This window comes from Lissotriton helveticus, chromosome 9 (assembly GCF_964261635.1).
Source record: "Lissotriton helveticus chromosome 9, aLisHel1.1, whole genome shotgun sequence".
NCBI classification, from domain to species: domain Eukaryota; kingdom Metazoa; phylum Chordata; class Amphibia; order Caudata; family Salamandridae; genus Lissotriton; species Lissotriton helveticus.
In genome coordinates, this window is record NC_136070.1 from 236,031,515 (window position 1) to 236,103,603 (window position 72,089).

General features: G+C 42.8%; 1 protein-coding gene across 1 annotated transcript; it reads left to right on the plus strand.

Annotated features, from left to right (window-relative positions):
* Window positions 1-16,644: 16,644 nt before the first annotated feature.
* LOC144783160 (uncharacterized) lies at window positions 16,645-43,684 on the plus strand. Its single transcript, XM_078662285.1, has 4 exons — window positions 16,645-17,047; window positions 22,420-22,533; window positions 33,302-33,318; window positions 42,932-43,684. Exons 1-4 carry the CDS (start codon window positions 16,645-16,647, stop codon window positions 43,457-43,459), a joined length of 1,062 nt encoding a protein of 353 aa, XP_078518411.1. The 3' UTR covers window positions 43,460-43,684.
* Window positions 43,685-72,089: the final 28,405 nt, after the last annotated feature.

Genomic DNA, 72,089 nt, shown 5'->3' on the forward strand with positions numbered 1-72,089 from the left:
TATAACATATATATTTTTTTCTGTTTATATTCAGATTATCTACCCCCCAAAACAGAGACTAGATGAGTAGAACAAAATAGATTACAAGATACAAAATATTCTAAGAAAGTTTTGATGCTTATGCTTATACTTATGCTAGGGAGTGAGACCTAACCTAACCCTGAGGCCCATTTTCATTCCCCATAGCCATTAGCAGCTCATCTGCAGCCTACTCAGATCTAATATTATGCATCTTATTGTTATGCATAATTTTCAATGTGGTAGGGAACTTGAGTTGTGCCACTGCCCCTAGTTTTCTGAATGCATCAAGCCTTCTCCCAAACTCCCATTGTTTGTCTAGGGTAGCCCTGGATAAATCAGACCTGATCTGAAAATTGAACCCCTTTCCTGCCAAAGATTTTTGCCTCAGAGCTAAATTGAGGATTGTTTCCCTGAGAGTGTAGGTATGGAAATTTACAAGAATCCTCCTTGGTTTAGACCTTTGAGGATTTTTTCTTACGTTGAATATCCATAGCTAGATTTTCCACTGATTGATCTAGACTTAAGGCTTCCTTTAGGAGCAAAATGACATATTGCTTGATATCTGTGCCCTCGCTCCCCTCCGGGACATTAAGAATGCGAATGTTACTGCGCCTGGCATTCCAGCGTTTCCATTCTTTCAGAAAGCATAAGGTCTTCCTTTTTGAGTTTAACAATGTCATCCTTTGCTTGATCTAAGTGAAGAGAGAGGCCAGCCACTGCATCTTCAAGTACCACTGTCCTGGAGGTAAGCCCATCGATCTTTTTATCAAGTGATTCATAAAAACTCCTACTCTCCAACTGATTAGCAGCTGACGCATCAAAACCCTTTTTAATGTCAGCAGACAATGAAGAGAACATAAGCTGCAAAGATGAGGCCATCAAATTGCTATGATCACCCTCAAGACTGTTATTCGAGAGCTTAGGGACGCCATCCTGTACCAACTCCTCTTGTGAGTCCCCTTGTGGTCCCTGTATCCCAGCTTCCATTACTGCCTCAATAGGTGCCTCTCTAGATGCCTCCGTGTCTGGGTCTTGTGAGATCATTAACAAGGGGGAAAACTGTAAGGATGGCTGTGGAGTTAGCAACCCAGGTACAGGTACCTGAAGCTCCGCCACACCTTCTGTTTCCAAAGTGGCCTCTACTTCTACCAAAGCAACCGCTCCGTTCATATTACTGGCAACAGGAGACCTAGGTACGAGAAAGCTCGGAATTCCAGGACAGGATACGGCTCGATCCCCTACCAGGTCTAACACTTGGGGAATTACCTTAAAGTAAGAGCTGAGAGATGGTGTAATCTTGGAACCGAGTTCAACAGCCTTAAGTCCCCTTACTATTTTACAGACTTTAGACCGTTTAGCTTTGACCTCAGCCATAAGAACGTAGATTTTTTCTTTTTCTTAGAAACAGTCAAATCAGGGTATGATTTTAAATTTGATATTGAGGGTACTTCCTTGCTATTTACTTCAGAACCCCCAGCTAAGCCAGAAATGTTTGCTCCCTTAGCCTCCTTTCCCTTTGACGCGCGCTTTCCTCTTCTCTTTGAAAGGTCTAAAACTGGCGCCACCAAAACAGCAGAAACACTCGCCTCGCCGGACTGTCCAGCCGCGTGACCGGCTTCCTTCTCCTCCTCCGAGCACAGCGAAGGTGATTCTTCAGCCACGAATGCCTCCCTTGCCTCCGTCGTCGTCCCTCTCAGGGCTCCTCCACTCCCCTGAGACCCGGCAGCCAGACTGCAGGAGCCCTGGAGGAGACTGCGGAGCCTCCTACCCTTCCTAGGCTCCAGGGCGGCCCGCGACCAACCCCAGAACCCCGGTGGAGACGGCGGGGGCGAACCTGGCAGGCTAAACAAATTCGGCTGATTCAACGGCAGCCGGCCGAGGAGAGACAGACAGGCCCCCTCCAAGAGCGTGGAGAATGGAGGACGGGGAACACCGGAGAACGCCAGCTCACGGGTAAAAGACTGTGCGGTCCACTACAAAATCGATAATTTTGAAAAAGGTCGTATCTCCAGGTCCACGCACAGAAATGGGGGTATCAGAAACACCGAAACCGCATCTCTGGGTTAACAAATCTGTTCGTTACGCGAACCCTGAGCTCGGAGCACCGCGGCAGCTCAGCTAGCTCCCGCCATGTTTCCCCCTAGGACCCGTCATCTTTATCAAAATTACAGGGAGAAATCACTTCTTCTATTTGGGATAAACATATCCCAAGTATCGCATGGAAAAAACTCAGGCGACGCAGGGAGAAAGGAGGTCTAGCAACTCCAGATCTGCAAATTTATGCATGGGCGTTTCAACTCTCCCATGCCCGTATGTTACTAAAGATGCCCACAGACTTTGGTATTGGAAGCATGTTTTCAGCCTTGCTTAAAGGGGAAGGAGTAGCTCAGTCCGGTTTCCTGTTTACATTTGGAGATCCCAAATTTTTTAAGAAGATCAAACTGAAGGTTTTGCAGGGGGTGGCAAAAACGTGTGCTAAATTGAGGAACTCAGTAAAGTTAGGATACTTTTCTAGTAGGTCACCTTTGTGGGGGGCACCTGGGAGTCCTGGGTGGCTGGGAGATAGCTTAGCAGTACCTTTGAAGGAGGCAAGGTTGGAGGTCTGGGGAGACCTGTTTGTGGAAGGGTGCCTGATACCATGGGAATGGAAAGGGGCGACCACTCGGTCCCCCCGAACGTATGGTGGAGTACCCCGATCCCCCCGGGAAACCGTTTTGGGCGGAAGGCGTGGCTTGGCTGGTATGCCCGTAGTGGCGTAGCCGGGGCACGCCTTTTCCCGCCCAAGAAGGGTTGTCCTAGACACCTACACCATTCGAACCGCCCCGGAGGCGTGTTGGGGAAGGCCACGCCCTCCCGAAGAAGGATAAAAGGAGCATCTTGCCAAGGAAGCATCCTCTTGTTCCTGTGCTTGGAAGCTGCACCTCCTCGTTGCTCGTGAGCCCGAGACGGAACAAGGAGCCAGTATAACTGTTATTCTCTTTTAGTTTAAAAACTGTCGTATTTATTTTCTGGTCGGGCGGTAAGGTCATGATCGGTGAGCAGTAATTGGAAGATCCCTAGAGGTGGGGCGCCACCCATTATGGATGGGAGCGCCCGGGGTGAGGCGGCCATTGGCCCCTCACACGGGGAGGCGGTACCCTCTAAGGATGGGGACGCCGAAAGGGAAGGCGGTCATCGGCCCCTCCCTGGGGAGGAGGGGCTACGGGCCCCTCCTGGGAATTTCCCGGGGCCAGGACATCCGCGACGGCGGATGTGGTAAGCAGTGTGGGGTGGGAGGGGGTCTACGCTACCTTCTAGACACCTCACACGAGTCCTCGGACGACCACCAAGATGGCGCTGAGTAAATATGGGGCCCCCGTTAAGACAAGGGAAATTGGAAGTTGGCACAGAGGTACAGTCCTCTGTGCACCCGCCCCTCACAAGTGAGGGGGGAGTTATGGTATTAGGGATCTGACACCGGTTACGACCTTGCCGTTGGCCCGTAATGCTAGGATGTACAATTTGATTTTGAGAAAATGCATCGTAATGGGTAAATGAAATTGTACATGATATGAAACTGTTAATTTAATGTTTTAATTTTTGTTTCATATTTTAATAAATACGGCCGGTGAGGGTAACTCCCTCACCGCCTTCCAAAAGCTCAAGAACCGTTTCCGTCTTCCCATTCTTGGGATTTGTGTTGGGAGGGGGTGACGGGTATCCCGCCCATATTGCTAGAAGACAAAATTGGGCCAAACTTTTCCAGATTTAAATACATTCAGATCGTTAGTTGGGCCCGTTCTTATACCTCACAATCCTTTTTTGGGAGTAGATTTCCAGTAGGTGGGGGCAGTCATCTGGAGTCCCTTTTGCTTGACAAACCCCCGTCCAAAAAGGAGATCTCCTTAAGGTACAACTTGATCCAAGAAGAAGCAGACGGTGAATTTCAGCTGCCATATTTGCTGTGGGGCCCCTCCCTTGTCGGTCATAATGTGCAAGATCTGTGGCTTACATCATTCAAGGTACTGTGGGACATCATTAAGCCTTCCTGGCTTCGAAGGAACCATCTTTTTACTCTACATAGATCTTATTATTCCCCACTAAGGTTGTCGAAATTTTCTCAAGGCACCCCAGTGGCATGCGCCAGGTGTGGCTTAGTAGCTGCCTCTGACGCCCATATGTTTTTTGAGTGTCCCCTTTTGACTTCGTTTTGGGTCTCGATAAGTAACCAACTTACGTCCTCATTGGGCTTCCAAATCTCGATCGATCTCCCTCTTGCAATCTTTGGAGTTATGGATGGAGCCCGGCTAAAAACCTTCTTTTTTATTCTATGTTATTGGCCAGAAGGGAAATCTGCAAAAAATTGAAAGATCCTATACCACCTTCCCTTATGGACTGGCGTGCTTCTGTCTTGCAAGTTTCAAAGCTGGATCTAGTCAGGGCTGGTAACCGAGATAAAAGAGCTTTTTGGTACCTGTTGAAACAGGACCAATAATTTGACCAGGGTTTTTTTTTCCCCTTGGTCCAATGATTATGCTGCTGTGGTTTTATTTCCCTGCTTTGCCTGTACTCCAGCTGGGATCTCGGGTACGATGGTAGCAGCTTTCATTTTTTATTGGTTTCTTTAGTGTTGGTCTCTCGAGGAAGCGACATTGCTGATGGGTGTTGGAATTCCTATATGTAAGCAATCCCTGCCAGTTCTATACTGTGACAGTATGCCGCTTTCTTTCGACCTTTACACTTGAAATCATGGTAGAAAATGAGGACCAAAAAAAAAAAGAAACATTTCAGGAACTGAAAATTGAAGGGCATATTGTTTGTACAGAATGCCACTCAAGTATGGTGATCAATTAACAAAAAGGTATGGTAGGAGCAGTAAATACTGTGATCAATTGTGGAAGGACAGAGCATAAAAAGCAATGGATTGATTTATGCAAATCAGATGAGCAATTCGGAATGGTAAAATAATACCTTGTTAATGGATGGACATGTAAATTGGAGGTTAATATGCCACGTTTTGCACAATTCTCAACTAAACTAAATCTAGTGGGGGGGGACATGCTAGTGTAATATGATTTGTTTATACCTCCTTGTGCTCTCAGAGAGAGATTGATTGATTCTGTGCATTGACAACATCCTGGAGCAAAAGCTACTAAGCAGTTGCTTAAACAAAATTATTGGTGGCAATCCACAGATTCAGCCGTTGACGCATATCTGGGTCATTGTAAAGAATGTGTGCTTTTGGATAAGCATTGCAAGTGTCTATGGAACCTCACAGGGAAAATTTGTATTCCAGCAAAACCTTGGTGGAAGATTTTCATAGATTCTGCAGGACCTTATAATATTCTTGCACCTCATATGAGATTTTTGATAGTCTTAATAGATAATGAATCCAAATGGGTGCACTATTAATTTCTGATCCACCCTTCCACTGACGCGATTATTTAAATCCTCAAGTATGTTTTTTTGTATTTAGAGTATCCCCATAGCGGTTCTGTCTGACAATTGTAAATAATTTGTCTCAGGAAAATGGTGGAATTTGTAAGGTATAATTTATATAAAACAGAGAAAGCACCCTTATATTGTCCCTCATCCAAGCATCATGTAAAGCGCACTATCACATTTCTTGCTGAAGAGATGCAAACTACTAGGTATTTACATGAAAAGAAATGGAGGTATCATAATTCGCCACATCCTGTGACTGTGTTTTCCCTTTTTCATTTTGCTGAGAGGTAGGAAAGGTTAAAATGGTATTGACTCCTTTGTGGTCTTTATAAATAAATAGTTTAAACAACAATACAAATTTCAATATAGTTCAAGATAGAATAGCTCTCAAACAAAGTCAAAACAGATCGTATTCCAATGTGCTGAATAGGACCAGACACCAAATAACTATAGGAGATTAGGCCATCATTAAGAAACCTGGAATCGTTCAAGATTGGGTTATCATTAGGGAGCCAGGAATGGTTCAGAAAGGGCAATGTCTTCACATGCAAGAGAAAAAGGTTTCACAGAGTGATGCGCTATCCAAGGGCAGTGAATGGTTGTGGTGGTGCGTAAACTGAGTCAGGAGAAGATCCTTAATAAGAGAGAAAGAAAATACAATTAGAGTTCCATTTTGAATTGATTACATAAGCGATGATGGTGTGAGAGGACAGAGTGGGTCTTCGTGAGCCACGTCTACATGAGCTGCAAACAATGATGTGAGGGGGAAATATAGTGAAGACAGGTGTAGCAATGATTGCCCTGGTCTGAATTTGCTTACTGAAAGTGTTTCGAATTATAACAACATTTATCAAAATCTAGGTACAGAAAACCATGTTTCTAATCAATATAAAGAAAGGCAAAATATTAAAAGATCAGTCAAATTGCAAATGAGCTATAAAGATTACATGTTATACACAGGTTCCTAATTATATTACCTGTTTTCCTATATCATTGCATTAATATGCATAGCTTCCATAGGAACCAAAATAAAAGATTTTGTCCCTGGGTTGAAGAACCTATATTTAATTATGATGCTTATCCATTCACCACTTTACTCTTACAGTCTATTCATATACTTTATCCAAACCAGCAAGAGCTGGTTCCACTGGCTCTCTGAACCGTCTTTTTTCCTGGTCTTGGCTTTGGGCACAATAGTCCAGATCTTCCGCAACTGATCCTCAGGGAATGTAAGGGGCTAGCCTCGCTGGCCCATTAAGCCACCCACTTGTCCTGGGGTCAACTGGAGCAAAGTCCTTGGTCATTCTGGGCATCAGGAGCTTACTCCTACCAGTTGTCCACTGCTGTCGTAGTTACAGGGTCCATGCATGGCTTCCATCAGAACCAAAGTGAAAGGGTTTTCCCCTGGGTTGAAGATATATATCTAGGGGGCGTGGTCTGGCCACATAGGAAGATGGCTGCCTGACCACAGAGCTCCGCGATGGGTGGAACTTCAGACGGAGGCGACGCTCTCCTCAACCAGCCTATGACCTCGGCGCCGACGATTTTCAACAGCGGAATGTGGTGGCAGTGTGTGGGCTGATTTTTACAAGTCTATCTGTTTGTTAAATGCCCATATTCACTGCTGTCCTCTTCTCCTCACGAGGCACATGCTTGGCATTCCTGTCAGCTGAACCCTCGACCCTCACGCAGCTGTTATGTGTCATTCTCTTCACGTGTGGGGCTCTTATCATCATGCCAGTGGCTTAAAAGGAAAGGAAAGGGAGCGCTTTTGATGACCCCTTCTCACTGCATTCCGGTAAGGCCTCCTCATGGCTTCATTTGCACATGACTGTGCCACTTGTGATTAACCCTTACATACCTCTCTGGAGTTTTGGCAGAACGCTTTATGTCAGTAATTATTGAGCATGGAGCATCTCTCTCGGTTTATATGTCTTCCAGGAGCTTCAATATGCCATACTAAATAAATGTTACGTCTGCCTTATTTATCAACTGTACTGCTCATGCTGCCTCCTACATTACTCTATTAATTCCAAATGCTACTGACTTTTGTTTTGAGATGACTTTTTTCAGTCATTTCACTCACTGTTTTTGCAAAACTTCTCCACTGCATGATTAAGAACAATTATCTGTGACGCATTTTTCATTTTATCTTCTCATGGGGTTTCTTTGCATTTTATGTGCAACATACTGAAGAAAGCTTGATCCATGTTCAAGTGAAATGGGATGATTTCATCTGGCGTTCTTTATATTGTCACTGTTACTGAAAGATATTATCCATGTCACCTCAGCATTACAGATTCAGTGGTTGGAGCCCCTAAGTAATGTCCACTTACAGTGTTCTCTCTTTTCTAGGCTCCTGCTATGCGTCTTGAGTGTGAGGAAAAATTTTAAGATGCATTTCACGCCAAGTGTCAAGTGGTTTGAGCATGCTATCAGCCTTACACTGACTCTTTCAGTGACCCTATCTGATGTTGGCTCAATGTAACAAACGGAGAATATGCTTGCTCTCTGTAGTCTACACCCTTTTGACTGTAGGTTTCCGACGTCACACATATTCCCTCATGAGGCTATCTTTTTTGATGTTCATTTTGCCTCATAACTGGAGGTGAATTTACTTTTGCAACAGGCGCTGTGCCATATATAGAGAGCTTTATGTGGAACAATTTCAATCTTGAGTTTTTTCTTTTTGGAGTGTACCGTCGGCAGGATCATTTTCCTTCATGTGAAGAATTCTCCTGCAATTGTGCTGATTTGCAGAGATTTAATACTGCCATCTTGTAACACCTATACTGGACCACTCTGGTCAATATTTTCTGAAGAATTAGGGGCTTTATGAATGCATTAGCCTGTATCAAGAGCATATTTTCCTGACATATCTCAAATTGCACGTATTTTGTTTGTCAGGTTTAGCCACCTGTATAATACGGACAAGAGGTTTTGCGACAATACTGTTAACCTTTTATTGGCATATTACGGAAATTCTCCAGATGCCTAATAATAAGAGTGGGAGCAAAGCTCCCATGCAACCTTTATTTGCAGACATTCTGAAAAAACCACAAAGTATTACAGCGAAAGGTTTAACCTCACCAATGTCTAAACCATCTTTGGCCACCTCTTCTGCAATGCCTGAAGCCACTATGGAACGGATTTTACAGGAAGTATCAACTATCAGTCATCGTTTAACAGACATGGATATTAATATCTCCTCTGTCGCAACAGCGTCTAAATGCATATGAGCAGAGATTATACAATTTAATGCTAAAACGGCTGCACTAGATCAGCGTCTGTCAGAGATGGAATCCACACTTATCTCCACACAGCATAAGGACCAGGATCTCTTGCTACTTCACAGTAAGCTAACTGATTTTGGAGATCATAGCCGATGAGATAAAATCTGTTTTTTGGGATTTCCTGAAAAGATTGAGGATCAGAATGCTAGACTTTTCCTATGTAATGTCCTTCCTAAGCTTCTGGGTATTTAATTCAGCCCACCACTGGAAAATCAACGTCCTCATCGCTTGGGCACTCTACGTACTGCTTCAGATCCTCACCCACGACCCCTCATTGCTTGCTTCTTGAGACATGAACAAGTGCGACAAATATTATTAGCTGCAAGCACACAAGATTCATACATCTACGATGGTCATGAAATCCGAATTGCCGCTGACTTCTCACGAAAAACTAATCAAAGGAGAAAGGCCTTCCTCTCTATGAGGCCACAACTACGGGAAATGGAGAATAAATATGGCCTGTTGATCCTGCCAGGTTTCGCAAAATAAAAATGGCGACTCTAAAGACTTCTACAATCCTGATGACCTAAAACAATTCATAGATGCACAACGCATTCAAGACATGGAAGTTCAATACATTGCTAATGAACAGACTTCTCACAACTCTCAACATCTTCCACAGCTTTCAGACACTCGGAGACTTAATCCTAGTGAAGTTCGTCAAAGAGGCAGAGATATTGAACAATAAATTCGTAGTCATGAGGACAACATTTCCTCCCTTCAATCAGTATCTGCCTTCACACAGGACTTGCATAGAGACAAATCCCATTCTCCCTTAAAATCATCTTCTGATGAAGAGTAACTTTCATAAGGTTGGTATTCTACTGCTGACATGAGGGATAATTCATATCCCATATATGCTTCTCTTCTAGCTCTTCACAACATAGATTGACTCCTGATTGGTTATAAGAGTTCTCACTATATGTCATTTATTGTGATATGCTATTAATTTTGGTCCTACATCATTTCCTTGAAATCTGTTTCGGATTAAGAATAGCTTTCAAAATATTTATATCTTGTTACAGACATGTCTGATGGCTCATACCCTCTGGATATCTTTTTTCTAGTTCTTTATAATAGAGTTTACCTTCTGCTTAAAGATACTTAAAGGTATCTATATTTATTTTACATATATATTTATCTATTCTTCTGGAATGAGTTCCCTTCTTTTTTACAGATGTCTCCCCACACTCTATTTTATTCTATTTATAATCACATTTATTGCTAAATATATTTCACTCACAGTTACAATATGTACTATTTTGTTCCATGTTTTTAGTTGTATCTAGGTAATAATGAATTTATGTCTATTTTTATGAATTTTGCTCTCTTTCAACACTCATTCCCTATCTGTTTGTTCTCTATATTTTTTCCACACACATTTTGCTCTTCTGTTTCCATCTTTATTTTCTTCTATAGTCCTCATAGAGTCTTCAGTTTCAACCCTCTTGACGGGGTTCCTACCCGTTGTGGTGCTCTAGGGAGCCCAGACCCGCGGCTAAAGCATTAAGGTTTCTTACTTTATTTTACATTCTTTCTTTCTTTGGTAATTCTTTTCCATTATATATTCTCACTCAACAATTCTCTTACTAGTATTCCCCCACCTTCCCTTTTCCCCCTATTCTTCCTATTGATTTTCTTTACTTGTTCTTTTATTTCAGCCTTATTCTTTTCCCCTTCTTTTCTCCTGGTGTTTCTGTGGTCGGCCACAGTGGTCTTTTTCTATTCTATCCCCTCTAATCTATCACTTTTTTATTCTGACAAACATATTCACTCTTGAACTATTAACTAATTTTCACATTGCCCTAATATGATGAGTACTTGCCCCCTGTGTACCATTACCTGGAATGTTCATGGACTCACCCACTACATTAAAAGAAAAAAAATACTTTCTTATCCAAGCACATTGATGTGCCTTTATTGCAAAAAACCCATCTAGATGCACTAGAATCTGATAAACTTTGCAGGGATTGGGTGGGAAAGGGGTTCCACAGCAGCATTCGACAAAGTGAACATACAGATACTGCTCCTATTCGCAAATGTGGTGTGGTGATTCTCATTCGCAAATCACTCCCTGTCACCGTTTCCAAAACTTGGTCAGATCCTGATGGCCTCTATGTGTTTGGTAAACTACACATTGGGAATTCTTTTATATGCCTGAGATCAGTTTACGCTCCGATAGGAAATAAGAAATCATACTTCCTCCAATTGTACCGTCTACTAATGGTGGAGATTGGAATATTGTACGTGACCCGATTCTGGACAAAACGGGTTAATTAGATAAGGGGAATGCAGCAGATAGATTTGATTTGATTTGATTTTATAATTTATATAGCGCACGAATGCCCGGAGGCGTCTTGGTGCTAGGGACAGGAGGACCAAATCGTTATAATGCCCATTACGCATCAAGTCTATTTGTGAGGAGCCAGGTCTTAAAAGCTTTTCTGAATGACATGAGCGACGTGCTACTCTTAATAGGACTTGGGAGCAGGTTCCAGATTTTGATTGTACCCACTAGGAAACTTCTTCCTCCCCAACGAACCTGCTTGAACTTAGGTGTTTGCAGCAACTTGGAATGAGAAGATCTTAGGCTCCTACCTGGTGTATACCATTTCAGATGCATCTTCAAAAACTGCAGGCCAATGCCTTTTAATGCTTTAAAGGCCAGGCATTGCGATTTAAAAATGATCCTTTTGGCCACTGGAAGCCAATGTAACCCTTCCAATCTATGGGCAACCGGCTCTTGTCTGGGAATATCAAGCAACAATCTTGCTGCTGAATTTTGTAGTCTCTGTAGTTTCAGCAACAGTTGTGCTTGCAACACAACGTAAAGAGCATTGTCATAGTCCAAACTGGACAAAGCAAGCGCTGTGTCTAATGTCTTCAGTGCCTCACGAGGGATAAAAGGACGGATTTTCCTAGTCATTCTTCAAATAAGCCAAAAGGTAGAAGTTAGCTTATTAATCTGAGCACTGAATGTAAGCTTGTCATCAAAGACAAACCCCAAGTTCTTAACCTTAGAGACTGGGATGGGACAGCTTCCCAGACTATCAGGCCACCATCTTAACGACCAAAAGGAAGAATTGGGGCCTAACAGCATAACTGCTGTCTTTTCCCCGTTTAGCTTAAGACAGTTGGCCTGTATCCATTCATTTACCTGCCTCATGCAGTGATTGAAACAATCAGCTGTCGCTTCCAGGTCATTTGAGGCCGACACCACCACCTGTGTGTCATCAGCGTAAGTGATAGCAGAGAACCCACTTTGTCTAATAATAGAAGCCAATGGCGCCACATATAAGTTAAAAAGGGTGGGGCTAAGTGAAGACCCCTGAGGTACTCCACATGGCAGTTTGAATAGTTTGGAGGCAGATTCTCCCAGTTCCACCGAGAAGGTTCTGTCAGCTAAATATGACGACAGAAGCTGCAGTGAGGACTCATTAAGCCCCATCTCTGCCAATCTACTAGCCAAAATCTCATGATTAACAGTGTCGAAGGCCGCCGAAAGATCTAACAAGATCAAGGCGGCCTTCTCCCCTACATCAAGGATTCCCCTAAGTTCGTCCGCTGCCATGACTAACGCCATCTCAGTCCCATGGCCCTCCCTGAAGCCATATTGGTTGTGGTCCAGCAGATTTTCTTTATTGATAAGTTCTGTAAGCTGGATATTTAGCAGCTTCTCTAGCCCCTTAGATGGAAAGGGAATCCTTGAGATTGGACGATAGCTGCTAGGCTCCTTTGGGTTTACATTAGGCTTCTTCAACAGTGGCAGTACTGAGGCTGTTTTCCAGGTCTCCAGGAAAATGCCTGATTGAATTATCTTAGTGAATAATACATTTAATTGTTCACTGTCGAGATCTTGACACATATGATAGACTTTAGGGAGACAAGGATCTGAAGGGGCTCCTGACTTCGTGTTTCCCACCACCTGGATGATCTGATCTAGTGGAGGGATCACTGAAAGAATATCGACTACCACAATATCGAGTACCCAAAATATCGAGGTGAAAATATCTACTACAAAAATATCGAGTTTGTATGTACAAACAGGTAAGTACAAAAATATCGACTACAAAATATCGTTTACAAAAATATCGTTGTAAAAAATATCGACTTTACTAAAAACAATGTTTAATTACATTAATATAAAAAATTAATTACTAAAATATAATTAACAATACTTAAAATAACTTTTAATAATTAAATATTTAATGAAAGTAAAAAAAAAAAAATATTTTTAATCATATTTCTTAAAACATATATATATAGTAACAACATTTAATTAAATAATAGGCAATATTGTATATGTACCCCAAAAACCCAAAACTGACCCTGAACCCTAAAAATACCCCTTTACCCAAAAACTAAAAACTGACCCTGACCCCTAAAAATAACCCTTTACCCAAAAACTGAAAACTGACCCTGAACCCTAAAAATACCCCTTTACCCAAAAACTGAAAACTGACCCTGAACCCTAAAAATACCCCTTTACCCAAAAACTGAAAACTGACCCTGAACCCTAAAAATACCCCTTTACCCAAAAACTGAAAACTGACCCTGAACCCTAAAAATACCCCTTGACCCAAAAACTGAAAACTGACCCTGAACCCTAAAAATACCCCTTTACCCAAAAACTGAAAACTGACCCTGAACCCTAAAAATACCCCTTTACCCAAAAACTGAAAACTGACCCTGAACCCTAAAAATACCCCTTTACCCAAAAACTAAAAACTGACCCTGAACCCAAAAAATACCCCTTTACCCAAAAACTGAAAACTGACCCTGAACCCTAAAAATACCCCTTTACCCAAAAACTGAAAACTGACCCTGAACCCTAAAAATACCCCTTTACCCAAAAACTAAAAACTGACCCTGAACCCTAAAAATACCCCTTTACCCAAAAACTGAAAACTGACCCTGAACCCTAAAAATACCCCTTTACCCAAAAACTGAAAACTGACCCTGAACCCTAAAAATACCCCTTTACCCAAAAACTAAAAACTGACCCTGAACCCTAAAAATACCCCTTTCATTTAACATAATTAGCAATTAATCAATTAAATAAAATTAATTACCAATTACATTTTAATTAATTAACAAAAAATTTTTCATTAACAATTAATTAAATATTACTACCAATTATTAAATTAACATATTTAATTAATTATAATTAAATTACTTCCCACCCTATTCCCCTATAAACCCACAACCCGCTAGAGAAAATACATTATTTTAATTGACATAATTAGCAATTAATCAATTAAATAAAATTAATTACCAATTAAATTTTAAATAATTAACATATATTATTTAATTACCAATTAATTAATTATTACTACCAATTAATAAATTTACATATTTAATTAATTATAATTAAATTACTTCCCACCCTATTCCCCTATAAACCCACAACCCGCTAGAGAAAATAAATTATTTTAATTGACATAATTAGCAATTAATCAATTAAATAAAATTAATTACCAATTAAATTTTAAATAATTAACATATATTATTTAATTACCAATTAATTAATTATTACTACCAATTAATAAATTTACATATTTAATTAATTATAATTAAATTACTTCCCACCCTATTCCCCTATAAACCCACAACCCGCTACAGAATTAAATTACACAATAATTAAAAAAATAATTAATTAAAAAAAATAATAAAATAAATTGACACTTTTCACACATATTATAACATAAACACACTATAAATAATTAAATATTATTTAAAAAACTATATTTTTTACTATCTAGATTATATACTTGGATATTTTCACTGTCTATATTATTTACAGTCGATATTACTTCACTTACCTTAAAAACGATATTTTGGCTGTCGATATTCTGTCTAGTCGATATTTTCTCCAAACGATATTTAAAACTCGATATTCTGTCCAGACGATATTTTGGAGTCGATATTATGTCTGTGCACCCTAGTGGAGGGGGGGGGGGAGTTAATCCTGCCTTAGTTGTGTTGTTACCCACCCCTATTATTGCATGTGTCTGGGGGGTGTTGTAATTGTCTTTAAAGGTTTTATAGACTCAGGCAACTTTATCGGAAAAGAATTTTCCCAGAGTATCGCAAAATTCGGGGCTGCTCGTCACAGGGCCTTTTTCTGAAATGTTAGCTAGTTTTTTCACTGTGGCAAAAAGTACCTTTGTGTAGGTTTTAGCTTCTTGATTTTTTGTTGTGAAATAGGTACTTTACTTCTCCATGATCATCTTCTTATATACTGCTAATGCCTGAGCATACTCAACTTTTCTGTCTTGCTAGCTAGCTCTCCACTTTCTTTCGGCTCTTCTACAAGCCTGCTTTTGTACTCTAAGCCTTTCTGTAAACCATGGCTCCGATGGGTTTAATCTTTTAGAAATAAAAGTTTTTTTCAGGGCCACGATGTCAACGGCTGCTTTGACCCAAGAAGATAGTCTGCACGCCGCCGTATTGGTATCAGATTGGAGATCTGGTTTAGAGTTCAAGAGAGAATCTTGAAGAACTGATCTACATATTTTTCCCCACTCTTGGTAGGTAACCAAGGCTGGCGTGCCTGCAGGCTTATACTGTTGTTGGCCTGCACTAAGTGAGAACATTATCGCTCTATGATCTGACGACACTACGGGTAACACCTCAAAGATTTTAATAGTGGGGTTGGAGGTAAAAATCCTGTCGAACGTGTGTAATGATCTGCTTCAAATAAAAACTAGTCATTGTATCAGTCAGTGAGGTCGTACTACAATCCCCACTTTTCTCTAGATGGTAGTTAAAGTCTCCAAGTACCGTATAGTCTGGTCCACCTAGACTAGACTCCAAGAAGGGACGGATGATATTTAGAAATGGGGTCCATGCTCTAGGGGGCCTATATAAAAGAAGTCCATTTAGAGTGTAATTGTCAGTCAGCGGAATCTGAAAAGACAGAGTTTCGCAGTCCGCAGAGCTCCCTGCTGCGGATCCCACCACTTGCAAACTCTCTTTAAAAATGATCCCTTGTCCACCTCCCCGTTTGAGCATTCTATCTGATCTAATAATTTTAAAACCCACCGGGAGAGCAAGAGCGAGCTCTGGCTCAGATGACTCATCTGCCCAGGACTCGGTTATTAATGCAAGGTCAACCCCATGAGTTCCAATTACCTCAGCCATTATGTTTAACCAACGACCTAGCGTTAATTAGCATTCCTTTAAGATCTGAGATGATATTTTTATGGCCAGTATTAACTGGGTTTCGCGAGGACGTGAGAGCCTTAATTTTGGCTGATATAAATTTAGACAACGGATTTGTGGATCACTGGCGTCCTAGTCACCTAACAAACACAAAATACACATTCTTTTCCCCCACTCATGGCACATTCTCCCATTTAGATTATTTTTTAATATCACAAAGAGCGGTCCAATTGGTACTGGAGTCTCGCATTTTAGAAGCAGCTTTATCAGCTCATTCTCCTGTTCTTCTGTCCCTTGATCTTGGACTCTCTTGGCCAGGACGTAAACCATGGCACATGAGCATACAACAACATAGGACCCCCAAAGGTAAACTTCAATTGCAATCCCATCTTCAAGATTACCTTTCTATTAACAACTCTGTAATTTCCAGTAGGACTATCTGGGCTGTGGCTAAGGCCACTCTAAGGGGTGTCAGTTAATGCGTGACGCAGCACTCGCTAATAAGCAGAATGCCACGCGGCAAATAGAGTTGGAACATGAAATTCAATCTTTCTCTCGTTTATATGCATCTAGCCCATATTTAAAGGATTGTAAATCACTTGAGCAAGCACTTATGGCTTTAAACAATCTGTTTACCTCCAAAGCTGAGTATGCTTTGCAGAGAATGAAGGGAAGACATTATGAGCAGGGGGTGAAAGCAGGGAGATTGCTAGCTGCAAAGATGCGTCAAAGAGAGGCAGCCATGGCCATTCCAGCTATTCGATCAACGCAAGGCGATATACTTACGAGACCTCAAGAGATTGTCAATGAATTTGCTTCCTTTTACCAATCTCTTTATACTACAAGCGATCACTTGGATTTGGATAAAATGTCTTCCTTTCTTACAGGAGTGGATCCTCCTTGTCTCTCTGATGATGGTAGAGCCCTACTTGAGGGAGAAATCACTAGGGAGGACATTTCTAAAGCCATTACTGCTCTACCTTACCATAAAGCCCCTGGTGAAGATGGATTCCCTGCTGAATTTTACCGGTGGGCAGGACACAATGTTATTGATACATTACATTCTGCATTTTATGAGGCAGATACAGAATCTTCATTAGGACCTCTTTCTAACAAGCCAGTTATTGCAGTATTACCCAAATCCAGTAAAGATCCCATATTATGCAGTTGTTACCGCCCCATTTTCGTTATTAAATTGTGATATCAAAATCCTAGCCAGCATGCTAGCATCCCGCCTCTGTAAAATCTTACCCTCCCTAATACATCACACCCAAGTGGGCTTTGTTCCTGGGTGTTCCTCTCGGAATCATTTACGTACGTTAGCCCACAAATTGTGGTCTACTAAACATCTCACAGAGGATGCATTAGCTCTTTCACTTGACGCTGAAAAAGCGTTCGATCGCATCGAATGGTAGGATCTTTTTGCAACAATGCAACGATTCGGGTTAGGCGATTAATTTATAACCAAAGCCTGCTTGCTGTATGATAATTCTTCTGCTCAGGTGAACTGCAGGGGTTTTTTGTCTGATACATTACAGATTTGGAGGGGTACGTGCCAGGGTTGCCCACTATTGCCCCTTATTTTCCTTTTGGCAAAGAAGCCATTAGCTGCAACAATTCGCCAATCCGCGGAAATCACAGGCGTTCCCTTCCCAATTGGACACTCTAAAATTGACCTATATGCAGATGATATACTACTCACCCTTACAAATCTCTCCTGTTCTCGCCCGTCCCTTATTAAAATCATTGATGACTTCTCTTCTTTCTCAGGCTATAAAATCAACTAGGATAAGAGTGAGGCCTTTCCCATTTCTGATGGAACCACAAAGGCATCTATATACAGCTTTCCTTTTCATTGGCAGACCTTCACTCTTAAATTCCATATGAGTCTAACTGGTAGATGCATCAAACAAAATAGCTCCCGGTAAAATAGCGAATCGGTAAAAGAGGCCGTTACCGAACGCAAAACCTGAAAACCCAATGCATCAACCCCAATTCCTAAAAAAATAAAGAATTGCAAAATAACCCCCACGGTAAATTACCGAATCGCAAATTAGCCAATCGGTAATACCCAGAAAGAAATCAGCCCCCGGAAATACCGAATCGCTATTAAAAAATCGCAACGAAATGCATCAAAATTCGCAAATACCAAAAATGCCCAAAATTGCTATTTTGCATGACCAAAATAGGGGAATCTTAAACTGGAGGTAAAGTTGTTGGAAGGGAGAAAAAAAAAAGTATACAGGTGCATACAATCAGAAACCCTTCAAATATGCCTCTGGAGACCCTGTATGTGTATCAAAATGGCTGCCCCCTGCAGAGAATCAATGCTCTTGCACAGCGCAGGAGGATGATCCAGGACTGGGTTTTCAGGGTGCGCATCACATTACTGGGCCAGACAGAGGAACTGATCTACGACAAGTACAGACTGAACCGGGCTATGATCATGCACCTCATTGCTGGCCTGGAACCACTACTGCAGCACCAGACCCGTAGGACCAACGCCATCCCAGCCCATGTCCAGGTCCTATGCAGCCTGCACCTGCTGGCGTCTGGAAGCTTCCAGGGGGTCATAGCAGAAGCCGGAGGCATGTCGCAAAGCACATTTTCACGCTTTTTCCACAAATTCCTAGATGCCATGCTGACATTGATACATCACCACGTCACCTTCCCCACAATCCCACAGCAGTTGAACCGCACCAAACAGGAGTTCTACCAGGTGGCACAATTTCCCCATGTAATAGGATGCGTTGACTCCATGCATGTCCCCATCTGTCCCCCCTCAGCCAACGAATACATCTTCCGCAACCGGAAGTCATATCATTCCATCAACGTGCAGGTCGTGTGCAATGCCAAGAACATCATAACGGACATTGTAGCCCAATTTCCTGGAAGCACACGCGACGCATACATATTCCGACACAGTGGCATCCACAGGCGTCTGATCAACGGTGAATTTGGAGAGAGACACTTACTAGGTACATACTAATGCCTCATCATTAGCTCCATCCTCACATATGTAATTGTGTTCATGCTGCTAACCCTTTGCTCCCCACCCTGCAGGTGACAGCGCCTACGTATTATGGGAATATCTCCTCACTCCCTTCCTCAACCCAGCAACACCTCAGGAGCAGCGCTACAACACAGCACACATCAGCACCAGGAATGTGGTAGAGGGAACCTTTGGCATCCTCAAGAGTCACTTCCTGATACTACACAAGACAGGAGGTGCCTTGCAGTATGACCCAGTGACCTGCTGCCGGATAATAGCGGTCTGTGCCATGCTGCACAACATTGCCACAAGAAGGGGGATACCAATAGAGGTGGACGGAGAGGACGACTTACGTGCACAGCAACCCCCCCCCCCCCACAACACCAACAGGCACACGTGCCTAACACAGCTGAACGCCAAAGGAGGCAGACATACATCACACGGCATCACTTCTGAGACAGGTATGAATGATCTTGTTTGCAAATGTTTAACGTCCATGAGGACTTGTCAGGTGCATATAAATGAGACGCCAACATGACGCAGATACAAAGAATAGGTTGGGATACATGTCCGTTGTCATCACAGGAGTATCTTGTGGTAGTATAGGTGGCCCATAATTACGTCACCATGGCCAGGGAGCCAATGGAACATGGCTATTTGCGCTTCCCACATACCCCCATCCTCCTGTCGCGTGACTCCTCCACATCATCACGATGTGTGTCATTGGCTGTGGAGCTGCGCGCACTGCGCCTCCTCTCGCCGGCCTCCAGCACAGAGATGCTGCTGACGCTTGAAGCAGCCTCACTCCCCTCCTCCACTCCCAAACTGCTGGCACTAAAAGTCCCAGACTGCAGATGCTCCACTGCAGTGGTCACTTTTTCTAAGGACTTTGCCACATCTCCACAGTAATGGTCCAAGTCGACCTGCAGGGACACAGATCTGTGTGATAGTACAGCTGTGCTGTTGCACAGCTTAGTGATGGCCCTAATGGAGGCATTGGAACGGAGCATGTTCTGCCGATGCCTCCTGCGCTCGCTCTGTTGCCCTGCTATGACAGCACGTGTGAGATCCTGCAGGCACAGTTTCATGTCTCTGTTACCCTCAGCAACGGCTGCGGTCATCTCACGCACAGCGTCAGTCATGATGCCAATTTTGTTTGCCAATTTTGATATATTAATGTTTATAGCACCCATGTGTCTCCCCTGCAGGCGCTGGACCCGCAGCATCCGTGTCTCAACCATACCGTAGCCGTGTGTTGGATCCTCAGATCTCTCTGCAGCTCTACCCAGGGGCCTGCCCCGCTGTCGGACTCGGACATGTGCTGGTGTTCGAGCTGGCGGAGAGACGACTGACTGCCGTGGACCATTTGTGGCTGCTGACCTCTGCTCCGTCTCCATCACCTGCAGGGAGGGGACATTTGCCCTGCAGCTTGGTGTTGCTGTCCGCGGTGGTGGTGGTGGTGTTGGTGTTGTGGTCCGGGGTGGTGGTGGTGGGGTTGTCCGCAGTGGTGTGGTGGTGATGGTGTTGGTGGTGTCGTGGGTTGACGTCCCTGTGGAGTCTCAGCATCGGTCACTACTGGGGTTTCAGAGATGATGAGGCGTCCGCTGACATCTGAATCCAGGGGTGATGCATCTGTGTGTGAAACAGTGCATTGTTATTAGTTTGTCAGGATGTATCAGTGTTGCATACTTTCATCTACATAAAGGACATATTTGGACTGACAATTGGCCCTGTGCTGCTGGTCTCATTTCATTAACATCAGGGATCAGACATGCACATTTTCATGATATGACTACAACTCCCATGATGCAACACTCTGGTGAGGGTATATGCGTTAGGCACAGCTACATGTGCACTGTGTTTGGCCTGGGGGAATGGGCAGGGGTAGACAACACGCTGCGTACCTGCACTGGCATGCATCTTAGCTTGTCCTCCTGCCGCAGCGCCGGAAGTGTCCAATTGGGTGACCCCCACAACAGCTTCAGGCTCAATGGTAGCCTCGACGAGGTCCTCGAGGGCTGTGTTTGGTGTGACATTGGATGTTCCCCCTCCTGTGCCAGCTGCATCCTTCACCCTTTCTGCAATCCTCTCCTTTGCCCTTTTCCTGAGGTCATACCACCTCTTCTTCAGATCGTCTATGCTGCGGTGGGTGACTCCTACAGCATTTACCCTCTCCTTGATGCGCAGCCAGATCTTGTGCTTCTCTGCCTCAGGCACCTTTAGGCACAGCTTGCCAAACAGCCTGTCATGTTTGCTGCTCACCCCCTCGATGAGTAGTTCAAGTTCTTTATCAGAAAACGTTTGCTTCCTCTTCCTGGGCGTGTCCTTGTCCTGGGGTGCATCCTTCTCCATCCTGGATGACTGTGCAATAGCTGGATGTGCTGTCACTGTATCACTCCTCAGCTCCTGTGCTCTGCCTCCTCTTCTGAGCCCCTCAGGGCACTGAATGAAGCATGGGCTGTGTTACTGTTGCGCAATCACACAAGACGCTCTGATTGTTTCCTTCTGATGTCGTATTGTCCCAGCCCCCTCAAGAACCAGCTACCTCAACAAGGATATCAACTCTTGATGAGACAACTTGTCCCCAAGGGAAGGGGGAAGTGGAGAGAGAAACAAAACAAGATAAACACTGGTCCTCGTCTCTGGGGATTAACGTACTGTTTCTCTGGTGAAGTGTTCTGGGCCTTAAGCACTCTTGTTGTCTGCAGATACTTAGTTCTTCTGTAAATAATATTCACACATAAATATAATTACTACTTTTCTAAGGTCTCTTAAATAACCACCAATTACAATATGAACTTGACTTTACACACCAGTAATCAACAGGCCCTTGCCCACACTTTTATTAATCTTGGGTCGTGAGTAATTTGACTTTTGATTCAGGTTCTCACTCCTTAAAGAACAAAATAAATTGTTATCATGTACTTATTCTGCTGTACTATGTTTATACCAACTCATGCCTCTAGTGCGTTAGTGAAGTTAGGGATTAGTGGAGACTGTAACAATAATCAAATCAGAATCGTACCTGTAGACCCTGAAAAATGATCTTCACTGGGATTCTATTCTGCAAGAGATTAAAAGAAACACGAGGCATAGAAAAACACCAACAATCTCTGTAAAGCCGAGAGTATTGACTCAAAAAGGTGCAATATCACAACTATGTATTCTCACTGAGAACAAGTGTTAATTCACACACACACCAACAATAATTTGAGTTCACTGCAAAATCATCAGCCTTTAGCAATATACAATCCTTGACTTGACCATTGCTTGTTTATATTCTTATTCAAAGATTTTCTACTTGTTTTGCCTTATGCTTGTTCACTAACTCGGTTTTTGTATTGTCCAAGGCTTATTGTTGTGTTATATTGCAAGATGCAATTTACATTGTCCAAGGCTTGTTTTTAGTGTCCAAAAGACACAGGGGCTTAGAAGAGAAATAATCACAAAGTTATTAAAGAAAACTTTCTGTCCGATTGTTGCCAGGCAACTAATAGCTTACTGTCCTTTGTTTCCGGTTTCCAGGAGGTGATCAGGTTTCCTGTGGAGGAAGGGGGCCAGTTCCGGTGAAGTTCAGGTTCTCGTCGCTCGAGGAGAAATCAAGAAGGCAGCGGAGATCAGGAAGGCAGCGACGATCAGGTAAGCAGCGGCGATCAGGTAGGAAGCGGAGGGAAGGGAAAGGGAAGAGGAAGACTTGGGAGGGTTAAAGGAGGCTTAGGAGGACTCGGAGAATGCTTGAGACAGGATCGGCTTCCGGAGAGCTCGTCGAGACACGATGCAAAGAAGCGAAGCATCGTCACGTTTACGAGCGCTCTATTTATAGTTTCTACATGCGCAGCAGTTCCTAATTTACATATGCCGCACGAGGAACTCAACCAACAGTTGTACACGTGGAGAGACACATTTATGCAAGGGTTTCATACATGAACTGTCAACAAGCATTGATACTTGTAACCACGATGCAAACAAACAAGCATTGCTAACAGAAATTGACAATTTAATGTGCATAAAAATAAATATTGCAAATGAGGACCTGATTCTAAAAACTACCAATCTAACCTACAGCAGCATGAGTACCCCTAACAGTTACTTCCTGCTTGTGATGTCCTCAACCTGCTTCTGATGCGACTTTTCTTTTTTGCGAATTCGCTAATACCGAAATCGTAAATACCGATTCGGTATTTGCTAATTCGGTATTTGTCATTCTTTAATTTGGAGTCTCGCAATCGTGGTTTCCGATTAATTTAGCGTTTTTTTGCGATTCGGTATTTAATACCGAATCTGTTGATGCATCGTGGTATGCGAGTCCTTATTTGCGATTCCTTATTTTTCGCTAATAAGGACTTCTTTTACCGATTTTTGATGCATATGCCCATTAGTTAAAAAAGGCTTGGAAAACATAGTCACCAATAATTTCACCCCTTTGCTTTCTCAAATACAACGAGATTTTGATAAATGGAAAATCTTAGAACTATATCTCTGGGGCAGAGTCCAAGCCGTTAAAATGGTCACTCTCCCGCGTTTCATTTATATTTTAGGCATGCTCCCCCTTCAAATCCCAATAACTATGGTTCGATTAAAAGTCCATCAAATGTATGGAGGAACGGGTCTCCCATCCATTGAACACTATTCTCTTGCTTTGCACATCTCTCAGTTTGCTTACTTCGTGCCAGGTTTAAAAGACACTCCGCAATGGGTCCATACAGAGCGTCATCTTTTAGCTATAGATTTGGGTCTCTTTTGTATAGAAGCGGCACTAGCCGCTCTGATCCTAAAAATCTGTTTTTATCAGCTATGCATAAATCTTGGCAAGGAGAACACCGTCTCTTGGGTTCAAACACACGTATTCACATTATTGCCCCTTTGTGGAATATTTCTGGTATACGCATTAATGGTCGTATGTTATCTTGTTATTACAGAGGAGCTGGTTTTTGTGTTTGGGGTGGTGATATGTGATAGTTTAAAAGAAAGCAGCCTGTATCCGAAAGAACTTTTTAAAATAAAGGATCAGAATGCGTTCGTTAAAAACAAGTGGGGCGGACACCGAAAGGTTTTAAAATTGAACCAATTGTGTCCTTAGTGTGAAAAATAGGTCGACATGTTTCTGCTCATAGTGGCTTGTTCAGTCGAGCTTTCATCAGGCCCATAGGGAAAGGGGTTAACCCCCGGGCGGTATACACACGCTAAGGTGTATCCTGACCTCGGGGTGTGTGTGTTACTGGGACTAACTCACGGTTTGTGTGGGCAACCCTGGAATTTCCAAGCGTCCAAAAACTTGTAGACAAAGTCAGCCTCACTTCTTTGGGCTCGCGGCAGGGGAAACCTTCACGCCGAATCTAATTTAAAATTCAGCGACAACCCTCACACGACCTGTATGCAGCACTGCAGCGGCCCGAATATTCGGGCAGTGGAAGTGTTGCATACAGGTCGCGTGGCAAGCTGCAGGTATCCATTCTCCAGATCAGCTTCTTAATGATGGCGAATTTAAATCCTTCTCACAATTGAGGGAGGAATTTAATCTTCCTATCCAACATTATATTAAATACCTTCAGCTTCAACAATGTTTGAAGAAACACTTGGGGTCTTCCCCCTGGTTGCTTCAAACATCTCCAATATTATCTTATTTATGTTTGTGGGGGAAGTATAGGGGTGTGACTTTGGGTCTTTATAAAACCTTTACGCTCCATCTTTTTTCACAAACCCTCTCTCATAATCTCCGACTTAAGTGGCAAACTCGTTTATCAACTTCTTTTACAGCTATAGAATGGGATCACATATTAGAAGGTCTACATAAAGGAGTTCGTGAAGCACAGCTTAAATGTTGCCTATTTAAAATTCTCCACGATTGGCATTGATCACCGGTCAAACTACATAAAGCTGGTCTACTTTCAAATGCTGATTGTTGGAGATGTTCCGCTTCTGGCTGTAACATAATTCACATTATTTATGAGTGTCCAAGAATTAGACCTTTTTGGATTCATGTTGGTAAAACATTACACTCTACAATGCCCTTACATTCACCATTTACATCTGCCAACATTCTTTTGCATGACCTGCGTCATTCTCCTAAGCTTTCTAAACTACATCACCGTCTCTTCCACACCGCATTGGCTACAGCTAAAATTTGTATTTTACGCAATTGGAAATCACCAGCCCCACCCTCTCAAGAAGAGTGGTTAGTAGCAATGATTCTGACAGCTTCACTTGAACAATTGATTTATAACCTACAGGATCAAGTTGATATATTTTTACAGACCTGGTCACCCTTCCTTAAACTCAAAGCTGAAGAAACTGACACCTCTCTTGTCCCTCTTAATACTCTCAGTCAAGCAGACTAATTTGTCACCTTTATCCCTTGTGCACCAAGCTTTCACCATTACTATTTACTCTATCTCTCTCATTTTGTTATATTCACATCATATTAATCATATTTCTTCTTCCTCTCTCTCTGTACTCTGGCTCCACTTTTCCACATTATTCCTCAAGTTTTTTTTCTCTCCTTTTACTTTTTTACTTTCTTTTTCTCCCATTCCTTTTGTACCATAAACGTTTACTAGATACATATTTTTATATGATAATATATTTCTATACTATTTCTACAATGCTCCTATGTGTAGTAATTGTTTCATATTTACATTTAATCTATTTATATTCATCAACTGATGTTGTATGCTTCATTAATTCATTATCTACATTGACTTTTATTACATCTCAATTTGCTTATTTATTTACTTATGTATCATATATATATATATATATATGTATATATATATTCCATATTTATTCGTTTTTATTCAACAGCAAAATGTTATACCTCTATTAATATCTTTTATTTTTATAGTATTTATTAACACATGTTTTATTGCATTGCTCTTAACTTATAAAACTCAATAAAAAATGTCAACACAAAGACATATATCTATTTATGAGCCTTATCCATTCCCCCCTTCACTCCTACAATCTATTCATCAAAAGTATTCACACTAGCAGGCCAATATATTTTGAAACACTGTGAACACAACCACATAAAAGCTACAAATCCTAGTGGTGTAATCAACAAGGAGCTGGTTTCACTGGCTCCCTACTTCAGCTTTCCTCCTGGTCTCTATCTCTGAGCACAGAATTCCAGATTGTCCAGCAACTGGTCCTCAGGAGTGTAAGGGGGCGAGCCTCACTGGTCCTTGGAAAGACCCACTTGTCCTGGGGTCCACTGTGGCAGAGTCCTTGCTCATTTTGGGCATCAGGGGCTTCCTCCTTCCAGTTGCCCATGAACGTCACAATTACGGAGTCTAGCAGTGAAACGGGAAGGTGTTGGAATAGTAAATTATACTATTCCTTAGTTTAGAGCACCCCCTACAGAAAGTCATGGAAGTGACTTGCGTTGTAATGGTTAGCGTTGTAACAATGCAGTCGTTGTAATGTACCGCATGCCATGTAAACGCTGCTTCCCTCCAGCAACACCTTCCTATCAAAAATAATGGATGTAGGAACTTACTACTAAAAGTGCATTTGCAAAAACCAGAAACCAGTAAACTTTCTCAAAAGTGTGAGTTACTGCAACAGTGCAGTGAATAACATTTTGTAGCAAGCTTTGTACTACTGCAAAATTTACTACATAGTGCAGTTTTTTAATCCGGCTCAATAATTCTATATGCTCCCTCAATTAAGGACATTGTATTTCTTTATTCTGTATTCCTATTTGTTTTTTTTTGTGGAAAAGGGAGATGTAGTGCCTAGGTAGTACATTAATTATGGGAACGTGTATTTTGTTTTAAGAATGTTTTTTTTTCTTTGTCCTCATTCACCTCAGGTTTTAAATGACTTTTACCCTTGCCTTTTCTCTGCGAAGGAGAAAACCATGGACGCCCACAAAGGTTAGAGAAAAAGGGCTTTGGGTTAAGACACCATCCTCCTTCTGGTATATCTCTCTCAGACAACGTCTGATTTTTCGGCGGCTGCATAACATTTATTGGGAAGCCTTTGCAGCTTAAAGCAGAGAGTTATGATGGTGTAGTCATTGGACAGGGGGTTCTTCGTATTATCTCTTTACTCATTCATTGAATTCAGTTAGCCCCCGTCCAATTCTGTAATATAGCCCAAAATCTTTTTGGACCCATTTCCTAACAAGTCCATTCTTGTCACATAAAACATGAACTCTAACCACTTTGAATACTGAGGCGATATTTCACTTATCCAGTTGTGACATATCTCCCTTCTAGCAAGCAGTAATGCATAAACAAAAATTTCCTGGCGGCTCCTAATACAACCTCCATCACCCCAAAAATAATTTGTGAGAGGCTTACCGTTATGTGCATCCCCACAATACATGAAAGAGTTGATTCAACTTCATGCCAAAAATTCTCTATTTGTGTACATTGGAAGAATATATGTACATCTGACACTTTTTCCAAACCACGCTTTGCGCAGGCAGCCGGCTTTCCTTCCCCCATTTTGGACAGCTTCTTTGGTGTTATAAATGCCCTATGAAGTGAGATTAAATGGTTTCTTTTGAAAAAAGCAGGCTTAACAATACTGTAAAGTGTACCCATCAATACTTGCCAAATATGTTCTAAGTTGCAGCTCGGCAAGTATCTTCCCCATAGATCTTCAACAAGGATGAATTATCCGTTGGTGGTATCTTGCAAACCCCAATACCAAAAGGAGACTTCTTTTAAACCGGAGGGTTTATCGGCCAGCTGTTCCACCAAATCATTGACTACACCCAGTGGTGTTGTCCGTGCCTGCGCCCAACTCTTCAATTGCATATACTCAAAGCGGGAAATGTGGTCCCCCGTAAGATCTTTTATCTCATTCCATGCGATTAGCTGTCTGTCCTGCACAATGAAACATGTCTCCCTCATTAATAAAGCCAATTTATCCTTGAGACATTCCCGTGTCCCTGGACACTCCCAGATTGGGGCTGAGAAGGAATAGTAGTCTTTTTTAAGCCGCCTTCTTGTCGTGCACCACATTCTAGTGAGTTCTTGTGGAACTTTTAACTTAATCTTCTAAATAAATTATGCCACCAGTGCCCATTTTTGCGGAGAACACAACTTGTTGTAAGAATGTTGATTGGCATCCCTGTTCAGTAGAACACTGAGGCTCATTTGCGCTCCTGAGGATACAACTGTATACAACTCGAAGTCAGTGTTCTCCCTTGTGGGTTTTATCTTTGAAGCTTGTTAAGAAACACTTTCAAATTATCATGGTGTCCTGACTGGATTTGTTATGGCACACCACAGTACAGAGACATTATAGACAACTCACCCTTTGTTTTTGTTGTCTATTTAATGTCACTCAGAACCCCTCTGTGAAAAATATCCCTCTAATTCTCTATTACCTGTGTATATTTGCATATACATATATTATTGTATATAATGGGTCTTGTATTTTTGCACAATCAATATTTTGAGTAAATGAATTGGAATGTGTAGATGACTACATGCAGAAAGTAGCACCAAGAAGGGGATTAAACGTGCATTCTGCTCAATTAATAATGCACTGTTCATTTAAAATAAATACTCCTGAGGGAGTGGCCTTAATTAGCTGACTTACTAATGGTGTGGAGTGCATTGATAATCCACACATCATCGTTCATGAAAGGAGCACTGACACAGACGAGGGAGGGTCACGACCTTGAAAGTCTGCAGCTGGTGATGCCTTCCCCTGGTTTATTGCATGTGAAGCAGTGAGCTCCTCCACTTGGGACAGTGCTGTCTAAGCATGGCTCAGGCACAGATCAAGAAAAATTAATATAATTATTGTAATTAAAAATAATCACAAGAATTTTCAGTTGAACTCATTTAAACATCAATATTTAGCTCTGCTCATGTGCTGTGTCACCGCCTGATTGCATTAAATTACCATGTGATTCAAACTGATCGTCATGTAACACGCCATTGATAGGGTAGGGTCTTGCCCAATGGACGCACAGCGCTCTGCCCGCACTGCATATAAATACCAAACTCTCAGCAACGTTTTCAGATGCTTGACTGACCGTTGATTCAGGTAAGAGATGAGCTTTGGGAAAAGGAAACTCTGTGATGTGGGTGCATGTTTGAAGCACGCTGCTCATTTCAATGTCTTGATGCAATTGCATTTATATACGTATATACATAGTTTAAGTGTTGATAGTGCTTGTCAGCATGTTGTGGATATGTTTATCCGTACAAATTGAATTTTGATTTAGCTATAACTTTGTGTGTAAACTAAAAAAAATGCATGCCCCTAGAGAAACTAGTCAATGCTGTTTGTTTTATTAAAATACATTTCATAGGGACAAAAAAAGGAAAAAAGGAGAATGCAACTGCTGTCACAACATTATGCTGTGAGCCTAACCCTTTCTGGTCCTCGTTAGGTTGTAATTATTTTTCTTGCCATTTTTCCACTTGTATAGATTTGAAAACAGATCGGGTCACTTTGCTGCCACAGTTGTTAAATATGGCAATATTGTTGTTTATTTAATATTTTCACCTCATCAATAGAACCCGGAGAACCCGATCCACACTCTGCTTTTCCTTCTAGCTGAGTGCGTCTTGTTGCATCTTGTCACCTATCAATCTGAGGGCTTGTCATCTCCTCTGACATGCTCCACCACTGCAGCCCTTTGCCAAAACTAAAGTCCTGGTCCCATAATTTCTGAAATTGTCTTTTCTTGATCTCCACCTCATTTGCCAACTTCTCCATACTCGGAGGAGAGCTCATATCCTTTGTAGCATGAAGGACATTATCTTCTTACCTTTGGCTCCATGTCGCAGGCAAATGGTTTCAGAGAGGGCTCCACCTAATATCGCAGATGCACACCTGGTGTATGGAGCCTAACAAAAATAATAATATCCACATTTGTAAAGCGCACAATCACCCGTTAGGGTCTCTAGGCGCTGGGGGCCGTCGGGAAGATTAAGCAAGCTATTGCCCAGAGTCACATGGTGCTGGGCTAATCTGCCGCCGGTGCCGGGGATCGAACCGTGATCCCCAGATTCCAGCGTCAGTCGCCCTGGCCGCGGCGCCACAATAGCTAGATGCTTGTACCCAACTAAAGCAAGAAAAGATGTGATATACAGTGACTGCCTAGGTTCACAGAATTTGATTAAGATGATTTTCTGGAATATGAATTCTGGTTTCCTGCTGATAAGTCAGCCCAATAACTGAATTTCCTCTGCACATTCATACACACGTCAATAAGTACGATTAGGTAATGCATGATATGTTATTACTAATTAATAGATCATCACAGTGCAAAGATCAAGTTTCCTGTTCCTTATTTTAGTTTCCTTAATGAACTTTTTTTCCTTCACAGACCTTTGATTCTTCTTTGGGGACACAGGACCACAACCTCCCAAGCCATGGACCAATGTAAGTGACTGCTCTGTATTGTCAATTTAAAAAAATCACATTCACTCTAATTAGGTACACCATAATAAAACATTACAAAATAGATACATAAAAAAATAACATGATATTAAAAAATATTCACAAGCTAATTTAACAAGCATTATATTATCAGAATCCAGCAATATTCTAACTAAGTTTAATTAATCTGCAATACAATCATAGAAACAGGGTACTAGTGCAGGATTAGGTGGAAGTGTGCTTATGCAGTATCAACATGAATGTTCATTTGCACTGGCGAGCCTTCAGCCTATGTGCACTTCACAGCACTAGCCTGATTTTCTGCTGTTCTCACGAGTTAGCTCTACTTTAATTTTATTCTTACACAATTGCAGGTTAACAGTCAGATCCCAAAAAATGGCGGAACAATCAAAGATTTTAACATGGGCTATGTAGATCAAAGGATAAGCGATCATTGATCTTCGAACCACACTGTGCAAAAGGCCAGTGCGGGTTCAGTCCAACAGCACAGTATGCCACCTGGTTAAGCAATGTGACATATAGGATGGGATCAACATTTTATTGGAACATTTCCCCTTAGGCAATTAAAAATTCAAGTTGCAAATGTGTAAACTGAATAACCGGGATGCATAGATGCATTCTTGCCAATGCCCCCATCACATTGCATCTATGAACTCATTGTATTATGTTATTCTGGCTTCGTAATGTGATGTAATTGACTCAGTATCACCAGCAGTTATATTTGAACCCCAAATCCATTCAATTCCTCAATTTGAAAGGAAAGTGGATTGGCCCCACTGGTGAAACTCTTTCTAGCCAGTAGGGTTAGTACTGGTGCCCCATGAATTATGGACATACCCTCATGAAAGAGTATCTGATTCAATGACAAAGCATCAGCCTCTGTGCCCCCTTCCTCTAAATGCCTATGGAGTATTCTCTCTGGGGACTCAATAGGGCTAAGATACAGTAATTGCAGGAACCTGTCTAATAAACTACTCATGGCTGTACAATGTCTGATTGTAGCATACTACCTGAAAGGACCAGAGACAGCACACAGAGGGCAACTCCTGTGTGATGTCACAGCACTCTCAGTTAACCTATACAACCAGCCGTAAACGAACAGGTGAATATTGGCCCAATGCAATGGCATTTTCATCAGCTTTCCTTACACACAGACGGTCTGTTTCATGAAGCATATATATCACAATGAAACAAGTACAGCACAGGATGGAAATAGATGTTAATAGGTAGTCCACGTTCACCGAGTGTGAGCTCTAAGAAATAATCTAATAGCATTTTACTTTTTCTAAAAGTTCAAAAACTAGCAATTTATTTGAAATACATATTCACAATTATCAACCACTTGTTGATAAGTTTGATAGAATAAAGAGTGTTTATCCTTTACATGACAGTGGACAGTAAATATGGTGTCATAAATTGAGCACCCCAAAAAGTTGTTATTTAGAAAAAACTTGACAATGTGTTTAAAATCCATTGAGAAAGATGGAAGGAGATGTTTGCTTTGTTGCCCAAAAATAAACTCAAACTTTTTAAAAGACATGGTAGCAAGCCAGCTTATCAAACGTTGGTTAATTTGATAAAATGTCAAATGCTTCTGCCATATACAATGGATTAAGATATGTATAAATTCACACTTCACATCAGTGCTTAATGTAGCTCGATCTCAAATATGTATTTATTTATGCTGGAATGTTTCGATAGTGCAACCACCACCCTGCTAGAGTCTCTTGCAATGATCTTTTTAAATATCAAAACGCTATCTAATTATGGAAAAGACGTAAAGGAGCAGTGTAGAGCATTGTATCGGAATTAAAGCATCAACCCATATGACACGTTACATAAAATTAAATAACCATAAATATTCTCGTTGACATCGTTGGTAGATAGCCCACAAATATGATATATCAGCCTTTATTTCAGAAGTAATTGATCTAAACAAGTGTTTCTTCCAGACTCACGCATCCATTAGTCATGGTGTACATTTTAACATGTGTAAAAATCTGATGCACAATTGTTGAAATGTTCTTTCAACCATTAGTTTACCTATTAAAATGCTTCAAACCCTGAACTCAACTGCTCACATCTTGTTGCTGATTGTTCTGTTAAAGAACAGGGACAGGTGAAATCTCTAGTGAAAGTGACACACTTTAGAGGTTTCATTATGTGGTGAGGAGATGTTCCATGCTTATGTCTTTCTTTCTTGTGCCTGTTACCTGCCCACCTTTATCCACCTACTCCTTCGGTCTTCATGTAATCTTGATTTATTTCTGAAGAGTTAAAAAATAAATGAAAAGCATCAAAAATATTCTACTGGGAAAAAAGGCAGGCAAATTACCTGATTACAAAATCTAGCTCGTTAGAAAGTCACATTTATTGATGGAAAAGCAGAACATGTAGGGAAAATGCAATCCTGATTCACAATGCTTTGATTGGCACAGTTTTGCATTTGGAGATGTCACCTATAAATGAGGATCTTCTGCCACTTCAGAAAATGTTTTTGCAGTCTTTGGTGTCTAGGGTAGGAGGTGTGTGTGTGTCGCTAGAGGAAAGTCTGGCAAGATCAGGATAAAAATTAAGCCAACATTCTTAGAGTGGTATTCACAAACATTTGCATTAAATATACCCAACTATCCATATGTCTATATGTATAACGAAGTGTGCAAATATACAGATCTAGAACCTCCATGTTTCAGAGCAGTGTAAGTCAAAAGATATATTTATATGGCAAACATTTGACTGGTGTAAAAAAAAAAAAAATGGCAAACTTTATGTATATTCATTCTCCATGTGTTGATGAATCCTTAGTCCCAAAGTATAATTCCTGTCTTTGATAAAAAAAGATTTCCTTTATTGTTAAATAAAATAAATAGCTCATTAGAAACACTTCACCATCATCATCCAGGAGTGGTACCTCTGTCTATTGGCAGAAGAAAATCATCATTTTGTGCATATATTGCAAAAATATAATTGTTGTAAAAAACCCAACATCAATTCAAATATTAATTCAATCTGACATTCTCTTTTTAATTTACAGCACAAAAGCAGAAGCAGGTAAGACATTGTATAGTATAATTTCTAAGATGGAGCAAATTTGGTGGCAGAATTAATTTCATGAAAATTCGAAAAGAGTCAAAGATGCCATTTTACCTTCTTCATACAATGTGTAATATAATGCAAAAGGAGAGTAGAGTTAGACATCACTTTCGACTGCAGACTTACACCTAAATATAGATTTGAGCATCTCCACCCGCTGAGATAAGGGACAGTACACTGTTACTAATAACTTTCCATATATATTTTGAGCTCCCTGCCACTGGGGTGGAGAGCTCTTTGATGAAAGGACTGGGAACATTATTAAAGGTTATTTATTAAAAAAAATAAAAAATCTTTTATCTTTTAATGCAAACAACAAACATAACATGATTAAAAATAATAATGTATAAAAAATGTTACAGCATATTAGTTAGACCAAAATAATTTAAATATATCAATAAATATTCATGTTGTAACTATTTCTTTTCACCAAAATAAAAACTCCTACCCTAACCAGCATTTATTTATTTATTTTTTTTATTTTATTTATTCAATTTATATAGCGCAATTATCACCAATAGGTCTCTAAGCGCTTATGGTGTGAAAACTGATCAATGCAGAGGAAAAGTCACCCAGATCATACCAGCATTGATTTTTTTTAAATATTTAAGATATTGAATAACAATTTTGTTAATAATTACATTATTCATGTTGCATATTTTTAGCAATAAAATATTTATTTAATTAAAAAATGTGAATAATTTAATTAGTTTAACATTATTTCCCATGGGTCGCTATTTTTAAGTCCCTGCGTCCATTGGGTTCTAAGGAGTGTGTTACAACAACAGTGATTGGTGATTTGAGGTACTAGACTTACCCCAAGGTTGGGTTGAAATATATATAAACCTACCTGCTTTCTGGTCTTTTGTGGTTTAGTACATTTAGAAGTGAAGTTTGTGAATGGTAATGCTCTTACTCTTTTGTGGATTTGTGTTTGAATTAGCATGTATCTGCCTAAATAAGTCTTTACATTTTTCTAAAAACCCTCCTGTTGAGGAGTAGATTTTCCCCATTTCCAACCACTTCCCACGTTCAGAGATTTCTGCCACATTGCCAGGGATCACTGCATAGAAAAATCAGGAACCAGAGGTGCAGGTCTTCACCTGTAGGTAATTCAATAGTATTTTGTTGTGTGTGAGCAGTACCACTGTAGTACTATCAAAGATACTACAAATGTAGTTTGTACACAGGCGTCGGTATATGTAATGACTTGGAAGAGGGTGTTCACCATAAATGGGACTCCAGATATATTCATCTATATTTATATATGATTGCAAAATGCTGAGGTCCTCCTGTCTGCTATTACTCATGAGGGTTTTCAATCAAGGCCTTGTACTCTGACTGAGGAATCTTTGTGAGATGTGTTAGAGGAGGAAGGTTATTGTCTGCAATGATCTTCTCTGCAGCCACAATGCTTAATCTGGTTTTAGAACTGATAGGTTATCTGAGATGCAATAATATTTGTTGTTCTAGTGGGTTATCTTCAGTGGCAAAAAAATTCACAGACAAAATTTAGAATAGCCCTTGCATGATTTTAGTCTTCCCCAGGCTCACTTTCAGACCATCATCTAGGCTGTCATTTTGTAGATGTAATAGCTTAGATTGGAGCCCTGCAGGAGTTAAAGAAAAGCTTACAATATCATCTGCACATGTCAAGAAGGTGACAGACATATGTCCAAGTTACAGGGAAAGACCATTTGTATTATCAAAATACTGGTTTATATCTGATATACATAAGGAAAAAAGTAGATGGGCAGCTAAAATGCATCATGTTTTAACCAATTGTACGTTATCATTTTCAGAGAGAGTGACCTTGCATTGAGTTGCCTTTTAAGCCAGGTTCCCTCATGTAGGCATATCAAAAAGCGTAATACTGAGTGATCAATTGCCCTTTTTAGTAGTTTATTTCATAATTTCCTGTGGTTAACACCGCTGTATAACCTATGTAGCATGGTTGCACACAACATGACTTTTTTAATGTGCTATCCACCAAATAAGTATTTGCAACAATAATGTCTGGTGTACAGCAGCTAGGCAACAAGGGAGTAAGTTTCGATTTTCAGCCGGGGCATGCAGATTGTTCATTAGAAATTTACCAAAAAGCTTTCCCTCCACATTGAGGAGGGCAATGAGATGATAGTTTTTGGGATCATCAGATCGCCCTTCTTTGTATAGTAGATGTATTAATGCTACTTCGCATGAGTGAGGAATATGGCTGATTCCAGAATTGTTTAAGAGTAAATTTAGGAGCAATGTACTCCAAAGATCCATATCTGATTTTGAGACTGATTGGAATACCATTGTGGCCTGCCACTGTAGACACCCAAGAGTTTCTAATCAAATAAGATAATTTTTTAATAGCAAAAACAAATGGATTATTTACATAAAGACTGTCAATATATGTTTTCCACTTCTCCGGCTATGATATGTAATAATCGGTTGCTTTTTTGTAGGTTGTCCAACTATTGATCAAAATAACTTCCAATTGTGTGTGTTCAAAACATACTATAGATGCATCCAGGTGGTATCTTAAGCATTTATTTGCATTTCTCTTATTTTCCTTTTACATCATTTTTTGTTCTCCTTAATTTCTATTACCAGAACAGGACCTCGCAGGGTTTGTAATAGGGCTCTAAATTGTCTACAGTATTTCCATATGAATCTTTGGAGTTAGAATAACAGTGGAGCTATCTGTGACTATTAAGGCAAAAGAAAAAGATCTGGAGTTTACATTAAACACACAATTTCTAATGTGTAAATATTAGACTATATTTTTCTTAAAAACACAAGCCAAGCCAGAACTTGGCTTGCGACTTGTTAAATTTTATGCCCTTTTTCAGAGCAAGAACTGTGGGTTTAGGGCAATATAATTTTTTTATGGATCTCATTATCAGGTTTGATATGTGGCACGGTGACTGCACTTCATCAAATGGCTCTGAGATATCTGATAAAGCATGATTACCATACCATGTATCAGACCTGTTACCTACCATTTAAAAATATCAAATTAGTAGTTACCTATACAATCATAAACTGCAGTCAACCCCTTTCTAATTAGGACTCCATCTGTTGGATAATATGGGGCATTTGATGGCTCCAGCCTCCAGCCTCTTTAGTCTAATACCTATGTTGTGTAGTACAGTATCCTGAGAATCTTATTATTCTGTTTGACAGGTTTCATTTTCACAGCCACCCACACCACATACCAAAGGGGTCAATAGGCTGAATGTAGCAAGATGGGAGAGTGCACAGCACTGGAATGAAGCAACATGTTACCTACTAACATAATATGAAGGAGTTGTCACCGTTAACCTCATCTGGATCTTTAACTGTGTATACGTGGGGACTAAGAGAGAATAAAGCAGAGAACATGTCCTTCACTTAAAACAATTTTTAAAGTCTAAACTACTAAATAACTGCTCACAATAAGAGCTCTAGATGAGCCTGTTGAGCAAAAGAAATTACTGGTGAAGTAGCACCTCCATGATGAAGCAATCAGAAATTGCCATTTTGACTACAAGGCACACTTAGTATTATTAACATATTTCCCTACATCAGAGCAATAAAGTTGTTGCGGCTAAATGCCCTGTGTACAAGGCAGTGAAAACTAAGGTCCTCACCCTTTGTTTGTTGTAAAAGGGATTTCCTATTAGTTTTAAGTGGTTGATTCCCAAAACGCCACATCAGCCCATACTGCGTAGCCTCAAGTTGCCAATCCTCCAATACCATCAGCCTTTATTGCTCATCCCGACCAAGCAGTATTTTCATTACTCCATCAACCATCAGTGCTGCTACTCCAGCAGCCAGTGTTGATCACTCCAAAACAGTTAGTTTTGATCAGCCAACATCAATCAGTATTTCCTTATCCATCATACTCAATAATTATCTTCACTCAGTAACCAGTGCTTTAGAGCCATCATCGGATGACATTGCTTATCCGTCAGTGATGTCCATACTCAAAGATCTAGCATTGCCACATTGCATCAGCTAGTATCGCCAGTCCGAAACAACTCTCATTGCAGTCATTGCTAGTCTTACTCATACACCATCCGGCAGTGTTGCCAATACTGCATCTGCCAGTATTGTATTATTCCAGATAGTATTGATCATCCCTCTATCAGACAGTACTGCTCATCTACCAGCCAGCAACATTCCCAGTACTCCAGCCAGCATTGTTAATTCCCATCCTCAAGTATTTCTAATTCCCCATCTGCAAGAATTGGCAATGCTATGGCCAGTATTACATATCCCTCATCAGCCAGTATTGCTTATGTACCATCCATCAGTATTGCCAAAACTTTACCCAATATTGTTCATTCCCCATCAACTAGTATTGGTCACCCACCATCCGCGAGTATTGCCAATATTCCAACCAGCATTGCTGCAATGATTATTCCCCAGTCTCTAGTAATGTTCTTCCCAAATCAACCAGTATTGCTCACCCCACATCAATGATAGCCAGGAAACTAAAATGACCTAATAAAACACTAGTGGAGATCCTACAAGGGCCATCATAGCTGATATAAGCAATTTGGAGTACTTTATAAATTATCAAAAATGGAATACACAGAACAGAAATCAAAACTCTCTCTATTGGAATACATAGGGTCTACTTTACAAAGCTATTTGAATATGTAAGTGCACTTTTAACATGAAAGCAGCAATCGTACTTGTAAAGCCATGTTTGTAATTCACATCATCATACAAAATGTATGCACCCATACTTTTCCAAGTGAGTAAATCTTCTCCTAAGAAAGACTGGGAGATTCACAATTGTACTTCATTGTGGCAATTCACAAAGGTCAGTGATTTACAAGAGCAGTAGTAAATCCATTCCAGGATGGGAATAGGCAGTAACAGCTGAAGTGCAAGTGGAGTGGTTGGCGGGTGTGGGGGGGGGGGTGATGGACAACAGGAAGGTGGGGGGAGGAAAGGGAAATGGTCAATGAAGAAAACATTTTTAAAAATAGGGAAAAAAGAACTTACTTATGTGCTTCCCACGCTCTTATGCTCTGTGTCCTCCCTGCAGAACCCGCTCCCAGACTTCTCTGTGGCCAATCATGACGCTGCTCTCATGCTTGAAAACTGCAAAAACAACAAGTGATGGACTGAATGTGGATCAATGTCACACACTCCCCCAGTCAAAAGATCTGGGCCCAAATCCATCGTTTTTTTGCACTCCACACCACCCTGGGTTAGACAATGGCGATATGCAAATCAGCTCTGACCCTGTTGCCCCATGGGAACAGTCCAGTCCGAACTACAAAAGCCATGTCCTTCCCAGAACGGAATCAAGCATCCGAGGACCGGACCGGTTTCGAGGTAACACCTCTCTTCAGCCCGGCTAGCTTGACTCCAAGTGGTGTGGAGTGCCTGGGACCCACGTCTGGGCATCCCCAGCGCACTTAGGGCGGCAATTGCAAAAACAACAAGTGATGGACTGAATGTGGCTCATGCTTGAAAACAGCATCAGGATTGTCCTGAGCAGTGTGAATTTGTGCTCCCAGTGAGGCCGGGAGCCTCTGCTTTGTTGTCTCCAACCCGGCATTGCAGCTGGTTTGGAGACAGCTCAGCTTTGCCGGTTTGGCCTGCCTGAGATGGCCAGCCAAACCATCATGCGCACTGATCAAAGTGCCATTCACTCCCTCTTGTAACTGCCCTCACGATGGCCCCAACCACAAGGCTTGCCCGCCCTTCAAATCAGAAAAAGAAAACAATAATAAACCTTTTTGATTTTCATTTTATTTTTTATGTTTTGAGATTGGCAGGAGGGGGGATAAGTTCCTCCGTCATAGCGGAGAAGCTGCCACTGTGAATAGGAAGAGGGGAATACTTCAGAAAATGGCAGGGGTGTAGCTACAAGGGCTTCTCACAGATGAAAAATATTTTCCCATAAGAAAAAATAAATGTGTGCAACTGTATACTGTACATATGAAATCGATACAGAACTGCTTTCTCATGTTCATAAACAAAAAATTACATATATCTTCTATCATTATTGACATGAATCTCAGGTTGTCAAGAAGTTGCATGTGTATTCCTAAACATCTTAGTGGATTCCTAAAAAATCACGATTTTCCACCTATCTTAATAATAAGATCCTCAACGGAGTAAACTTCTATTTTTATTTTTTTAACAACTCCCACACTTTGCACCTTGAGTAGTTTTAAGTAAAATTCATAATATTCTTCCAATGGAGATACATTTTATTTTATTTATTTTGAAAGTTTTATATAGCGCGAACAAGATCTTTGCAGATAACAGAGCGCTTTACAGAGGCAGGTGTAATCATCATCAAGATCATCACGTTCAAGTACATAGCAAAAATATTACGTATAGTACAGGTATGAGGTAACAAAAACGCTGTAACTATACAGAGATGGAGAAAAAAGGATCTAAGCACTTTAGACTAATATAAGTCAAAACACACGTGCAGAGTAATATATAGGCTATATCATAATAAAATACTGGAGTACTGTTCGCAGTGTAAGTCAAACGCATTGTTCAAGTGTATTTAGCCATAAGGATACTTTTGACTTCTTTCTTAAAAAGAAGGGAGGAGGAGATGAGCCTCGTTTCAGGAGGAAGTGCGTTCCAGATCCTGGGCGCCATTCCAGAGAAGGAGCGTTTGTAAGTTTTTTCCTTCCGGAATCTTCGCGGTTTCAGCAGAAGATTGTTTGAGCTCCTGGTAGTTCTGGACCCGCCGGAAATTGTCAACTTATGAGAGAGGTAGCTGGGTGATTTCAGGTGTATAGCCTTGTGCGTCATGCAGGCAATTTTCAGCTGTATTCTGGCTTCAAGAAGCAACCAGTTCAAGGATTTGAAGTCAGGGGAGATATGCGAGTGTTTTTTTGATCCAGTGATGAGTCTCGCTGCCGCATTTAGTGACGCTCTGAGGGGTGCAGTTGTCGTTAGGGGGAGGCCGCAGAGGGCCACGCTGCCGTAGTCTATGCGAGGAATGACTAGAGCTTGTACTGCTGTTTGGAAGTCTTTTGCTGGAAGGAAAGGTTTCAGTTTCCTAAAGGTATTTATTTGGAAGTTCGCCCCCTTGGTAGCCTTGCTGATATGCTGCTGCATGTTGAGGTTGGTGTCAAGTGTTATGCCTAAGGATTTTGCTGAGTCCACGATGGTCGGTTGGACATTGAGTGCTGTTAGGTGTTTAAGCCATGTTTGAGCGGAGGATATTTTCGAGGGAGGTGAGATTAGGAGGAACTCAGTCTTCATAGCATTGAGTTTGAGGTGGTTATCGGCCAGCCAGGATTGGGTGCTTCTGATCGTTGAGTTCAGACTCAGGATGTCTTTGGGGGAATGTAACTTGAGATATATTTGAGTGTCATCGGCGTACATGTGAAAGTGTACATTTGATGTTTGTAGCAGGGTGGTGAGAGGCTCCATAACTAGGTTGAACAAAGTAGGGGATAGGCAGGATCCTTGAGGGACATCTTACGAAACCGGTACTGGGGAAGACATCAGGTTTTTGCTCTTGAATTTTTGAGACCTGTTGTGTAGGAAGGAAGTGAACCAGCGAAGCACAGTCCCAGAGAAGCCCATTCTTGTCTTTAGGAGATCGAGTAAGTTCTCATGTTTCACTGTGTCAAATGCTGAAGAGAGATCAAGAAGGATGAGGAGGCAGGTATTATTTTGATCTAAGATTTGGATGGCATCGTCAATTATGTGAGTCATAGCGGTTTCAGTGCTGTGCCCAGCTCGGAAGCCTGATTGGTGTGGGTTGAGGAGATCAAACTGTTCTATGTGCTTTGTCATTTGTAATTGGACGCATTTTTCTAAGAGTTTGGCGAGAGTGGGAATGTTGGTAATCGGACGGTAGTTGTTTAGATCAGTGGGGTCGGCTGTTGGTTTCTTCAGTAAAGGTGTAACTTTTCCAACTTTGAGGGAGTCCGGGATGGTTCCTTGTAGTAGTGAGCTATTGATAATTTTAGTCCAGAGTGGGATTAGCAGAGGAATGAAGTCTTTTACGGCGTTAGCAGGGAGAGGGTCAGTGATGTGATTGGATGGTTTTAGGGTGCTGAGTATTCTGTCAATTTCTTCTTCCGAGTAAGTGTCAAAGGATGACCAGGTCGCATTGTTTTTTAGTTTATTGGGAGTTATGCAGTTGGGTATTGAGTAAAGGCTTGCGTCATTGAGGAGGTCTCTCATATTGTCAGTTTTTTTGTTAAAGAAGGATGAGAAATCTTCAAAGGAAGGAGTAGTGCTCATAATGTCGATAGCTGGGGGTTGTTCCTTAGATTGAGATCGGATTAGCTCGAACAGTTTACTTGGACGGTTTTTTGCTTGGTCTAGCTGGAGTCTGAAGAACTCTGACTTTGAGTGTTTTATTTTCCTGAAATATGTATTTCTCTTTTTCCTCAGAGTTTTAAGATGCAGTGCCGAGGGGACTGATCTCCAGGTGTGCTCTGCCATTCGCATAGCCCGTCTCTCTTCATTGAGACTCCCGTTGTACCAGGGGTTGGATATCTTAGTGGATACTCTTTTCAGTTGCATTGGAGCGGCCTCATTGATTATTGAGGCCATGGAGTTGAGATAGTGGTCAGTTAGGTCCTGGACGTCAGTAACGTCGGTAGGGGGGAGTAGGAGATTGCAGCTGTTAGGGGGTAGAGAGTTTGGATTGAGTTTCTTCATGTCTCTTTTCCAAACTTTACAAAATATACATATACAGAAAACTCTATGACGCTTAGTTTCTAGCTAAATTTAAATTAACAAATATTATAGAGAAGAGGCTACCAGTTACAGTTCCTTTTTATTATTTAATAAGAGTTGTTTGAGCCACTGGCAAGATATGACATGCCCCTTCTGCACCCTTGTGAGCAAAACAGGAGAAAGTTGAGGACACAGCATTCATAGATGCACTGCTGAGATCTATTGTGTCATTTGTGACATCTGAACTCATTGACGATGGCATAAATTGTGTTATTAATGGAATTATTTTTGGTGTTACAAAACACGGAAAATAGTTGCTCTACAAAAAAACGATGTAACCTCTTTATGGGAGTATGAAGTTTTTTAAAAAAACATGAAAACAAAAAAGCTAAACTTTTCATGGAATTTAAGTGGTATTATACGATGCATGTAGATCTGTGAACATTGTTTTTTCTTACATGCTGTTACCTTTCGGGCCAGTGCTGCATTAGGGCAAATGGGGGCAGCTGCCTTATTTGCCACTACAAGATGCGATATGAGAATACCAGTTTATACAAAAAAGCATCAAACATTGCCTTTTTCCTTCAAGAAAGGGAGCCCAAAAAAAGTAAAATATCATTTTAACTAAGGATTTGAGAATCCTTGCACTGAAACTGCTGAACTATCCAGCATTTGTGGTGGTTCAAATGAGACAGATATCCTTGTTCTTCATAGGTTCAGTATTGTGCAATGTGTGCATGTTATTGATTCACTGATCACTTGATAAGTTTGCTGATTGTGTGTATTTTGCATTTGTAATGTGAATTCTTCTGTTTGTTAAATAACTGTGCTTAACATGAAACTGATTTTGATTAATTTTAGTGAACCAAAAACTGACCATCTCTCCATCTTGTTCTCTTTCTTTTCTCACTAGGGAAAGGAAAGTGAAGGAACATGCGGAGTTCAAAAAGACCAATACGGACAAAAGCAAGACCAAAAGCAAGACCAAGCACAAGACAAACCACAGGACAAAGGCTATGGCCAGCAGCAAGGACAAGGAATCAGTCCTGGAAAGGCAAAAGACCAAGAAGCAGGCCAAGGCTATGGCCAGGACTACGGGAAACAAGGAGCTCAAGGGACATGCTTCGGAGTAGCACAGGGAAAAGGTGAAGCACAGGAACAGGGAAAAGGCCAGGGATATGGTCAGGGAAAAGACCAGCCAAAAGACCAGGGATATGGTCACGGAAAAGATTTTGGAAAAGATCAGGGGAAGGACCAAGGAAAAGACCAAGGAAAAGGCCAGGGAAAAGCTGAAGAAAAACAAGTAGGAAAGAGCCAAGCAGAGGACAAGAAAAAGGGTCAAGAATATGGAAAACAAGGACAGGGTCATGAAGAGAGCCAAGGACAGGGATATGATGGAAAGTGCCAGGGTAAAGACAAGGGACAAAAGCAGGGAAAGTAACTCGGGCAGTTTCTATTAAGGGAACATGACAAGGAATCCTGCAAACAAAAGCCTTCATCTATTAATGCATGTTCTTCAGCATCGACATTCAACAAATATCTCTTCATTAAAGAGCCTTAAAAGTTAAAACTATGCAGCCAAGCTCTATCTAGATATTTGGATTTGACATTTTTAAAATGGATACAGTTGCAGTGAATACTTTAAAATAAAAGTGTGAATCAATTATCACTTTGTCAGTGTATTCTGTGCAAAAAAGACATTTTCATTGATTTGTAAAACCACTCTATCTACAATTATGCAGAACACTGGAGAAACCAATCGCCTTGTCAGCTCCTGGGACATATTGCTCACTATTGAGAGGTATTACTTTTCAGGATGGACTTAACTCCCTTTTAATAGTCCTGAGCACTAAAACTCATCAAAACCACATTCACCCTGATGATTTTTATCCACACAGTGGTTGCGTTTGATCTGTGGGGAAAGAGATGCTTTGAATTTGAGAGAAATGTCGTTATGCAGCTTCCTCTCTCCCATCACAGGATTTAGGTATACTCCTAAATGCGACGGTCATGGTGGGCTTCTTTCTGTGTCTTTAGGTAACTTCCTTAATTTCTAAACACAACTCTCTATTGGGTGATGTAATACATTCACGAGAAAGCTGGCGATGAGATGAGAAGAATGTAGCAGATATAAGGAAAGAGATGCAGAAATACCAAGAAAAGATCAAAAAGGGGAAAGTTGAATAGACAGAAAAGGAGAGAGGGCGAGAGAGAGAGATTGGTGGAAGGCATCCATCTGCCTAGAGCATTTCTCACTATATTTCTTCGTTTTGAATCTCTATATTATTGACATCTAGTGTGAACAGAGGCCGCTAAGCAACTCATAAACATGCATTGTTTGTTATATCTCAATTCCTAGCTCTTGAAAAGCAGCCCCTGCTATTGTTAACCTTGGTTTGACTGTGTCACAGGCCCGCCTCACACTTCCACTGGAAATTAGTAAAATATCAGTAGCTTATTTTAGGGCAGGATTAAACAAACAGTCGACACTGCCTGTTCCATTTGGGTCAGTTAGAAATTGTGTAGCATGATTCTTGCTTCCACACTACATAATATATGTCATGCATCTTACAGCACTTTCTTGACCCCTGACAGTTGTGGTGCAGTACTCCTGTTTTAGGAGGATAAAAATAAATGAATTAGCATCTCATATTCTCCGGAAAAGATCAAATGTGGAATTAGCATTAGATAATTGTTTTTGTTTTGGTACTCATGGGATATGGAATGGTGTGTATTTGGGCCAGCTTAATAGAATATTTAGGCATTCACACTTGCGACCGAAGTACTTCCTATCTATTCAGGCCTCTTAGCAACACTCCCTACACCTTCTAGAAACCTGGAATTTGACAGGGAACGCTTACAATGCCCAAGAGGAAAGAATGAAGGGGCATATTTACAAGCCCCTATCACCACCACAATGCCACTTTTCAGGACGTTGTAGTGGCAAAAGGGGATTCGCCTTATTTACAAGGCAAAGTTAATTCAATTATGTGGCTTAACTCTGTCTTGTAAATAAGGCACCCTTTCACGCTATACTTAGCGTGAAAGGGGAGGACAATGGGTGTTGCAGTGGGCATTCCACCACAACACCCACTGAGGTTGACGCTGCCCCCTATTTACAAGGGTGGCATAAATAGGACGCTGCGCCAAAATTAGGACCAGGGAAAACCTGGTCTTAACCTGGCAAAACAAGGAGAAATGTTAAATTTCTCCTCGTTTTTGCTGTTCCATTTGTGCTGTGTTACATGGAAACAGCAAAACAAAATTGATTGTTTATGTGCAGAAAGGTGTCCCTTCCTGCCCAATCATTTAATATAAATAACGTTTTGCAATTTCTATGTGTGCTGCACTATACAGTACACATAGAAGTTACAAAACGCCTTTTAAAGATTGTGTATGCGCAGGAAGGGAGACCTTCCTGTACAAACAATCTTCCCTCAATGCAGACACCCTTGCACTATGGTGCAAGGGTGTCTGCGTTGGTGCTAGGCTGCTAAATTTAGTGCTGCGAATGAGGAAATGTAGGGCTGCACCATATTGTTGTAAATATGGTGCTGCGCTGCATTTCAGAAGTGGCAGAGTGCTGCTATAAGCCAGGAAGGCAAATGCCGCACACTGTCACTTACTAATTATGCCCTGAAAAGTCTTGCTGTCCTCAGATGGAGCGAATAGCTTTGCCATCATCTATTCAAGAACAGATTCACTCCAGACTCTATCTTCTCTGATCTGTTTAGCATCATGTGAAAAGCCCAGCAGAAGCTAAAATACATTATAGTAGGCTCAGCTGAACTTGGTAGTGGTAGGTGATTCTGGAATGTGGATGAATTTCTCAATGATGCCTCAAGTTATGCAGGATTTGTATGTGAAGATAGTAGCTGGACATGCTCTTAAAACAGGAACTTCATCTTGCTGTAGAAAACAAAGGAATTTGCACTGAAGGAACTTTTACTGATTGTACTGATATACCTTACCAACAGTGGTGTAACATTAGCCCCGGCATCCCATCATGGTGCAGGAGGGGCCCGAGCTCCAGGGGGGCCCATTAGCACAGTACACTGGGTCTGGGACCAAAGTGGTAGATTGTGGGATGGGTTGGACCCTTCATGTGCTTTGCAAGGGGTCCCCTCAAGTTTCATTACGCCTGTGCCTCACAATGATATACTAGTCCTTCTTTTACAGAAATGTGCCATGAGGCTTACTGGTACTTCAGAACTGGTCAGTAAGATGAAGGAGGAAAGCTTTGACACCTGACAGATAGATCCAACCCTGCCTGTCAGAGGAACACTGGAGGGACTAGTCCTACCTTTCCCTGAATTACTCTTATCCCGGAATTTGATTCCAAAATGGAGAGAATCACTGTTTTGACTTCGTCCCCAGAGAGGTTGGGACCTACCCTATTTAGGGGTGCTGCCTCCTTGCAGAAAGTACTTGACTTCAGAGTGCCCAAAGACCAGGAACTCCAAAAATTTCAACATCAGAAGAAGCAGCTGCCAGTTCAGATAATCACAGTTACCTAGAGCTAAAGTAGAACATTGTGCATAAGCTTTGAGAGCTTTTTTCAGCTTATTCTAAGTGGACTTGGACATCCACGATCACTATTAAAACATCTGCAGGAAATATATTTTGTGCAAGTTGCCTGAAGATTTACAAATGACTATTACTGCAGGAGAGAGCAACCTACACATCTGAAAGCCTGCAGGACCATCAGCATAGTGAGGTGTTCTGCAGCATATATAGGCTACCAACTTTCACCACACACTTGTTGCCATCTTTGAACACCTTTGGTACTAGGGCCCCTGCTGCTTTTGAAATGAGATCTATTCTTGATACTCTTTTAACCCCTTCGAGGCTGATGACGAGCTCAGCTCGTCATGAGTTACGCCTCTTGTACGCTCATGACGAGCTGAGCTCGTCATGCACCCCGGGGTTTTGAAAAACGTAGCGCACAGCGGGAAAAACCGCCGCGCACATGCGGTTAACTACTCATCCTTTATTTTCAATTTTTAAAAATGTGAGACGCTTTCTGTTTTTAGACTTTATTTACACTATATGCCCAATTCATGAAGGGACTTATGACTCGTAAAGTTATCTCTGCACTGAGCACTGCGGTGCGGAGATTAAACCACGACTGCAGAGACTCTGCAATTTTAAGTTTTCAAGTCGGAAGTCCCTTTGTGATTCATGCCCCTAGTGTTCACCTTTAAGTTCATGAGAGTATGCACTGCCATGATCGTGGGTGGACAAAAGCTGTGTCACATTGTGCTTGTGCACTCAGCTGGCCAGTCCATGCTCCCTCCCTTCAACTCAATGGTATTTCAATTTGATTGAGGAGTTGAGGAGTTGTCAAGACTGACTGAAATAGGTGACAGTAGATTTGGAATTCACACAACATATAACACAGTTCTTTACAAAATGCAATCAACTGAAGAGGCCTGCAATTAATGTTGGAAATGTAGAGTAAATAAAATAAGGTGCAATAGAAATAGAGAAAAAAAAAAGTTCAAATGTGTTTATGAGATATTATGGCCCCAAATGGACTTTTAGTGCTTGGACAATTATCATGAGAAAATACAATCCAAGTATATATGATGAAGCTGTAACACTATTTGCATTTTGTTTTTTTATTTTTACAGAGTTTTATATAGAGCAAACATGACCCGAATCGGATATCAGAGCGCTTTACATAGCACCAGTTGTGTTACATGAGGACACACACATTTTTAGGCACTGAGAGATTAAGTGATTTCCTTGAATCACAGGATGTTCAGCGTCATTGCCGAGACTCAAACCCGGTTCCCCAGATTCAATGACCACCGCCCTAGCCGTTAGGCCAACTCCTCTCCCCATTGTTCCCACATTACAGTTCAGTCTTTTGCCTTGTTTACACTGTGAGTACTACTGTCATATCTAAATCATTCATAATCTAGTCAATGAACTGTGAGAGTTTATCTTCAGAGCTAAAAATATGTTGACAAATAACTCAGCAGACCACGACCCAAAAAGTGATTTTGGAATCCAAACCACAACATGAGGCTGCTAATGGTTTGAAAAATAAACTGAACAAAGAGACATAAAGGGGGTGACGGGTGAACTGGTCATCCAAGTACCTGTAGTAAAGACATGGGATCCAGGATAAAGTTCAAGAAATCAATCCTCTGTCCAGACCATTCCTATGAAGGTTCTGAGTACCAGGAAACAGATGATACCTCAGAACTAGCACCCAATGAGTTTCACATGTCTCATTGTAACCACTGGATATAACCATGAGTTTCCTGTGGATTTTTAAGCCATGGTGTGAGGCAATTCCATTGGGCTCATTGGCAGACACAAGGTGAATTTAGGATCCCACCTTTAGGATTAGGGTACAAAAGGTGCTTTCAATAGCAATAGTTAGGGTATCATAAGCCACATGGCTATGATTCCAATGTTTCTGAGCTCATCCTGAGCAGTTACAGTCAACAGAAAGTGCCCAGGCATCTAAGCGGAAAGGGCAAAACACTTAGAGCTCCTTTTAGAAACAGGAATAGATGATTATCGCTCTTAGAAAATCAAGATGGGGCTGATAGACCTTCTTCAGGCCATGCTGCAGGGCACTGTTAGGTCAATTATAGAGACCCTCACAAGTAGCCAGTGAGTCAGGTGTCCTGACAGCAAGTCAAGGTGGTAGTGTAGGCTCACCAGCAGGTGCAGTTGTTCAGTATCTCACGTCCATACTGAAAGTTCTCATGATGCATGTTTTAGAAATGCTTTAGGTTTGGTCGTAGTCCACTGGGCTGCAGGTTCTTGTGGCTCCTAAACAGCATTTCACATGGAATAGTCTACCAAGCGGGTCTCAGTAAGCTGGCCCTATATTTGGTATGCAAGATCAGTGAAAGCTTGTCTCCAATATGGGCTGCACAGTTTGATTTCTTCCAAGCAGGCTATAGCCGAGGATATAGGCTACTTCCCATCTTTGGGGGAGATCAACTTTGAATCCTGATAAAACAACTCTTATCAGATGGTGCTGCAAAGCTTCTTCTGCATTGGCAGCGAATGTTGACAATGAAAAAGGGTGGTATTCATATGGAGTACATTTATGTAAGATACATGGATCTACATCAGACCAAAGGCTAAGGAAAGAGTGATGTTTTCTGAGATTAGGTATATACTTGCAGAATTAATAGTCACACCAAATGGATTTCTAAGTTGAACTCTCATTCACAAATGGTCAATAAAGTCCCATACTAGAGGACCTATATGTTTCCTGTTTCAGAGGAAAGATAATTGTCTCACTTCAGAACTATGGCCTTGGTGCGAAACATATTTATGCAATATGCAAAACACTTGCAGGGAATACTTTGCTCCAATGTGACATAAGGTGGAGCTCTTAGCTTCACAGGTCTGGTGTCATTTCATCTTCCTTGAACAGCCTTCTAGTGTTCTGTATCTCCTGCTGTTTGTGAAGAAGATTTCATAGCTTCTCAATAAGTAGGCGTTCTCATATTCAGCCTAAAGTTGAATATGACCCCAAACACAATAGCTTACAGACTAGGGGCCTAATTCACAAAGGGCCTTCACACTCTTGGGGGATGACCAGCAGTGTGCGGGGAGTCCCTCACTCAGGGAGGAAACTCCGCAATGAGAATTCTCATTGCAGAGATTCCGCCCCGAGTGTGGAGACTACCCTATGCATGCGGGGCCTCTGCCCGAGTACAGAGACCCTTTATGAATAAGGCCCTAGGTAAATAAAGGGGAAGCAGATTAAATATTATTCTCCTACTAAACTACTGCAATCCCTCTCTAGAAATAATTTTCCCTCTGTATTCTGCCATCCTGTGGTAAATGCATTATTTGTCGTTTTCTAAGCTAAACCTGTAAGTACAGCATAGGCAATGCCATCTTAAAAAACTGCATTTGTCAATACTGGTTATACGTGAATACCAGGATGTCATTCTGAACACAACACTGGTCACTGCAGAATAAATTGCACATAACTCTTTAAAAACAAAGCTACAAAAAATTAGCTAAAAGACATTAAGCTAAGATCATCTGTCTCATCTTTGGTAACAAGTGCCCTTGAGAGTAGGATTTGCAAAACATATTTGTAGGCAAATTTCAAGTCAATTGTGGTAAAGATGGTGGTCCTGCCATGGTACTTATAATTTCCCCTCTGTTTGCCAAAAGGATCTGCCCTCTTTCATACTGGCATGAAGCTCATGGGGTCTACACACATCTAAGTAAACGCAGACTCCTTGCAGGCTACAACAAAAGGAAAATTAAATTCCTGGGACTTCACTTCTTTTTCCTGATTTCATCTATCACATAATGATCTTCTTCCTTAAGCAATACTGTGACCTGCCTAACTTTGTGCTTCACAAGGTCCACACTGACTTCCAGCTGTGATGGGTAAATCTTAATGAATCTCAATATATAGCAACTTAGTCGAAGTCACTGTGATTTTGCCCTCAATCAGAACCATACCTTTGCATAAAGTACCACATCTTCCACAATGGTTACTTTGGTTCTTCTCTCTTTCTTCGCAGACCCTTAAATTTGAATACTAATGGGGGGTGTGACCAAGCAAGCTAGGATGGTGGATTCAAGCTCTTAGATCTCTGCTTCCAGCCTGAATAATCCTGCATAATGTTGAGTGGAGGACAATACAGCGTAGCCAGGTGAACTGTGGGGTGTTTCACTTTCACAGGCAAAAGCCCTGGAAGGCGAGATCCCATCACATTGGAGGAGCAGGCTGCGGCAAACCTGCTGGATGAAGCCTAGGCAGTAGAGGTCAGGGCATAATACCTGGTGAAAGAAACCTCAGGTGGGCTCTTGGTGCCTCGTGAAAGGAACTCCAGGTGGGCCCAGGCTTCATCCAGCAGATTCACCGCAGCCTGCTCCTCCATGATGGCGGGGATCTATCTCGTCCTTCTAGGGCTTTCGCCTGTGAAAGTGAGTCACCCCAAAGTTCACCTGGCTACTCTGTATTGTCTTCCACGCAGCATTATGCAGGATTGTTCAGGCATGAAGGACTGAGCGGCTCCAGGAGAGGAGAGTGAGGAGCTCCAGTGGCCAGCGCCATGCGGATCTCTGAGGCCTAACTGCTGGACGTGTGAAAGCCTTGATGGGATCTGGAGCAGTATTGATGATCGAAAGGGCCCTGGGGGTGTTGGATATGAGCTCCGATGACAAGCGCTGAGTGAGCTTCTGGGTCCTGGAAGCCTGACGGGTGTCAGCTTGAGGACGTCTGGCCAGTACACCTCAATACTTCCAGTAGAATTGAAGATCCTTGACTCCTGAGGCGTGGGAACACGTATGGTCTCATGGGGGGAAGAGTGCAGCACAAGGCATGTCGGCTGAGCCTGACCTGATCAGCCCATTGCAGCTCTCTGAGAGAAGCCCTCTACCCCCTCTCCTTCCCTCGCTGTGAACGGCCTTTCTCTGGTTCTCACCTGCTCTCCTGAAATGAGGTGGGGTGGATCTGAGACCTTCAAGCAAGCTGTGTGTCCTGAATGATGAAGCATAAAGTCATCCTGCCCACACAGGCAACAACCCCTCAATCTTCTCCATTTCAAGATTTTATCAATTCAATGGGTCAGACTGACATATGAAGATTTTGCAATCCAGAGTTGGGGTGGGGGGCTACACCTTCTCTGGAATGGATACATCAATTTCCCACATTGACAACTTTTTGACTCCCACATCCACTCTACAGATCGTAATATCAACGTTGCTGCATGCTAGAGCTTTGTCAGACCACACCTGACAGAACTCCTCTTTCATGATTATCCCCAGATACATGCACGCATGTGAAATCTCATTACTTAGTACCACCAGAAGCAAGAGATAAGATAACTACTGGTGGACGGCACTTCCCAATACTGAGACACTACCCAAGGTTCAGTAGATTCTCTTCAGGTATTATGGGTGGTGTATAAGGTAGTCATGAGGAATAAGATAATCAGCTTAATATCCCACCAGTAAGAAAGAGGTTGGAGGAAATCTATTGAACGGAATAAGTTGTGATGGCACTGAGTCTGAATGTAGATCTTGCACATCTGGCACTACGCTTCACAAACTCAATCTAGCAAAAAAACAGCTTGAAACAAACAAGTAAACACACATCTTATAAAACATAAAACATGGATGGCTATGCAGAGCAGACTATATGAACAGAGGATAAGAGAGGGACTAAAGGGTAGAAGATAATGCAGGCGATCACACAGATACTATTGAGTAAGTCACCTGATCCCAAAGTCTTCCCAATAGAGTTTTTTAAATGTTTGAATTAAAAATTACAACAAACCTCTATTAGAAATGTTCAAAGAGGGTATGAGACTGAGAAGGTTCTCATCAAATATTTGCAAAGCTCACATTGTAAATATCTTGAAACCTGAGTACCAAGGGGCGAAAAAAGATTTGTATCATCTAATTTCCCTTATAGATAAAGAGACCAAACTCCTAACTAAAATATTTGGAACTCTCCTGGCCATTATCACATATGCTTTGATTCATCTGGGTCAAATCGGCTTTATGACGAATAGAGCAAACAGGCATTTAACACCATTCAGCTTCGGCGTGGAGTACATCCTCCCTGCTTATTGACCTGGAAAAGGCTTTTGATAGTCTCTTTTGGGATTAATTGCTTTCTCTGCTTGAGCTATGGGATTTGGATCTGGCTTCCTGGCCTGTATTGTTAGAATAGAAATATTTGTGTTTGTGCATTGCCTATGTAAGTTAGCATTCGCGGCAACATTTTCTATTTAGACGCCATTTTGAACCATAAACAAAACTAATCTTTTGCTATTTCTGAGAAAAGGCCTTTGTTACGTTTCGTTTCTGCAATGTTAGGTTTTGCTTCACTAATGAATAGACTGTTCATATTAGTGCATACCTTTCCCCCTAGATAGAGGCCCTCTCCCACTTGTCTTGTGGTGGGTACAGGGTGAAATGTATACATAAACAATATCCAAGGGTCTAGGAAATACAGCTATGAATGATATGTTCACCTGAACAGACCTAAATGTATGCGCTAACTACCTTTGGGAGAATTACTCCTCTTGAAAATAATTCTCAAATGAAGAGATTCCCAGCACTCACCCTTGGGTGACATGCTTCATCATCTGGGTCTCCTCATTCATGTCACACTGGTGACGCTAAGGGCTACAACCTCTTCAGAAGGATGAGGAAGCCCGAGGATGTTTTGTACGGGTCACTACCTGTGCTTGCACATGAGAGCAAGTAAGTTCTACAAGTGTGTAATGGGAAAAAGATGCAGTGCACGCAAAAGGAAAAATAACAGTGAGTTTAAAATTGATCTATGGGAGACCCTATTTTTATTATTGTCTCTCACATATTAAACCTAAAAACAGTACAAGATGACAGTTTTAAACAAATAACTGTCCGTTCAAAACTAGAGGGTCAACTTGTTTCAGCACCTACGGACTATATTTAGTCCAATACCTTCAGGACCACTACTAAATTGGTACTGCATGTATGTGAGAAAAAATACTACAATGAAAAACTACATAAGAGAAACACTAGAGAAGGTTGGAACAAATACAACCTAATCACCTGTACTCAGGCTTATGTTAACCTTCCTCGGCATTTCCCGTGCAGCTCGCGGTTTCTGTAAGAAAGTAAAGGAAGGTAAACACAACCATCTTAGTGTGCACAGAATTACACCCATTCACAGCAAAAGAAAACTATGCACATTGTGGGGATAGAATATTTATCATCCACAAATCCTCTAAATTGAGTACATGCACTCTAGTCCTTACCCGAAATGCATGAGGAGGATGCCCCACCTCACCTGGCTGCGGCTCAGGGAATACGGAGGCACCGCTCTAAGGGAAAAAGGGAATACCAAATTTGTAATGGGACTCTACCAAACCCAACATTCTAAATGCTAACCATATATCACAACAGCTACACATATGCAAACAACCCACAGTACTAAAAGGTCTTAAAAACAGATCAATTTAAAGTGTGATGCTAGGCTCACTGGCAAATATAAAGTGAGGCATGTCTGGTCACCAAATAAACGTCTTTCAGGATAGACAGACCATGCATATCAGTCCTTTTTGGAACTTAAGTCTGTCCCATCAATTATCATGCTGTTGCCACGACACTACCTGAGAGTCTGACAGCTTCGGGCACTAGATCAACAGATCTATGATTCTCAACTTGGTTCCACATATCAGTTTTTTATCACAATATGTTACTCCTTAGCGAGTATAAACTCTAATGGGAAAAATCACGAGTGCTATTAACCCCGTGAATGCTGCAAAGTGCAGGGTCATAATGGTTCGCCTAAAGCACAACCTGCTTCGTGCGATTGTCACTACATGCAGGAATATTTACATCTGAGATTCCTTATATGCCCTATGCCTGTGTGGTATATTCATAACCCTAGCAGCCCGCTTACCTTCCAGTCGGTACCTCGGACCTGCATCCACGCCGTCTTGGGATGTACTGCCTATCGGGACACCGCCATCTTATGTACCAATGCACACCAGCGTATGCGTCTCCGTCACTACGCGTCGCGCTATGGAATGTGTCATCCGCACGTCAAGAGGAGTAGTTCTCACAAAGGTAGTTACCGCTTACATTTAGGTCTGTTCAGGTGAACATATAATTCCTAGCTGTATTGCCGAGACCATTGGATATTGTTTATATATAGATGTTATAATGGGGCTATATATCCAGGCTAGGTCTTTAAACATTGCCTCAGACCCTCCTTCAAAGTGTGTTTATATTATTACAGGGTGAAATGACCTTGGGTTGTATTAGGTGGTGTGAGATATGAGAATCAAACATTATTTGTTTTGTATTTCACTGTCCAGCTGCTCCTGCTTGGAAAATTCCACTGTGGGTGTGTTTCCGCTGAGTTGCGAGATGTCCATAATGTATCTTTTTACTTGTCGATTTCAGTCCCTCCGCAGCACTCCTAGCGACTGGGCAGACTAGGCTCCGCTCTGAGTGTATATAATAAACAGTTATTGGTTTGTATTCTCTACTGCCTGACCGACTATTCATTTGGTATGGAAGGCTGAGAGGTGGTCATTAGTGATCCGGATGACCCTAATCAGGCCACTTCCTTCAGTATGAACCCCTGCCTGAACCTCCATTCTATGTCGGGCTCCTTGTGGGGTTGCGGGCTTGAGTTTGAGTTTGAGTTTGAGTTTTAAAATACTTATAGAGCGCTCATACACCTGCGGTTTCTTGGCGCTTAGAACTAACAAGGTCCAGGGCTAAAAAGAAGAGACGGGGAAAGCTGGTGGAGATTTAGTCAAAAGACTTAGTGAATAGATGGGCTTTGAGGTGTTTCCGAAATTGAGGGTAGTGGGTGATGGCGCGGAGTTCTAGGGGGAGGGAATTCCAGAGTGAAGGGGCAAGGGTGGCAAATTTCGAGCCTCCCCACTTCTTTGTCCGGTAGCGTGGGATGGTGAGGAGGGACTGAGAGGACGAACGAAGTTCCCTGGTGGGTACATAGTGGGTAATCTCTGAGGAGATGAATGCTGGTGCCAAGCCCAATCGGGCCAAAAAGGTAATGGAGGCGAGCTTGAATTGAATCCGGGCTCGCACAGGGAGCCAGTGTAGGGTTTTCAGAAGGGGGGAGGAACGGTGAAATTTAGGAAGATTGAATACCAGGCGGGCCGCCTGGTTCTGTATCTGCTGCAGACGCCGTAAACTGTATGCAGGGATACCTGCATAAAGGGCGTTGCCGTAGTCCAGGCGGGACACCACCATGGCTAAGATGATGAGTTTCAGGGCAGAAAAAGTGAAGAAGCGGGACACCCTGCGTATAGTGCGCAGTGAAAGAAAAGAGGAAGATACCACAGAGCTAACCTGGGAGTGGAGAGTGAGTTGGGAATTGAGTTTTATGCCAAGGGTTTTGACAGAGGAAGTGGGTTCGGGAGAGGGACCTAGAGAGGTGGGCCAGAAAAGGGAAGACCAGGGGCTGGATGAACCACCCGTCAACACCAGCTCGGTCTTATCGGGGTTGAGTTTAAGATGGTTGTGGTTCATCCAGTCCCGGATATGGAGCATGACAGTTTGGAAGTTGAGAACAGAGGAAGGAGAAGAAGAGATGTTAAAAACAAGCTGGAGGTCATCCGCATAATTAAATGCGGCGACCTCCATTTGTTGAAGAGAGAAAATAAGAGGGGCAACGTAAAGATTAAACAAGAGGGGGGAAAGAGAGGAGCCTTGGGGAACCCCGCACTGAACTTTTCGGAAGTCCGCTGTAAAATCACCCAGGCGGACGGCCTGGGTGCGGTCACTCAGGAAGGAGGATAGCCAGACCAGAGCAGTCCCCACGATCCCCGCCGCCCCGACACAGGAAAGCAAGATGGAATGATCCACCGTGTCAAAGGCGGCTGAGAGATCGAGGAGCACTAAGACCTGGCGCTGGTTGGTATCCATACCCTCCCTGAGGTTGTCTAAGACCGAGAGGACGACGGACTCCGTAGAGTGTGCGGGGCGGAAACCGGCCTGGCGAGGGGCAAGAACTCCATGAGTCTCTACAAAGGAACTCAGAGCGCCGGTGACATGGCGCTCGAGTACCTTTGCCAGGAACGGTAGGAGCGAAATAGGGCGGAAATTGGCAGGGACAGAGGGGTCTGCCCCAGGTTTTTTCAGAATCGGCACAATAACCGCGGACTTCAATGGGGGTGGAACAACACCTTGAGTCAGTGAACTGTTGAGGAGATGAAGGGGGGGGGTCTTGACAGGTAACAAAGATGTGGCAAAGAATGTGAGCGGGACAGGGGTCAAGTGGAGAGCCAGATTTAACCAGGGGTATTAGGGAGGACAGGGCTTCTCTAGATATGGGGGGAAAGGTAGAGAGTTGTCCTTTGGGGGGGGGACATTGGGGGTCTACAAAGGAAGGAGAGGGGGGCGGGATGTTAGCTTTGATAGTCGCAATTTTGTTGATAAAGTAGTTATTGAGGGAATGACAAAGTTCCTCAGAGGGGGCGGGCTTGAGAGATGTCCTGTCCGAGAATGCCAGATTATGGATAATCGTAAAGATCTCCCTGGGCTGGTTTTCTGCGGCAAGGATTTTGGAGGAGAAATAGGCGGTTTTGGCCTCCAAGATATCTTTTTTATACTGGGTAAGGATGTTGGTATACTCCAGTCTTAGAGTGGGGCAATAATTTCTCCTCCAAGCCCGCTCCGCGCGACGCACAGCAAGTTTGGTGGCTTTAAGCTCTCCGTGAAACCACCGGTTGGCGTCTTTATCCCGCTTGGAGGTAATACGTTTGAGCGGGGCAACAGAGTCGCTCCCAGCGGAGAGCCATTGGTCTATGGCCTCAGCCTGGGAAAGGGTGGAAAGGCCCTGTAGGGAGGGGAGGGAGGTGTTGAGAAGGGAAGAAAAGTCTTCCGGATTGACCCGGCCCCATGCTCGGACCCAGGTGTTTTTGAGGTGAGGGGGCTTAGCTGGGGGGTGAATAGGGAGGGAGAATGATATCAGGTGGTGGTCCGACCACGTACAGGGCAAAATAGAAAGGGGTTCCACCGGACAGTTCAGGGACCAGATCTGGTCTAGTATGTGACCTTTAATGTGGGTAGGGGAGTGGACATGGGGGGTAAAGTTAAATGATTGGAGAGTTTCAGAAAATACCTTCAAAGATGGGTTCTCTGCTGGGTCAGAAGGCCAAAAATTAAAGTCGCCGAGGAGTAGGATTGAGGAGTTGTTGACTGTGATGGTGGCCAGGACTTCCAGGAAGTCTGAGAGAAACTGTAAAGGGGATAGAGGGGGACGGTAAGTGAGAAAACAGGTCAGAGGAGGAGTGATGGAAGTGGTGCGAATGACCAGGTATTCGGAGGTCGCAATATTAGGCAGGGACAAAGTTTGAAAAGAAAGGTCAGTACGTGCGATGACCGCCACGCCGCCCCCAGCTCTGCCAGAAGGGCGGTCAGCCCGAAGGGCATAGTAAGAGGCCGGTAATGAGGCTAGTAGGGCGGGGAGGGAGTCTTCGCCAAACCAGGTCTCCGTTAGAAAAAGAAGATCTGGAGCATGAAGATCCAGCAAGACCGATAATTCGTTCGCGTGAGCGACTGCTGACCGGGTGTTAAGATAGAAGGCAGTAAGGGTTTTTGGATTGGTAGGAGGGGTGATGCTACAGGGTGAGAGACAGAGGCCAACCGTAGGGGGGGGAATAGAAGGGAGAGCAACAGGGGAGAGACCCAGAGAGACAATGCGGGAGCAAATGGAGGCTGATATGGGCCAGGGTCCCTGGAGGCTGCGTAGCTGGTCCGGGGTGTAGGTGGTAGGTGGGGCAGAGTGGCATGCCCCTAGCCCCGGACAGTCGCGGACGAGCGCAGACGAGCTTGCCTTAAGCGCGCCTTCGGCGCGCAATCGTCGCGCCCGCTGCGCTCGTCCGCTGCGCTTCCTGCCAAGACACATAATTTATTCCACTTAGTGGGGGCGTAGGAGGGGGCGTGGCCAACCGAGGGGGCGTGTCTGATGGCGCGCCTCGCCCTCGGGAAAGGAGAACAGGGTGAAAGTATTCGTTGCAGCGTGAGCCCGCTGTTCCAAGCAGTTTCAAGAGCAGTTTCAAGAGCGCGATAATACACAAAGTTAAGATGCACAACATCACACAAATAGTTTAAAATGCTAAAAATCCGCGCTCCCGGCTTTTTGCCTCAGGAGTCCTTCATTAGTGTCGCGCCATAAAATCTGCGCGCACTAAATAGGCATCTGGTGAGGGGGCGTGGCCAACCGAGGGGGCGTGTCTGATGGCGCGTCTCGCCCTCGGGAAAGGAGAACAGGGTGAAAGTATTCGTTGCAGCGTGAGCCCGCTGTTCCAAGCAGTTTCAAGAGCAGTTTCAAGAGCGCGATAATACACAAAGTTAAGATGCACAATATCACACAAATAGTTTAAAATGCTAAAAATCTGCGCTCCCGGCTTTTCGCCTCAGGAGTCCTTCATTAGTGTCGCGCCATAAGATCTGCGCGCACTAAATAGGCATCTGGTGAGGGGGCGTGGCCAACCGAGGGGGCGTGTCTGATGGCGCGCCTCGCCCTCGGGAAAGGAGAACAGGGTGAAAGTATTCGTTGCAGCGTGAGCCCGCTGTTCCAAGCAGTTTCAAGAGCAGTTTCAAGAGCGCGATAATACACAAAGTTAAGATGCACAATATCACACAAATAGTTTAAAATGCTAAAAATCCGCGCTCCCGGCTTTTCGCCTCAGGAGTCCTTCATTAGGTTTTAGGGCTTAGGTTTGGATGCAGCATTTGCTTTTACCTCAATCCGATTTGGAGGTGGGGATCAGACTGAGTTACCCCATCCTGTTCGCATATTTATTCAAACCACTGCCACACATGATTAGGCAACCAGACCAAGTCATGGGGTGGCCCTGGTCAGAGACATTAATAGTTAAAATATTACTATATGACGACAAACTGCATCATCTATTTTAGTAACCCCTAAACATTGGGACCGAGGCAAAGATCCTTGAAACATTTGGTAGCTACTGCAGATTGCAAGTTAACTGGTCTAAATTCAAGTTGCTGCAGCTATGTCCAATTGAATAGTTCAGTGCATGGGTGGATGATCATGGGATCCAAATTGCTGCATGCAGTATCAGATATCTAGGGATTCAGCTGACACCGGATGCTAAAATCGCCAATATGGATAACATTGATCCATTGTTGGAGGGGTCTGAAGGAACACACAGGCATGGATGCCCCTTCCGCCCTCCTTAAAGGGGTACTATTCTTAAGATGGTCCCCCTCTCCTCCTTAAGCTGCTGTACTCTTTTCAAATGTTTCCTTTCCTGTACCCCACTCATAGAATATTTTGAAGTCATTGCTGTGATTCTACCTGTGGACTAGGGGTCAACCAAGCGTAACTTACATGTTGCACCTCCAGTTATGATGGGGGTTTGGCGCTGATATATCTAGAAGCATCCTGTCAAGTCACGCCACCGATAATGGTGAATCAATGGAATGGGACCTGCACACTACACTATCTATATGGCACTATACATTGCCACCAATGACTATTCCGGCTATGCAGACTGTGTTGACAGCATGGAAGGTAGCTAACAGAGGAATTGGCTAGAACAACAAACGTACGGGTCAAACCCTGTTGTAGTGGTGCACAAGTATCTAGTCCATACCTGCTCGTCCAGGAAGACATAACTCATTAGACGCCCCATACACGTAAATAATGATGCCTTCCCTTCCCCTGACCGGGTAAGTATCATGCATATATAGAACACTGATTGTTAATTCCCCAGATACAATTCATGAGTTAGGGTGAAATGAGAGAAGGACTTGGGACCACAATAGAGAATGAGGAATTGACCTTTGCCCTCATGGCTCCGACAGAGGCAGCAACCGTGACAGACTGCGCCTTACACAATATAACTATTTACACAGAGCCTGTTTGACTCCTGCACGCCTATGGTGCTTCGAGAGGGTCTTTGGCCCGACAACTTGAGATGAGGGTAGCGGAAGTGGTTGTTTCTAGCAACAATGTACAGCATGGTTAGGCCCGAGACTGAGGCTCTTTGGGATGGAATATTTAGACATGTATTGCTGTACTTCAGAGGCAATTGGAGCTCACCTCTAAAGTACTGGAAGGCGAGGTCTACACAAACGCTGAGAAATCACTCCTGAGATTAGGTTTGACACAGGGGAAGCCGGATACTGCGCACACTTGGAGGAGACGACCCCTCCGAGCCTGGTAAAAAGGAGGTGTGTCAAGGATAGATGTTAATTGCTGGAGGGGGCAATATGCGAGACCCGCAGTTGTCCTCACAAATGTAGTAGAATCTGGGGGTTGGCGGGGAAATCATTTCAACTGTAGCCATGTTCGCCATAGAGAAATCTCATGCTGCTGCAAACATTTTGGAAGAGTTTAACAGCAAGGTCTTTGAATGGCTGTGCCCTGCAGAACCGGGTTTTCAAGTACCCAGCAGCGTCAGGGACACGCCCAGAGTCCTCTAGGTTCCCTTGCCTTGGTATACAGAGACACGGAATACTTCTAGGTGGCGTCAGAGATCAAATTTATTAGCTGCAGCTAGTAGCAGAAATCCCAGTAATACAGCACGATGTACAACTCAAGAAACTGCTCAATTTTACTAAGGCGAGACATCCCTATTTATACACAAAAAGGTACATTTAAAATGCACACCCCTGCACCAAAATTCAACCAATAGAAAGTACATGACATCACACAGCATCATACAGTAAAGCTCATTTTACAGTGTCCCAACCCACAAGTTAATATTTAGGCATATCTAAAATAATAATCTGGAAGGCCCGCACAAACCCTTAATTGAAAGCGTAAGCCATGAAATGTAGGAACAATAAAGAAAAGTAGTTTCAGATAATGTGCAAGATTAACAGAGACGTAAAGAAACTTAAAAGTTAACAAATGTCTTGAATAGTGATTGGAAAAAGTAAATAACGATCTTGCAGGGAAATTGGCTTGGCAGGGTCAATTCTTAGGTGAAAGGCCAGCTTGCAAAATTAACTCCAGCGTACGAAGAAATCCCTGGTTAATGTGTATATGTGATTCACAACAGGTCAGACTGCTTTGCTCACAAACTAACTTCTGAAGCCTATATAAAAAGTAACACTAGATGGCAGTCACGACACATAGCAAAAACCCAAGTTTCAGAAAAGAAAGTCTTTAAGGAAAGAAACCATTTAGATGTTGTTTAAGATAACACATGCGCAAGGAAACTTAATGGTTAACAAGGTCCAAATCAGTAATTGAAAAACTCAGACAACGATCAGCTAACGAAACTAGTTTTACAAAAGGTCAGTTCCAGGTGAAAAGGGTTACTCTCCCTGCAGTTCATTCAGAGACAGAGAAACCCAAATTAATATATGCACGAAAAGCCACTTGTTTGTTGGGCCCACAGCACTGGCCTACGTGAAGGCAAGATTAAAATGCAGACAGGTTTGAGAATTTCAGAACCACAGCCCAAGAAGGATTAACATTGGTTTTGTTGCCACGGATAATGGCAGTAATAAAGTTAAGGCCATGGAGGCTGGTGCCTATTTCAGGGTCCTATGTTTGGCGCACTGCATTAACATTATTGTTCAAGACTTTTGGAAAAAAGAAGCCCGAGTCAACAACTTACTGCCCACCTGCAGAAGAATATGCACACATTTCAGCCATTATTTTAAAGCCCGGAAGCAGCTGAGGATCATTTAACATGAGTATAGAATGCCAGTCTAAGCACTCATCCAGGAGGTGCCAACAGGTTGGATCTCAACTTATTACATGCTTGAACGTCTGTTTGAGCAGTACGGGCCAATCAATGAATGTCTGATAGAGATGCTACTTCCTTTCGAACTCTTCACACGTGAAGTCAGCAAGGAGAAATATACTATGGGCCAAGCTATCCCATTGTTGCACCTGCTATAGCAACAGCTGAAGGAGGTGTCTGAAATGTACACAGGTGTGGAGGAAAAAAATTAAGCATATGAATTGGTGGAGAGCTTATTACGTCGCTTAGCTGAAAAACAAGGGTGCAAACTCACATTATTTTAGCAAAACATTACATTTGTGACACAATTCTGGATCCATAGTACAAATCAGCACTGAACAGTAAGACATCATTTTTTTTTCCAGAAGTGGATGTTGCCCAGTTCACAACTTGGATAGCTGAGGCAGCAAGTAAATTGGAAAATGAATGGCTAGTAATTAAAGGCCTGCTACTCAAACCTACAAGAAACACTGTAGCAGGGCATCCGGCGTCAAGTTAATCTTCAGGCCTGAGGGCAGTGTGTTATGCTCAAAGCTGTCACCAACACTATCGATAACAGCGAGAACCAGATCTTCAACCCCAGTAAAATTGGCACGGGATTGGTATTTACAGCAAGGGCTTGCTAGGTCCAGTGCTGTTGCAAAGACAAAAGAGGCTCAGCAAAGTGGAGCACCCCTGAAAATTGAGCGGATGGTCCAGGCCTATATGGAAGACCCAACAGAGGTCTACATTGATCAAAACCCATTGCTGTATTGGTATGGTAAAAGGGGCCAATGGCCAGTGCTCAGCAGGCTGGCGATAAACTATCTGGCTTGCCCTGTTGCTAGTGTCTCTTGTGAGCTTGTTTTCAGTGCTGCTGGTGCTATTGTAACAGTGAGAAGGACCAGTCTCTCACCCAGAAATGTGGAGAGGTTACTCATTTTCAAAATGAATCAGCACTTTATACCACCGAATTACAAAATTTGTGAATCAACCCAGGAAGATGAACTATATGAACTATGCACCCCAGAACTGGAACTGCTAATCTTTAAAACTAGCACCTCACCCAAATGCAGTCAAAAAGGAGCACTGGTCTATCGCCCTCCGGGACCCTGTGCCAATTTTTCCACCACACTATTAGAAGCTCTAGCTCCCCACGTAAGTAAAGAAAGCAATTTTTTGCTCGTGGGAGATTTCAACATCCATAGCGAACTAAAAGAGTGTACCGAAGCACAAACCCTGTTGACAGATTTGTCTCTACTGGGCCTAAAACAAGCCAACAGTGGTCCTACACATCAGGTAGGACACACTCTGGATCTAATCTTGTGCAATCTAGCAGAAATCAAATGTCTCCCTCCAACGCAAGTAAAATGGACAGATCATTTTATTATAGAATTTTATACCCCCTACCTTTGCACTCCCTCCTCAAGCGTTATAGCCTTGCCAAGCAAACGTAGACAATGGCATAAAATCACCCAAAATTCTTTTAAAAATAGATTTGTTGAACCTTCCCCTAGGCCCACAGAGGACATTGAGGAGGCCCTAACTAAATTTGAAGGTGCGCTGGTGACCGCAGTGAATGATATTGCCCCCCTTAAACTGTTCAAACCGCGTCAGGCACACAAACAAGAAGTCTGGTTTTCAGAACATTTAAGATCCCTAAAAAGAACGGCCAGGAAACTTGAGAAGAAATGGAGATCGTCCCACCAGAATGATGACAAAAGTTGCTTCTGGGAATCCCTCTCCATATACCACAAAGCCATTCGTAGGGCTCGCAAAACTCATATTGCATCCCAAATTGAAGCTGCGGGAAGTACTCCAAGGGTATTATACCAAATCTTACAATCTTTTGTCAAACCAGTGGCCTGCGAGAGCTCAGAGTGTGCATCTCAGCAACTGTGTGACGATATCTCACAGTTTTTTACTAAAAAAATGGATAACATCTATGAAAAAATCACTAGCGCAAACCTGTCCTTCGGTGGAAACAACTCTCCTCCACTAAGCAAGGAATACCCGATCTCCACCACACACCCCCTGGTCATATTTCCCCCTATCACTCTTGAGGAGGTAACATCTATCATATCCCAAATCAAGAGTGGTTGCCCAGATGACACCATCCCAGCAAGAATCATGCCTATGATTGCTTTCGAATTAGGGCCTGCGATTCAGACATTGGTGAATCTTTCCCTGAATACCGGTGTGGTCCCCAGAGGGTGGAAAAGGGCTCTGGTCAGACCAATTAGGAAAAATACAACAATCCCCTGGACAGATTTGTCCAATCTTAGGCCTATATCCCTGCTTCCATTCCTGGGAAAACTCCTTGAAAAACATGTGAATCACCATCTATCCATGTACATCGAACAAACAGGAGGACTGGATCATTCACAATCCGGCTTTAGGCCTAAACATAGTACGGAGTCGGCCCTGATATCAGTCATGGACGACCTGCACATGTATCAAGATAGGGGCCTTTCTGTCATCATGGTGCTGTTGGACATGTCGGCGGCGTTTGATACGGTGTCACACAACATCTTGACTAGCCGAATGGAAAACATCGGTCTAAAAGACAAAGCCCTGACATGGCTAAGAAGCTTCCTATCCAACCGCACCCAAACTGTCACCATGGGTGCCTACCACTCGGCGGAGGTGGAGATCTCCAAAGGGGTACCGCAGGGCTCCTGTCTGAGCCCAACCCTTTTTAACGTCTATGTGGCACCCCTGGCTGGAATTATGCGAGCATATGGATCCGTCCCTGTATCCTACGCGGACGACACACAGCTCCTTTTCCCCTTTAAATCTATGACCACCGAGGTAAAGGATTCCTTCTCACAAGGCATGAGAGCTGTGGCACAGTGGATGTCATCTAACTGTTTGCAGTGTAACGTGAGCAAGACCGAAGTTATGCTGTTCGGGGAGGCTAAGATTCTCTGGACCCCAGATTGGTGGCCACATGATCTGGGTCCAGTCCCCGAACCCAAACAAATTGTAAAGAACTTAGGAATCCGATTAGATCAGGAACTCTCGTTAAAACAACACAGCAACTACGTCGTGGGATCATGCTTCCACGTAATCAGTATGCTACGGAAAATATTCCCTATTCTCCCAGATTCCGTCAGGAAAACGCTGGTGCAGGCTCTGGTTCTTAGCCGCATTGATTACTGTAACGGCCTGTTACTATCCGTAAATGAGGGAGTATTGGCAAAACTCCAAGTGGTGCCAAATACTGCTGCCTGCTTGATCTTAAACGCCCCCCCCCCCGGTCTGCATCTAAGCCTCTTTTAGACAGACTGCATTGGCTATCAGTCCGGCAGAGGACGAAGTTTAAGACCTGTTGTCTAATCCACAAAAGCTTAAACGGACTAGGTCCTGCATACCTGAAAAATAAATTTATAGCCTACACCCCTTCACGTTCCCTTAGGTCAAGCAACCAATCCCTATTAGTTGTGCCCCGCGCAAGGAAGGCAAGGCACGGAGGTAGAGCTCTTTCCGTGGCCGGCCCATCGCTATGGAATAAGCTCCCTCTAGATCTCAGACAGTGTTCAGAACACCTGATGTTCAGGAAGAAACTCAAAACCTTCCTATTCCAAAACTAGTTCCATCCGGTCCCCTCTCTAACTGTGTTTGCTATGTTTCTTGGGCGCAGAGATACTCCCTCGGGAGTTGATTCAAGCGCGGTATAAACTCGCAAATAAATAATAAATAAATAAGATGAGGACATCAATTTAGGTGACAGAAGTAGTGTCTTAGATGATTACCTACTTTTGGTTAAACCACCGAGTTTGAGGGCGAGCTATACTTCCCTAGCAACTAGGCTTTGAACTTCTTACTTTCTTTCTTTCTTATTTTGCATTTATTTCTGTGTGTGTCTCTGTCTTTCTGGTTCAAAACTTTGAATCACAACAAATCCATCACCACTGCCACCATCTTCTAGTCTTTTTTATTTCCATATTGGAGTTGCAGCTCTGTGCATTTAACTTACATCCACTCCTCCGAGTCCTGCTCCATCCTCCTGACTCGCCTAAATCCATTTCCATCAAGCCAGATGATGCTTGGATGGAGAAAAGTACTAAAAATGTTGCCTCATAGAGTCCCTCCAAAAGAAGTGGAACATGATGAGTACTATAGCTATCCTCCTTTCAAAGCACAGAGAGACTGCCCCTTAACTTAAGATGAAAACAAGGAAAAGGTAATAATGATGGAATGCATTGGACGCTTACTCTGAGTGATTGGTGTTTGTGTTGTTGTTGTTTGTTGTGCATGAAGTTAATTCATTGTGTGCTGATATTTAATCTACACAAAAAAAGTGATTCAATTCAATGTTCCCCTTCTTGTTGCTTAGTAACACAATTTTACTTCTACTGTAGGCCGATCCATTGCATTTTTTAATATGGAATCTGGACTCATTCGGTACACTGCAGACTGAGACGGACAATACCATGATGATGACCACAGAGACATAATATATTCGCAGTCAGTCAGTAGGATTGGAGATGATTGATGGAATAACTCAGGGCATTTCATAAGTGGCATTAAAGGTAAATACGACAACAACAACCACAGCAGACCTAAATGCCTGTGTAGTGGTGTACTCGAGACACGAGAGTGTAGTAGTGGTGGTATGACTGACGAATATATGACGATATTCCGCAATCCAACATCCCGCATACCATCACTCCGCAATTTTTATAACGCGGGACTATTACTCCGCAAAGCCATCATTCCTAAAACTTTTACAACGCATATGACTTTATCACGCATGCCATTATAACGCAAATACATGTGTGGTAAAGTCATATACATTGTAAAAGTACATTATTAACATCAGTGATGTCATCAGTGATGTCACTGACCATGTCATGAATGATGTAATATGTGACATCATCAGCAGTGGATTGCGGGCGCGCGTGCTATAGTGAGTCCAACTAACTATAACGTGGGAATTTCAATGGTTTTGTATGAGTAAAATATTCAGCTAACTATAACTGGTGTGAAACCTATGGTTTTTTCAGTGAATTTGAAAGGTTTTTGAAATGCTAATTCCTAACTATAACGAGTGTTAAACCTATGGTTTTTTCAGTGAATTTCAAAGGTTTTTAAAAAGCTAATTCCTAACTATAACGATTGTGAAACCTATGGTTTTTTCAGTGAATTTGAAAGGTTTTTTAAATGCTAATTCCTAACTATAACGAGTGTGAAACCTATGTTTTTTTCAGTGAATTTCATAGTTTTTTAAAAAGTTAATTCCTTTGTATATCAACTTTGTTACCTACGATTTTTTTTCTAATTAGCTGTTTTTTATAACTATTAGATATAATTAATTTCTTTTTTTTTAAAATGATTTGTTCACTGTATTTTTCTTTTTTTAATCATTTTCTCTTGGTGCGCTCAGGGTGCGCGCACCGGTAAGCTCTCCCGAGAGTGCAGCGAGAGCGCTATTTCTGCGCTCATAAAAAAAAATATGTACGAAAACTAAATAATAATACAAGACATTCAGTACCATACTTATAAAAGCAGTATTTTTGATTTTCGTAATGAAAATGATTTAGCATTTCCGTAAAGCTACCAAAACGTCACTCAGGCGCGCCGCGTAAGCGCCCCCGGAAGCGCCTACGTTCGTGCCGCGTAAGCGCCCCCAGAAGCGCTCCGGTGGGCGCAGCGGAAGCGTGTCAAGTCATGTGACCTTAAAATAACACTTTTCATTGGTTGCTAACAGTTTTTTTTACAAAGAATGAAATCCCCACCCATTTCCTTCACTTCTTCTTTCACTTTTGTGACTGCAAGACCTGTCTTTATCCTCCTTAATCTTTTTTGGTTTATCATGGCTGCCAGAGCATCCAGCAGCAGTGATGACACAGATGGATTTATAGATGAAGAGGTTCCTCAGCCTAGAGTTAAGGAGCATTTTATCTGGAAATTTTTTGATATTCCTGAGGGATGTAAGAAAGTGAATGCTCCAAAGGTGGAGTGTAAGATCTGCCATACTGTGCTTTCCCGAGGAGACCCAACAAGGAAGTACAGTTTTGGTAATTCTACCATGATTCGCCACGTCCAGAAAAGGCATCCCCAGAACTATGCCCGGAAGAGTGTCAGGGCTCTGGCACGAGAGGCTCCAAGAGATGGTGCCTCTACTTCAACTGGAGGAGCAACTGCATCGGTGAGGGGGCGACCAGAAGAGCTGATCCCTAATATTCAGCCTGCTTTTAATGAAGCAACAATTAAATGCAGACGATGTGATCAGCTTCTTTGTTATGGGGAACAAAGTGTTATGCTCATGGTTCGAGCACTAGAGAACCACCGCTGCTGTCCCCAGCCCTAATTTTGATTATATTTTTTTGCTCCTGTTGAGCAGTTTCTCATTCTCTGTTTTTGTTTTTGTTCAAAAAAAGCAAAAAAGAAGAAAAAAAAAGTTATTTTCAGAACTATCTCCAATTCTCATCAAAGAGCTGTATTCTTAAAAAAATGAAAAAGAGTAACTGAAGTGGAGTGCAGAGAGGAGAGGAAAATGAGTGAGAAAGCAAAGAAAGGGACGAGAGGGGAAGGGAAGTGAAGTAGGGGGACTGAAAGAAGGTGTGTGTGGGGAAGGAGAGTGAGGAGAAGGAGAGTGAACATGGGGAATGAGGATAAGTGAAGAAAATGTAGTAAAGGAACGGGGGTGTTGAAGGGTAAGAAAAGAGCAGTGATGTTTAGGAAAGAGTGGAGATACAGACTGGATAAAGACAAGTGAGTGTGAGACAAGGTGAGTAAGGCAGTGAAGCGACAGATAAAGTGAAAGGAAAGAAAAAATAAGAGTAGAAGACTGAAGGCCGAGGCCATGCGTCACTTTTACGCCGCCGGTGCGTCACTTTTTGTGACGCACCAGTGGTGTAAAAAATGCACCTTGTTGAGTCATATTTACAAAGTTACACATCTAGGTAGATGCTTCACTTTGTAAACCCCTGCGCCCCATTATACCTGCGCCAGGTGTAATGTATGCAAAGGGGGCGTATTGACGCAAGGAAGGGTCGTAGAAGTGACGCAGTGAAATCTATAAGATTTCACTGCGTCACTTTTAGGACACCGTTGCGTCAAAATCTTGCGCTTGCCTCACAGCAGGCGTAAAACTGACGCAGGCCCTTTCACATGGGACTGGCCCCATGTGAAAGGATGCATTGCTGGAGTTGCGTCACTTTTGTGACACACTCCAGCAATGCATCACTTTTGCGCTTACAGATACGTCAGAAATACTGACGTATCTGTAACTCCTTGCGACATAATACGTCATACATTAAATATGACGCATGAGTAGAACACTGAAGGCCTCATTAATGAGGCCATGCGTCACTTTTACGCCGCCGGTGCGTCACTTTTTGTGACGCACCAGTGCTGTAAAAAATGCACATGTTGAGTCATATTTACAAAGTGACGCATCTAGGTAGATGCGTCACTTTGCAACCCCTGCGCCACATTATACCTGCGCAAGGTGTAATGTATGCAAAGGGGGCGTATTCACGCAAGAAAGGGTCGTAGAAGTGACGCAGTGAAATCTGTGAGATTTCACTGCGTCACTTTTAGGACACAGTTGCGTCAAAATCTTGCGCATGCCTCACAGCAGGCGTAAGAGTGACGCAGGCCCTTTCACATGGGACTGGCCCCATGTGAAAGGATGCATTGCTGGAGTTGCGTCACTTTTGTGACAAACTCCAGCAATGCATCACTTTTGCGCTTACAGATACGTCAGAAATACTAACGTATCTGTAACTCCTTGCGACATAATACGTCATACATTAAATATGACGCATGAGTAGAAGACTGAAGGCCTCATTTATGAGGCCTGTAGAAAAAAGGGTCAGGCAGATCAGGTCGATTACCCCTTTTCAAGGTTTGCCCGGCGTTAGCCGCCTCTCACCCAACTCACGGTTATCAAATAAAGAGGCAGGCGCTGGAGACTGGAAGGCAGGAAACAGGAGTTTATTCCGACGGAGCAGAACACGTCAAATCAGACAACAGGGTATCTTCTCGAGGTGCTCTAACCGCATCTCTGAGGCCTGGCCTCTTATACACAGGTTTATGGCTTTATTGTATGAAACATGTTCTTGTCAATACTTTGAAGTACGGAAAGGCATCCTCGGAATCTCCGGTTCGAACCCGTTCCCACACATATTCACAGTAAAAGTCCCCACCCCGATCTCAGTAGGTGATGACTATCGCGCAGCTGGATATCCCGCCGGTTCCCGGAATGTGTGCGGCTGATCGGATCTCATGGGGTGGGGGCTTTGATCAGTCATAGATTCTTTGAAGAGGGACAGCTTCCTACTGTAAGGGGCAATAAACTGTATCCGCAGGGCTAGGTGATGGCCTGGGATCGGGCCGGACAATCGGGCACAGAGGAAGGGGGTTCATCAAAGGATGTGTGATCATCAAAGGGATGGAGGGAGGTGTTAGCCGGGTACGGGATGTGGCTCCGAGGCAGGGCCGCGCTGAAGGGGTGGTTTATGGCCCAAGCATGTAAGAACGTGGGCTGTCAGCGCGCGGGGGATGCTTGCGGGGTCAGAGAGGGAGAGAGAGAGAGACGCGCTGGCTATCGGCAGTGGGCAGAGAGGCCATGGCATTCAAAATGGCTGCTACTTACGCGCACATATGAGCCTAAAAAGGGACAAGATGGCGCCGATAATGTTTACGTCGCAATCTAGATTTTAACAGTCCTCCCTTTTCAACATATCTAGCCAGCTTGTCAATCTATGTCTATCCCCATCATATTACGGATTTCTACATCATACAAAGCTTTCATGCGTTCAGCTTCAAAGTTCAGAGTCTTAGGGCAAACACAGTTAGCAAATAGTGAACACAGAGGTGGCAAGCATTGAATACCCAGGCAGAGTCCGCATATTACGACGATTGGTATCAGTACAATCATGAGCAACCTCCATCCCCAGTCCTTTACAGCACTCCAGAACCAACTCCCAAGCGACCATCCTTCTTGTTCCTGACGAACTTCTGAGGAGAGTCTGTGGAGGAGTTCAATGGTCTTGTAAACGGAGGGTGAATTGTCTGGTATGTAGGTACAACAGCTGGACCCGATGATACGACATGCTCCTCCACGGTCCGCCAGAACCACATCTAGAACAAGGCGGTTTTGAAGAGCCACCAGACGGACCGCCTGAAACTCGGCTGTATTGTTTGTGAGGATACCAGCTGTAATGTTCATCGTTGTCTCGATTGGCTGGGATAAATGTCGAATGGCGCGACTGTTCGCCATCGGACCCCAAAGTGGAACAAGTCCTTTCATTGCATCCAAGAATTGTGCTCCAGTGGAGTCGGCCTGCTCGATGTCCTTCGCTCGTCTCTGTCGGTGATGGTTTGCCGGAGCCACATAGGTTGGAGGAAGGATGAAGGCTATGTAGCAGGTACCTCCCCAGCCCTTTGGGAGCCAGGTGTAGGCTTTTGTACCACAGACAAAGTACATGTTTGGAGAGGTGACAAAAGAGGGTGGGTCGGTTGAGTACAAAGTTCTGGTGATGCGGCAAGTGCTGTGGCCCACCATTTGTGTCCCATGGCCTGTGATGCATACGAGGCCCGAGACATTGACGACAGATAGGGCCACAGTCAGGGTGGCAGCTGTTCGTTTCCGGAGGTAGGAGATGGTGGGTCTGGCTGGATTGTTGAATATTTTCATCTCCACCATTTCTTTGGCGGGGATGTCCATGTGAACAGAGGGCAAAAAGGAGCAGCAGTTCTCCCGGTTTTGTTCAGCCAGACTCCATGATAAAAGTGTGACATAGTTTCGCTGGAAGTGGCATTGTCTCTGTAGCTCTCTTGCAAGAGGATCAGCCAAGCAAGGCAGGAGCCATTAACAGAGAAAGGTGAAGGGATGAAGGGGATGGAATGTCCGGTGGCATGTGGTAT

What these genes read in the sequence shown, in the direction of transcription:
- LOC144783160 (XM_078662285.1), top strand. Translation starts at nt 16,645, where the DNA reads ATGGCCATTCCAGCTATTCGATCAACGCAAGGCGATATACTTACGAGA. An exon ending in TGCAGTATTACCCAAATCCA is followed by an intron (nt 17,048 to 22,419) that starts GTAAAGATCCCA and finishes TCCGGTTTCCAG; the next exon opens with GAGGTGATCAGGTTTCCTGT.